The sequence below is a fragment of the Helianthus annuus genome, chromosome 6, assembly GCF_002127325.2.
Source record: "Helianthus annuus cultivar XRQ/B chromosome 6, HanXRQr2.0-SUNRISE, whole genome shotgun sequence".
NCBI classification, from domain to species: Eukaryota; Viridiplantae; Streptophyta; class Magnoliopsida; order Asterales; family Asteraceae; genus Helianthus; species Helianthus annuus.
This window is the reverse complement of record NC_035438.2, coordinates 50949325-51021413: the sequence shown is the minus strand read 5'-3', so window position 1 is coordinate 51021413 and position 72089 is coordinate 50949325. Positions and strand designations below refer to the sequence as shown.

At 36.4% G+C, this 72089-nt stretch overlaps 4 protein-coding genes and 1 long non-coding RNA gene across 5 annotated transcripts; 3 read left to right on the top strand and 2 right to left on the bottom strand.

Annotated features, from left to right (window-relative positions):
- Positions 1 to 17619: 17619 nt before the first annotated feature.
- Positions 17620 to 40161, top strand: LOC110864669. Its single transcript, XM_022113780.2, has 9 exons — positions 17620 to 17976; positions 37122 to 37266; positions 37416 to 37522; positions 37630 to 37756; positions 37827 to 37940; positions 38250 to 38448; positions 38771 to 38816; positions 39124 to 39199; positions 39735 to 40161. The coding sequence occupies exons 3-9, from the start codon at positions 37466 to 37468 to the stop codon at positions 39995 to 39997; spliced, it is 882 nt and encodes a 293-aa protein (XP_021969472.1). The 5' UTR covers positions 17620 to 17976; positions 37122 to 37266; positions 37416 to 37465; the 3' UTR covers positions 39998 to 40161.
- A 65-nt stretch (positions 40162 to 40226) lies between these two features.
- Positions 40227 to 41493, bottom strand: LOC110864670. The gene is made up of 3 exons (XM_022113781.2): positions 41300 to 41493; positions 40793 to 40914; positions 40227 to 40569 (listed from the first exon to the last, which is right to left on the bottom strand). Exons 1-3 carry the CDS (start codon positions 41475 to 41477, stop codon positions 40249 to 40251), a joined length of 621 nt encoding a protein of 206 aa, XP_021969473.2. The 5' UTR covers positions 41478 to 41493; the 3' UTR covers positions 40227 to 40248.
- Positions 41494 to 53749: 12256 nt separating this feature from the next.
- LOC110863742 lies at positions 53750 to 55206 on the bottom strand. The gene is made up of 2 exons (XR_002549334.1): positions 55165 to 55206; positions 53750 to 53955 (listed from the first exon to the last, which is right to left on the bottom strand). It is a non-coding gene; the product is annotated as an uncharacterized LOC110863742 (long non-coding RNA).
- Positions 55207 to 57940: 2734 nt separating this feature from the next.
- Positions 57941 to 59621, top strand: LOC110864668 (protein TIFY 10A). The gene is made up of 4 exons (XM_022113779.2): positions 57941 to 58201; positions 58590 to 58850; positions 59088 to 59145; positions 59220 to 59621. Exons 1-4 carry the CDS (start codon positions 58051 to 58053, stop codon positions 59308 to 59310), a joined length of 561 nt encoding a protein of 186 aa, XP_021969471.1. The 5' UTR covers positions 57941 to 58050; the 3' UTR covers positions 59311 to 59621.
- Positions 59622 to 60328: 707 nt separating this feature from the next.
- LOC110864667 (oligouridylate-binding protein 1) lies at positions 60329 to 65539 on the top strand. Its single transcript, XM_022113778.2, has 12 exons — positions 60329 to 60580; positions 61637 to 61698; positions 62292 to 62394; positions 62500 to 62576; positions 62670 to 62731; positions 62821 to 62908; positions 63000 to 63075; positions 63167 to 63197; positions 63332 to 63448; positions 63557 to 63642; positions 64796 to 64969; positions 65044 to 65539. The coding sequence occupies exons 1-12, from the start codon at positions 60494 to 60496 to the stop codon at positions 65284 to 65286; spliced, it is 1206 nt and encodes a 401-aa protein (XP_021969470.1). The 5' UTR covers positions 60329 to 60493; the 3' UTR covers positions 65287 to 65539.
- The last annotated feature ends 6550 nt before the right edge of the window (positions 65540 to 72089 follow it).

The window sequence follows — 72089 nt, the reverse complement described above, 5'->3', positions numbered from 1 at the left end:
ACATATTAAACTACATGATCACCTAATTATATACACATGTACATACATAATCCATTTCTTCCACACCAACGTTTTCATATCTTCACAACTAACACCTTAACTCATACTTAGCTAACCCAACATCATTTCAACATAGCCTCTGCATGAACTATATCTAAAACGCACTTCTCATGTTAGTTTACTATCAAATACATTATTATCACGTTCTATATATAATTACCTATTACTTGCATACAATTTCACACATCATTTCCATTTAGACATTTCATCAAACACTTGGTGTGCGTACAACTTTCTAAGCCTAATGTACAAGTATTTTATGCATAATATTACAAGTTCATATCAAGATCATCAAGTTCCACTAGAATCATAAAATTCTCATAATATACCCAAATTAACTAACAATTACTCATTACATACAACATCATACATGAATTTTACACAACAATTAAACATGTATGATTATCCATATCATCATCTTCACTACTACAAGTGGGTTTCATCCAAAATCATTAAATTACTTAGAATCTTGCATAGTTCATGTTCTATATGGTGATTCTAACAAATGTACATGATCAATTTCGTACAATTTCATGGATTGTTCATAACCCACTTCATAGCAAGATCATTAAATCGTAAATTACAACTTACCACATGTTTAATAGGGCTAGATCATCAAGAAAACGTGTTCATGCATTAGTTTAGGCTGAAATCCTTCTTCAATTTGATGGTTTCTTGAGGGTTAGGGTTTACACCCCTCACTCCCTTCTCCTGATCATTCTCACGCACACACACACCTTGTGTGTGTGAGATTTTTGTTTTAATTAAATTCACTTTCAACTTTGGCAATCCTAGTCCATCAAGTTTATTACCCATCATAGTTACCACAAGTTTCAATCCTTTATTTAATTTGCTAGACATTTAACTAGGTTTACTAACCTAGTTATTATACCCCCTTTTGTTAAACATGATAACAAACTAGCAAATTAATAATTCGGTTTTGGGGCGTTACAAGTCTACCCCCCTTAAATGAGGTTTCGTCCCCGAAACCTTTCTCACTTCCATTTATACATACACCTATCATTGTTTGACTTTATGATCACATCATAATTATAAGTAATCATCTCATCTCATTTCGTATTTACTCATACAATTAACTTCTTAGCAAGTGTATACTTCCCATGGCATATTTTCACCTAACATCCTCATTTCCTTGACCGTTTAGTAACAGTTTAATGTACATATTCATTCAAACTTATAATAATACTTACACTCATATGATCCGTTTTTATCGGATTTAGTACTTTCATCTCATCCTTTAAGATTCCATTCTATAGGCTCATTGTATAACATTTAACTCTTGTTTTGTTATCTCAACAAAACTGCTTTGTCATCGTCATACCTACGTGCTTAACTCCGTAGCTAACATCATTCTACATTTCTATAGTCTTTTGTACCATACATATCCCTTCGTTACTTACACATTCAGATATTTCTTTTTTTTTCATTTGCTTTACATTTACTTATATGACTTATTTGACGCATACATGGTCAAGCTATTGACCTCTTCTTATGTAGACTAGCTTCGTCTTTTATATCTTAAATCTGTTTCGCGGATTCGAACACATTATTCATACTTTTCGTACCTTCTATGTTTTGAATCCGTCTCGCGGATTCAAACATTGCATTCACATCTTTCCTACTTTGAATCCGTCTCTCGGATTCAAACATTGCATTCATATCTTTCATTCTTTGAATCCGTCTCGCGGATTCAAACATTGCATATACGCTTTTCATCCCTTGAATCCGTCTCGCGAATTCAAGCATTACATTCATATCTTTCATTCTTTGAATCCGTCTCGCGGATTCAAACATTGCATATACGCTTTTCATCCCTTGAATCCGTCTCGCGGATTCAAGCATTGCATTCATATCTTTCATTCTTTGAATCCGTCTCGCGGATTCAAACATTGCATATACGCTTTTCATCCCTTGAATCCGTCTCGCGGATTCAAGCATTGCATTCATATCTTTCATTCTTTGAATCCGTCTCGCGGATTCAAACATTGCATATACGCTTTTCATCCCTTGAATCCGTCTCGCGGATTCAAGCATTGCATTCATATCTTTCATTCTTTGAATCCGTCTCGCGGATTCAAGCATTGCATATACGCTTTTCATCCCTTGAATCCATCTCGCGGATTCAAGCATTGCATTCATATCTTTCATTCTTTGAATCCGTCTCGCGGATTCAAACATTGCATATACGCTTTTCATCCCTTGAATCCGTCTCGCGGATTCAAGCATTGCATTCATACATTGTTGTTGAAGGATCCGTACTTTCTTACGGATTCAACATTCTTCGTTCTTATCATTCATGTTTTTTTTTTTCATTTCTTCATAGTACTCTCAATTTCCCGAGAGTCTTACTACCCACTTCTCCCGCACACCCACCTGCTACCCAATTCTAACGGACATACCTGCGATAATTACCACGGTCTCACGAATGTCATATGCTTCTTGCGTACTGGCCAGCTGCGCAATTCACATACTAATTTCGTGCCTTCAGGTAATCACCGCCTTATGTCTGCAGTAGTGGGTCTCAGTTCGTGCTACATTCTTACAATCTTATCAAGACAATATCGCCGTCTACCATTTAGTACTTACCCTCCCAAGGAGATTTCTTTCTTTTTCTTTTAACACCGGTACCATACATATTAACATTGTGTACCTGGGGTCCGTCTGTCCATTCGCATCCTTGCCTGCCTTAGCATTCATCCTAGACTGCATTCAAGGGTCATCTTCCTCAAACACTTATACTTACCTTGCACATAACATACCGTCAGTTTCTTTATACGTATACATAAGTACATACTTACATTCGCTTCTACATTTGGATCTTGATCGAGTCTTAGATTGTACGGGTTCCTTATCATAAGAGCACACAAGTTTTAGTTCACGTACTTACTTTCTTGTACTTGATTCTCTCAAACCAGGGCTCTGATACCAACTTGTTAGACCCTAATTCGTATTTGACAAAAAGTCGCAGCGGAAATTCGTGCCATAAAATTTCTTTCATTACAAACGTCTTGACATACTTGAAAGTTCGTTTTATTATGTATCTTTTACAAAGATAAAGCATAAGTCCTGTTTACTAATAGTACATACTCAATTATTCCCGTACAATCTATCTTGTGACTCGGTCTTCGATCTCTAATCCTTGTGATAATCGCCCGTTATCCGTACAACCTGCACTCACCACATACATTCATAACATTAGCACACATTATAATAACAAGATTCATTCACGTACACTTCACATTTCGTCTTCTTTCAAACTTTAAGCTTTTCATCTGCGTATCCATTTCCTGGTGAGGCTTCAATAATGTACCTGCATTACTTTTCATTCTCAAGGTACATCATTAATAACGTTAACCCTCAACGTGTCTAAATCATGCATACATAGGTACTTACATACATACATACATACATACATACATACATACATACATACACATCTACATACGTACATATCTTTCCTACAACTTTACATACGTGCATACATTCATACATGTCTTTATACATACATACATACACATCTACATACGTACATATCTTTCCTACAACTTTACATACGTGCATACACTCATACATGTCTTTATGCATACATACATACACATCTACATACGTGTGTACCTTTCCTACATCTTTACATACATACATACACTCATACATGTCTTTATACATACCTATATACACATCTACATTCGTACATACCTTTACGTACACGTGCTAGATCACGCATACCTCTTACATAATCGTACAATATTTACATGGGTCTTAGACTTAGCTTTATAACCCATAAACATCTAAGGAACCATCAAAATCATGTTTGGAAGGTCTGCCGTAGACCACGGATGACAAACCGGAGCCTACGATACATAAATCAACTTAAATAACAAGATTTCAGCTTTTGGAACTTGGGGAGGCCGTCGCCGACGGCCCTAGGGGCGTCGGCGACGGGCCTTGCATTTACCCGTAGCCAGAAACACCCGTAGACAGGTAAATAAGGCGTCGGAGGAAAATAGGTTTTCTAGAGCCCGTCGGCGACGGCCCTAACCCCGTCGGCGACGCCCTCTAGAAAACCCATTTTTCTGCAGATCCGTTTCGTCGTCCGTACGCACTAAAACGCGCATAACTTTTGAACCGTTTACCCGTTTAACCTCCCGTTTCTTCCTACATGCTTGTAAATTCACATTCTATCATATGAACTTAAAATCCCATATCCGGATTAAGCAAATTCTTAACTTTCACGCTATCGGCTTATTATTCATGTACGATTATTCGACCCGTTCCTGTTTTTATCAATCATTTCATTCTTTTTGGCCCAAAACTTACACGAACCTTATAACCATAATACTTTTACATTATCCGGGGTTTCGTACTTGGGATTTACGTACCCGATGCCCGGTATGCGTTAAACTTATTCATTTCATTCATTTATACGAAAACAACTTGCTTAATACAATTTCAACTTGCTAACTTGATTGTCCATTAACCGTAACTCACAACCGGGTATTTATACTATTAATTCGCGCCTCTAATTCTTGATTAGCGTGCTTATGTACCATTCTACCCTTACCCGGTTATAGCACCGTATTCATCACTTACGCAACCCTTCCGGTATAGTAATAAAACCACATTTTGATCCATTACCTCTACTTAGCGAAAATCATCGATTTCATACGAACCATTCTTATTTGTCCTCAATTATCATACTTAATTAACTAGCACATATCTTTACGTAAACAACTAAGAAGTGATTACGGAAATCACTTACCTTAAGCGTTCGTGTTCAAGCTTGCTTCCTCACCTCCTCATGACCCGTTAGCGTTCCGTTCTTGAGTCCATGCTAATGTGATCCCTATCCTTTCATGTCATTACAATCACATTATGGTTAGCACAAATGATCATTCATACTAACATTCATTTCCTTCCATTCATATATTACTTGCATTTTTATTAACCAAATACCACATACATAAGGCATAGACTAAAAGTTACCTTGTTCCACATTCACGCAACTCAATCATCATCGTACACGACATGTAGATCATCTAGTACATAACACATTACTTCTCTACTATTATAATTGTGTCCGAAAGGCTAACCATGTTATTCATTCATTGTTGACTTTCAAAAAGTCAACTGTCTTACTTACACACTTTCAACTTATGAACATGTATCCATCTTAATATGGTAGAGCATAGTATTAACATTATACGCATTTCATGATCGTATTATATGACATATTAAACTACATGATCACCTAATTATATACACATGTACATACATAATCCATTTCTTCCACACCAACGTTTTCATATCTTCACAACTAACACCTTAACTCATACTTAGCTAACCCAACATCATTTCAACATAGCCTCCGCATGAACTATATCTAAAACGCACTTCTCATGTTAGTTTACTATCAAATACATTATTATCACGTTCTATATATAATTACCTATTACTTGCATACAATTTCACACATCATTTCCATTTAGACATTTCATCAAACACTTGGTGTGCGTACAACTTTCTAAGCCTAATGTACAAGTATTTTATGCATAATATTACAAGTTCATATCAAGATCATCAAGTTCCACTAGAATCATAAAATTCTCATAATATACCCAAATTAACTAACAATTACTCATTACATACAACATCATACATGAATTTTACACAACAATTAAACATGTATGATTATCCATATCATCATCTTCACTACTACAAGTGGGTTTCATCCAAAATCATCAAATTACTTAGAATCTTGCATAGTTCATGTTCTATATGGTGATTCTAACACATGTACATGATCAATTTCGTACAATTTCATGGATTGTTCATAACCCACTTCATAGCAAGATCATTAAATCGTAAATTACAACTTACCACATGTTTAATAGGGCTAGATCATCAAGAAAACGTGTTCATGCATTAGTTTAGGCTGAAATCCTTCTTCAATTTGATGGTTTCTTGAGGGTTAGGGTTTACACCCCTCACTCCCTTCTCCTGATCGTTCTCACGCACACACACACCTTGTGTGTGTGAGATTTTTGTTTTAATTAAATTCACTTTCAACTTTGGCAATCCTAGTCCCTCAAGTTTATTACCCATCATAGTTACCACAAGTTTCAATCCTTTACTTAATTTGCTAGACATTTAACTAGGTTTACTAACCTAATTATTATACCCCCTTTTGTTAAACATGATAACAAACTAGCAAATTAATAATTCGGTTTTGGGGCGTTACATAATCACCCCAAATTTTTTTCAAAAATTTTCATTTTTTTTACTTGTCTAAAGTTTAAGTTGGGAATTCTAAGACTAACAAGGTTATATTTTTACAAGTTTACAACCGATAGCGTCGTGATAAAAAGAACTAACATAAGGAAATTATGAAACGGCATGACAAGCTTAGTTAAAATTCGATTATATATACTTGATTACATAGAAAAACCCATTCCCACAAAAAGTGAGTTTTGAGCCTTTATTGAGCATACAAATATACATCTTTACGCTAAATGCTCATTTTTTGTTTCTTGTGTGAATAGCCGCTTGGTTCTTACGACTCTAGAACTTGCCACGACGATTCATTCCCGCTCCTTACCAATTTAAACCCAAGTAAGTAAATGATGGAGGCATTAGGACTAACCCTTTTTCTTTCAAAACCATTCTTTTTCTTTTTTTTTTCTTTTCACCTACCCAAAAACTCCCCCTAGTTAACCCCTTTGAGCCTAAACCTTTCATTTCTTTACCCTAAAAACCCTTTTACCCACCAAAAACCCTTTTTTTTTATTTTTACCCCTTTATTTTAGTAACAAGCTCGGTTTTCGTGTGACTTCAAAAAAAAATGATGAATGAAGTTAGAATTAAACAAACAAAGCTCTTAAAACAAAAGCTTGTTTGAAGAAACACTTCATTAAGAATAAAAAGTCACTAAAACAAAATGTTTTACGAAAACCGACGCTTCTACGCTTTTCGCCCTTTTACTTACCACTAACCCAACTACCCCCCTTTAGCCCAAGCCTTTACCCAAAAAGTCCTCTTGATATTTACAAAGGTAAAAAGTTAAAAAGGAGGAGGATTGATTGCTTGGCAAGCCTATGGTATGAATAAGTTCAATGCCGCTCTCGAGTGATTCACTAAAAATACACCTTCGGCCGAGTGTGAGTGATTTCTCCCGTGAGGTATGTGAACTTGTATATAAATGGAATTTTAAAAAGGCATGCTATGCCCAAATAAGTAATTTATCGTATGAAACGTTCTAAATAAATCATAACGAATAGGATTGTAAATAAATAAAAAATAAAACCCAATAAAGATCTTGGATTCTCGACACTCTATGACAAACCAAAACCTTCTCTTCTACCCATTCCATTTGGGAGTGTAAGCCACATATTAAAGAGTTTTGCTTGAGGACAAGCAAAGATTCAAGTGTGGGGGTATTTGATGTGTGTAAAATGCAACATATAAATTACATCAAATGAGGCATAAAACTAACCCTTTTTAAGTACTAATGTTGGAAAAAGAGTGTTTTTGTCTTCCTTTTGTATTTTTAGGATTAAATGAGCTCAAATTAACAAAAGAAGCAAAAAAGACAGCTAAATCTAACATAAATACAAGAAAAGGAACATAAGTGGATTGCCCGACCCCTCGACAGCATCCTCCCAAGCAAAATAGAGAAGGCAGAAGACTGAACACGCCCCGTGCTCAGCCAGCACGGGGTCGTGCACAAGAAGCAGCATAAAAGACAAACCAGTAGAAGCTTCTATTGCCCACCACGGGGCCGTGCCCAGTGAACACGGGGGCGTGGCGAAAGTACTGCAGGCGCATTAATTGTAATTGCGAATTACAATTAATGAAGAGAGAGAGTGTCAGACAGGCACGGGGCCGTGCCCAGTGGACGCGGGGCCGTGCCCAGCCTTCTGTTCAGCCTATAAATAGGAGTGCTTGGTTTCATTGCAACTCATCCCTTGGCACACCACCTCTCTCACACTTCATCCACCACCCACCACCACCATAACACCATCATCCACCACCATCATCCATTGTCCATCATAGAGTGTGTGAGTCGTCTCGGGATCCAAGATTGATCGTAAGAGTTCTTGACAATCAAGGCCATGTTTGCCTAAGTCTCTTACATCACTTGGTGAAGACAAGTGTTTAGTATAATACTTTTTATTTTTAATCTTTTGCACTTTTTATTTGGTTTTGTATTAATGACTTTAATAACTAGTTGCTTATGTTGAAGGTGATTCTTCCTTATCGTTTGTCCGTGGTGTCTTGGCATTATTTTACTGTCTATATAAAATAAAAGATTTTCACCATTCATATCTCCACGGTCTATATGGAGGTATGTTGGCTACCTGGTCGGGGGTTAAGGGAACGGTTTGGTAAGGGTCTTGCCCTTGTTCAGCGTTTAGAGGTCCTGCAAGGGACCTGGGTCAAATTTAGTAGGATCTCCTTCAATGCCCATAGGTATTGGATGGCGGGGATCCAAACTCTTTGACCCCCTCATAAGTTAACTACTATTAATACTATAACCCGGCTATTTAGGACTGTATCCCTGCTGACTCAGACTACTTAGTCGAGGGTAACGTCACCTCCAAAAGAGGGGCCTACCATAATTTGCATTAATAATTTAATTCATTATCTTTCAATAATCCGACCCTTTAGGATTGTATCCTTACTGACTCAACCTACTGGGTTGAGGGTAACGTCGCCTTCAAAAGAGGGGCCTACTACAATAACTAAGATAATCTCTTAAACAAGTGCAAAAGTGCGAAAATAATCAAAGGTTATACTAATACACGAGTCGGATCCAAGTGATTCATCTTGTCTATCTGTTTTTTATTTTTTTTTTATTTTCAGCATTTAGTTAGTTTTTATTTTCTTAGTTTAAAAATCTTTTCTAACATTTTGATTTGGTTAGACGTTGAGGATAAACCGGTACTAAAAGCTCTTGTGTCCTTGGACGACCTCGGTATCTTACCAACACTATACTATGTCCACGATGGGTGCACTTGCCCATATGTGTGTTTAGTGTTAGTAAATATCGTGTTTTATAAATTTAAAACTTGGATAAAAGTGTAAAAAGGGCTTAAAATATACATCTAAAATATATTACACTACACACGCATCAGATAGCAAACCAACTTTATACAAAGTTAAATGCTACACCAGAAACAAAAATTTTAAAAACCCTTTCCCTCATGCTCCTTTGTGTGAATGGCGTGCAACGACATCAAAACAGAAACACACCTTTGGCAAATTACCAACTGGGCGCCTGGCCACAGTTGTTATTCCACGGTGGTACGCAACAACAACAGGTGCCTTAGATCTAAGGATATCACTGCACACATCCTGCCACAAATTCGTACAGACATTGCGTTGAAGGTGAAACACATCAGGACGCATATAAAGCAAGCGATGTCTGTCGATGTTACGTATACGAAGGCGTGGCGTGGACAAAGAAAGGCAATTGAGAGGATATATGGAACCTGAGAAAGCAACTTTCAGGAGCTGCCAAAGTACGTGTTACGGCTTCAGTCTCGAAACCCTGGTACGGTGGTTTCATGGTTTCATCACCCGCACTCAGCTCCAGGACATCCAACATTCAAATATGTTTTTTGGGCATTTGGTCCTTCTATTCGCGCGTTTCATCTTTGCCAGCCTGTCATCTCTGTGGACGGCACACACTTGAAAGGAGGGTACCATGGTAAGTTGTTGGTTGCGGTAACCAAAAACGCCAACAACTACATAATGCCAGTGGCGTACGCTCTAGTTGATGAAGAGACGGTTCATAGTTGGTGTTGGTTTTTCCAAAATTTGAGAGAATACGTCACGAAAGACTGTAATAGTAGAATTTGTGTTCTATCAGACCGTCATGCCGGGATAATTAATGAGATGGAGAACCTTCTGGATTGGAGGGAACCAAACGCCTACCACCGTTATTGTCTTCGGCATGTTAGAAGCAATTTTAGTGGTAGGTTCAAGACCAAATGAAGCAATTTTAGTGGTAGGTTCAAGACCAAATCTCTTAGGAAGCTGTGTTGGATGATCGGGAGCACAAGTCAACGAAGAAAGTATGTTTGGGCTGTGAGGGAAATGCAGATGTTAAATCGGGGTGCTTGGAACTACCTGAACGACATCGACAAAAGCAAGTGGACTATTGTTCATGACCGCGGAAACCGTCGTTGGGTTAACCTTACGACGAACATATCCGAGTCTATGAATAATGTCTTACGGGAAGCAAGACTCCTGCCAGTAAAAGCCTTGATTCATTATACGTTCACCAAGGACGTATCAGAGTATGCTCGCCACGCGCAGATGGCCCAAAGCTGCAATACCCCTCTACCCCCTCGAATTTGGTCCAGGTTTAACAAGTTGCATTCCGTAGCCATGCAACATGAAGTGCCCATCTACGATGTCAGAGAAGGTCGCTACGCAGTAGTTTCAAGGGAAGAAACCAATGATGATGGTGGAAACGAGTACACCGTTGAATACAGACGCCACCGGTGCTCATGCGGGAAATGGCAAATGCTTAGATTCCCTTGTTCCCATGCTATCGCCGTTTGCGCTTGGAGGGGTGAGCAACCACATGACGTTACCAACTCCATATTCCACACCACCACCTATCAGGAACAGTACAGCGGTCATTTTTTCACCCTGGGACACAAAGATGAGTGGGAAGAAGCGGACTGGACAATTCAAGGGGACCCTTCGAGGGTCACAACACATCGAGGCAGGGTTCGTTCAAGAAGAATTCAAAATGAGATGGATGTTAACTACCACGATGAACCCCAGGCACGTCGATGCAGTAGATGCGGAGAAACCGGGCACAACAGGAAGACCTGTGGCCGACGTTAAGTTAGTATCTTGTTGTGGTTTTAATGTTAACTGTTAGGTGTATCCTCCTATGTTTTGTGTTTGGTATTTCTGTTTGAATTGTCAATTGGTGTATTTTAACAATTAAGACATGTGTTCCAAAATTCACTAAGAATCATTAAACACAACAACACACATATTATTGAATTGAAAATACATAAGACAACAGCTAAGTTAGAATATGGTGGGGTTCAAAAAGATGAATCAGAATCGCTATCGTAAGTCTGATACTGCTCCCATGGATCATCACTAACCACTGCGTCATCTGATAACGCGCAACCCTATTTCCAACGGCAGTCACCTCTAGATGATAGTTCCGAGTCTGACTCTTCTCCAGAATATGGGTTGTGCCAAACACAGGACCAATCTCCTTCTTCTTCCTCATAGTTCCAAGCTTCCTTCAGGACTTCTGGGTCGTAATCCTCCTCCGGGTTAGGGTTGAAATCAAACTGTTGATTGTCATAGGTCCAAACTTTTTTAACAACAGGGATTTCTTCAACCTGTTTATTTCTTCCACGAACGTCCTTCTGTTTCGCCAGTTGCTGATTCACAACAGCACCGGAAGATGATCCTCCTTCCTCGACAGGTTCCGATTTTGTTGATTTCTTTCCTTCCTCCAGAACCGTAACCTTTGGGGGTAGTTCCCATTCCAAACAAGCTTTGATGTCTTCTTCAGTCATGCAATTGTTTTGAAAGTGGGAGAAAGGAGGTAACCGTTTCTTACCATTGCGCTTATCCATTACTACGGAATGGTATTGCAAAGAAGAGTGATGAGGTGGTATCAATGGAGGGGTGTTTTCCAAGGGCCTTTTTATAGATGAAAGAACGACCTACTAGAAGATCTCTGTATGAAACAGCGACCTAGTATAACATCTCTGTATGAAACAGCGACCTAGTATAAGATCTCTGAATGAAACAGCGACCTAGTATAACATCTCTGAATGAAACAGCGACCTTGAAACCCGGTGATGGCGAACTGCGACGCACCGGTGAGATAACAGACCCAGAAAACGCAAGGTTGGCCCTTTTTGACAAAAAGCCAAAAATGGCTTTTAGGCCGTTTTGCCCCCCCCCCCAAAACGAGAGGAAACGACCTCCGGCGAGACGACGCCACTGCCCCAAGTCCTTATTCACCCTAGCATACGACACGAAGAAACCCGGTGATGGCGAACTGCGTCACACCGGTGAGATAACAGACCTAGAAAACGCAAGGTTGGCCCTTTTTGACAAAAAGCCAAAAATGGCTTTTAGGCCGTTTTGCCCCCCCCCCCCCAAAACGAGAGGAAACGACCTCCGGCGAGACGACGCCACTGCCCCAAGTCCTTATTCACCCTAGCATACGACACGAAGAAACCCGGTGATGGCGAACTGCGACGCACCGGTGAGATAACAGACCCAGAAAACGCAAGGTTGGCCCTTTTTGACAAAAAGCCAAAAATGGCTTTTAGGCCGTTTTGCCCCCCCCCCCCCAAAAAAAAAAACGAGAGGAAACGACCTCCAGCGAGACGACGCCACTGCCCCAAGTCCTTATTCACCCTAGCATACGACACAAAGAAACCCGGTGATGGCGAACTGCGATGCACCGGTGAGATAACAGACCCAAAAAAAGCAAGGTCGGCCCTTTTTGACAAAAAGCCAAATATGTCGGAATATGAGGAAACATTAAATTTTTATTATAAAGAAAGTACGAAAGCACAATTCATAAACAAAAACAACATTCATCCTACATACAACGCCATCTATAAAGCTCGTTAGCCATGTGGCGGCGGTAGTTGATACAAGTCTCTTCTACGCCAGTTTCATCAATGAGCGACTTGTCTCTTACAAGGTTCTCCATCATCATACATACAAGCACCCCTGAATTAGCAATGTTACCGTTGTCCTGACGCACACCATCTTGAACAAAACCAAATGAAACTTTTTTCTTTGTGCAGTATCTCGAGTTTCGCCAATAGTGGATTTGGTCAAGAAAATGCTTGAAGAAAATTGGAAAAATGTCCATCACGTTTTCAACCAGCCGTCTTTTTTCATTTCCCCATCTTTTATCAGTCCAATATTATGTTATTTCCATGTTAAACATATCAACACGGAATAGTAACCAGTCCTCCTGCTTAATCCATATCGGAATATACAAATAATCAACCTCCCAAAATGGAGGGTACGGTTCCTTCCTTCCCGCCATGTCTACCGCTCTTAAACAATCCTTCGTATAACACACGTCTTCATAAAATTGCGGAGGTAAAACTGTCCAACGCAATTTCTTTGACGGGTCTTTTAAAAGTTTAGACTGTCGAAGCCGCATCAGTCTTAACGTCCACGCTTGAACATGCTGCCATAAAAAATAATATATCTAATCAGTGATTTGTATAATCAAAATTAATACTGGTAGGATTGGGTTTACAATGTCATTTAGGCATGCACTAGATTCGTAGCCTAGTAGGCTACCCCAAAAGCTTCTAGGTAGCTGTATTTCCCCTAAAAAGCGAGAATAACAAAAAGGGGAATCCCCGTTTAGGTAAAAATCAACAGCATCCCTTGACCAGTTTTCGGAATTTTCGGTTGGAAATGCAAAATTTTTTCTTTCAGGAGGGCTGCCACAAGGTTTACTCGACTGAGCGGATGACCCAGGGTTATTTAGGACAACCTGGGTCGGCTTTGGAAAAGACGAAGTGCTAGAACGACCGGTTGGACGTCTTAACTTGTTTAGAATCGAAAATGAGTTTCTTTGGACCACATGCGAATTGTTTTGCTCATCAGCTACTTGATTGTCACCTTGGTTAGCCATAAAGGTGGTTGTGGTTTTTGTGGACTTCTCATTCCCTATGGTAGGGGTATTTATATAGTGGGTGGAAATTGAATTAAAAATACTTTTTCTTTTTGAGAAAAATGCTTATTGGTTAAAAATTGTGAAATGTCCTTTATAGCCTTAATAATAAACAAATATAAATACCTCATGATTGTGGTGGTTTATGTGTATTTTTAGTTTAAGTTTTAGAAGTTCAGTATCAGTTTACTCTGAACCAGTTATTGATGTCTTTTTTGGTTAATATAAATACCTCATGATTGTGGTGGTTTATGTGTATTTGTTCAGTATCAGTTTACTTTGAATAATAAAATAATAAAAAAATATATTGCACAAATAACAACAGCAAAAAACACAATATATTTATTTCACAATGTATTACACTCTATGGGTCATTCGGTGGTGGAAACAGGTTCAAGTCGAGACGCCAGTCTAAGGGGTTTGGTTCAACATTTTCATAACGGTTCCGGTGATCTTCGTTTCTTTGGTTTGGGGCCCAGTACTGATAGTCTGTTTGGATCTCCGGCATAAAGGTTATCATCTGTGACGCGGGGGTAACAAACCCTGCCAGACTTGTGTTGGGGTCCATCATATGTGACGAGGGGCTAAAAAACCCCGCCTGACTTATGTTTGGGTCTACAAACTGATTGTTGTTACCCATATCATTCTGTTGGGGGTCCAATAAGTCACCGACGTCAAAACCCTCGGAGATGCATGCCGTAGCCAACACTGACTGCCATGATCCACCCATATTAGTATTATCATTGTTTGGCGCTAGATTAGCATCCGCAAACATAGTGCCAACGTTATGTGACCCACCAAAGTTTCCCGCAAAATTTTCATTTTCGTTAACACCGGATCCTGATCCCCCCCTGTTTCGAAGTTTGTGGCCCAATTTGATGTCCCGGCCTCTTGAACGTTTCCACCACCACGACCACGACGTCGGGGCCTCCCTAACCTCTGTGTACGAGGATATGAAACAAAGTCCACCGGCTCCTGTTTCAGATGAGTCGGATATTGTGTGTATTGTGGAACATTAGACATCTCAAGGGCCCGATACGCCGCACCATGAATAACGTCCACATCTTCAGATCGGTGAATTAGACCCATCGTCTCCGACTGCAAAAAAATACTTAATAATTAATTTTTTTACTAACAATAATAAAGGTAACTTTCAATAATTTTAAACTTGTATATACCATCATTTGGACCCTTGCTCCTTCGTCTTGAAAACCACTCGTAGGGCCAGCTGGCAACTGTGGGTTTGACACATATAACACGATATGTTCCATGTACCACGGCATGTAATCATTGGCAACGGAAACAGATGTGATGAGTTCCCCGGTGACCAAGTTTTGATGACGTGCCTCCCACTGACAAACATACTCTGCGTGACGACTTAACCAGTTCCAGCCGGTTTTCCCGCTCTGGTTCATGGAATGAAGCCTGGCATGCTCAGTATTATCTATGGCAATTGGGTTAGGTATATACTGGAACATGCCAAACTGTCTCATCACTCGTTGAGGATAGTGATGCTCCACAACCGAGTAGTATAGCAGAGGGCAACAACTCCGCCAAATTCCCATACCACTCCGACATATATCGGGGAGTCTCCCCACAATGTCGTCGTATGGTCTCCAATTAAACTGAAACAAAAAAAATTCAATCTTTAGAAACGTGTTCAAACAAACTTAAATTTTATATGTCAACAACTAACAACCATACCGTTGCCTCGGTCATAAATTGCAGCTGAGATCTATATGTTCTCAGGCAATTTGTGGAAACATCTGTACACGTTAAGCTTCCCTTCCACCTAAAAAGATAAATAAAAAAATAACATAGTGTTATATAGATACCAAATAATGAATTTAATTATTTCCAATTCACACTACCGAGCAGCTAACGGGGCATTGTACTGGAACCGGGCAATAGCAGGAGCAAAACAACGAAACCTCTCCCAAACCCACACTTGTAGAAGCGCAACTGGGCCAGTAATGGCTATAGCATTAGGTGCTGCAGCGTTACAAAGGTTTCTGTAAAGGTGAGCTAACACAGCACTGCCCCAACTATATCCCGAACATGTGGGTAAGTCTATGAGAAATTCTAAAAATTTGACATCAATCAGGTGGTTTGCATTATCAGGTAAGATTGTGCACCCTATCAAATAAAATATTATTTGACGTGCACGAAAAATGCAGTCTTGATCTGATGCTTCGTTTTCAGAAAAATTGGACGTTATTTGTTGTAAAACTCGGGAGGACTTAACCCTTTTGCCCCTCACATCAGCTTCCTCAGGGGTAAACCCCAACACCTCTTGACACTTGTCTCTTACAGTATACATTGACATACCAGTGTCAGCCCCAGATATAGGCAACCCATCTATTGGTAGCCCCCACAACACGTTGACATCCTGTAATGTCACAGTCGTTTCTCCAAAAGGAAGGTGAAACTTGTGAGTTTCTGGCCTCCACCTCTCAACCAACGCTGTTATTAAGGCGTGGTCTACATACCGGTACCCAATTTGCAGTATCCCGCTGAATCCAGCTGCATGTATTAAACCTTCTACCCTTCCACCAACCGGATTTTCTTTCATATGCTGCCAGAACGCTCGATCTGATCGTCTAATATTTATTGGGTTACTATACTCTGCTGGATTTTTGAATACCTCAAACGCACGGTGATTCTTGTCCAAGAACAACACCAATGCATTAAGAGGACCAGGATGACATTCAAAATTCATCTTCGGCTGATAAAAGTTGACTGAATATTTATCGGTATTGAAAGGATTGAAGCTTCGTTTGATATTGAAAATGTATCTCGAGTGCTTTGCTTTATGTTCAAATCTAAAGACTTCATTCTGTGCATCATTTTTCGAATTCATATTGAAAGACAATATTTTTCTTACACTACAGTTGAATTCTTACACAAACCTATTAAAGTTTGCAGGCTTGATTCCATATCATGTGAGAGCCTAGGGTTTAGTCATATCATCTTTACATTCACCACTCACATTTCGTGCTGCAAAAAGACAACAAGGTGAAACAGTGACCTATTACTAGCAAACAAAAGTTGCATGTACCCCAATTTAAAATTCTGCAAACATGAAAGTTATTTATTAAGAAAACTATATCATTCTGCGACTTTATGCAAGAAAGCACTATCATTCAGCGACCTTAAACAAGAAAGCAGAACCATAAAGCGACTTTAAACAAGCTTGTAATATGAAACAGCGACCTTTAACAAGCTTGTTCTATGATACAGCGACTTTTAACAAGGTTCACAGATGAAACAGCGACCTTTATCAAGCTTGTAGTATGAAACAGCGACCTTTAACAAGGTTTGCAGATGAAACAGCGACCTTTATCAAGCTTGAGATATCAAACAGCGACCTTTAAAAGGTTGAGATATCAAACAGCGACCTTTAATCTCATTCAGAACTTGATTCAGCTTTTGCAGAGACTTCTGTTTTTTTGCAGGAAAAGCCATACAAGGTCGCTATATGATTTTGCAACCTACCTAAAGATGTAAACAATATTGTACAACACCTAATGGCACTCTTTTGTGGTTCAAACCACCTACTATTGCAAAAAATTCCGCCCCTCCCAGATTCCACTATGATACATAGTATACAGTTACGATTTAGTGGGAGGAGAGGCTGATTCAAAATTTGGCGTTTTAGTCAGGGGCGGATCTACATTCATGGGTTCTGAGTAACTCGTTCGGTTCATAATTTATAGTGTCAAGTTATATACATAATTCTGAAAGAAGCCTTTAATATTTTAATATTTTGTAAGTGAACCTTTCAAAAAATGTTCTGCGTTTGTTATAGCCCAGGTCTTGTGTTTGAGTCCGCTTTAACCCTTTTTTTCTCTATATATTTTTTGGCCTTTTTTTTGTTAAATTCAAAATCGAAACAGATCTAGGGATTAGTTCGCCCACCAACAGAATACACGCTGCACGCACCATTCTTCAGTTCCACGGCCACTTATCTCCACTCTCCAGAGTCCAACCAACGTCGGCCGTGCAACAGCCTCGCCGGAGCCGCTTCAGCCTCCACGCAGCCCCTCCAGCCTCCTCAGTCACCTGCTGCCTTGTTCTTCTCCGGTTACTACCCCGTCGCCCACCGCAACCATGTCCGTCAGTCTCCGGCCACTTCCCTTTCAGCCCTAAAATCCGCTTCTGCCCGATTGCCTCTGCTCTGTTCTGTTCGTTGAGTTGTAAGTTCTTTTTTTCTAAATTCTCACTATTTACAATATATTCATCGACTGTTTATGGCTTTATGTTAAAATGATTGCTCATATTACTTTATTTATTTAGGGTTTTTTTTTTTTTGTTAATGTTACTACATTTGTTTATATTGATTTTTTTTATGTTTGTTTATGTTAAATTAATTTATCTAACCCCTAAACCCTAAACCAAAGTTATACATATTGTTGGATCTGAGTTTGTTTCTGATTGTATTTTGTGTTTGTAATTAAAATGAAAATGGATGAGTGTGCAGCGGAATTATGATGAAAACAAACTTTGCATACAATCAAACGAGAGTAATACTTTGATCAAACATCTTTACACAATGAATCGGAAGATTGAATTTATTTCCATAACGATTACAATGATTGATGAATGAATGCAAACTCCCCCTCAGCCAGAGCTCAGTTGTTTGTTAGTGCAAAGAAGACGATGGTGCAAAAGAGCTAATAGAACAGTACAAAGTACTGATCTATTTATAGGCACTTGCAAACTACTGAGCATCTTAGCTGACGTCACCATGAAAGTGACATCTAACCTCCTAACAAACTCTAACCTCTGATCTATACAAACACTGCTATGTTAACTACTGCTATTACATTACATTACAAAACAGACTATTGATCAGCTGCTGCAACCTTCCACTGCTGTGAACCCAGCAGCACTTGTTCGGATCAGCAGAGCTTGACTCAAAGCAGTAGATTGAATCAGCAGGGCTTTAGTCTTTCATTAGGTCTTTACTTGAGCAGCAGTTGTAGGACAGCATTTAGCAAGATCAGCAGATAGGAGGTCAGCAGATGTAGAAATCACTTTCAAGGGGAGAGATTTGTATGTAAACATCTGCTTATTCTGGATCCACTGCTCTGATCCAGTTTTGGCTTTAATTATCTGTTCCTCTGATAGGGTTCAATCCCAATAATCTCCCCCTGGAACAGATAATGCCAAAACTCTTCATTATTGTGGACATTTATTGCCTCATCAACAGTTCTCTTATCTGTCCTTTAAATTGTAGTTCAAAGTTAAGGGCACCTGTGTCTTCATCATCCCTGCTAAGTGGAAGATCAAGGAGATCCTGCAAATCTTCAAGACTCAGGCCAAGAGCTTGTTCCCTTGATATTTTCTCCACTTCTCCACCAGACCTGAGCAAAGTCAATACGCAGGTCTGTTTGTCAGTTTCCCACTTTTGTATTTTTGAGCCTGGTGGGTTTCTTGGGAGATGTTTATTTGCAGAGGTATTTGGTGAGGCTGGCCTATTCATAACTGGTTGACCAGTATTTGCAGTTTGACCCAAACCAAGAGTTTCTATGATCATTTTCTTTATGCCTTCTTTTACAAGGTCATCTCCTTTTATCAACTCTTGGATGGTTTCAGCTCCCAACTGTTTGTGTGACCTTCTTTTATAGATGGCAGCACCAGTTGGAGCAGTGGTTCTCCTGATTTGCAGCTTTGATGGTCTTTTTGAAACCTCAGCTTTAGGATAGTCAGGCTTTTGAGGAACTTTTGGATCTTTCTTTCTTAATTCCTCTAACCTTTTGTAGGTGATCCTGACCACATCTTCTTTCCATCTAGCAATTTGTCTTTTGTTTCCATATTCAGCAGCAACCAGTTCTTCTCTCATTCTTTTCAGTTCTACCTGTTTGTCAGGTACATTCTTTCTAAACTTTGCCCAGTCAGGAGGAGTGTGAGTGACTTCCCTTTTTATCATGTCTTGAATTCTTGCTGCTTCATTTTCAAGCTCAGGAACAGTCCACTTTTTGTACATGTATCTCTCTCCTTTGTACTTCTTGTGAGCCATGATGCTTTCAATGTAGTCTTTCTTCAAAGTTTCAGTTGCTCTTTCTGAAATTTGTTGACTGACATTTTTTGCAAATTGTTCTAGGGAACTGACTTGTGTGAGCAGATATTGATAGGTTCTAGAAATTTCTTTGTCAGATTTCCCTTGTGTGTTTCTTTTTGAGATATCCTCTGCTTGCTTGGCCTTGATCTTCAAATATTCATCAACATTTTTAGGCCAGGGATATCCTCTTATTGGTGGCAAACTCCTTTTGGCAGGGTCATCCTCATAGTAAAATGATTTTATTTCTTCTCTAACAGCTGCTAGTTCAAGAGGAAACTGAACACCTGCAGGAGGTAAGGGCTTGTGCATTCGAACTGAAGAGAGAGCAACTGGTTTTGGTATTGTGACAAGAGCTAAAGATTTTGAAGATGTTTGAGATGGTGAAGTGTCATCATCTTTGAGAATTAGCCTTCTCCTCTTTGTTTGAGGAGGGGCTGATGATGTTTCGGATGGAACAGTGGTGGTGGATGTAACGGCAGTGATTTGTGATTGACTAACAGTTGTTGAAACAACTGGTGTTTCAACCACTGTTGTCTTTACAGCAGATGTTGTAACAACTGCTGTCTTCTGCCTTTTGGCAGGAGGTGATTTTGTTTTTGGTGGTGATGGTGGTAAGGCAGTGGATGTGGTGTGTGTTGAACTGGTGTGTGTTGAAGTGGGAGCAGATGTTGAAACCACTGAAGTACCAACAGTAGTGGGTACAGCAGAAGTTACAACAGCTGTTTTAGGTGGTGGTTTTGGAACAGACTTTGAACGTCTGGTTGGAATGGATTTGGGTAGCCTTACTCTTCTTGTAGGCTTCTTCTTTTCATCAACAAGATTTTCATCATCTTTTGACCCTGAAGTACCCTGATCCGGATAATCCACCCTGGCTTTCCTTTTGGCCTCTCTATCCCTCTTTACACTTGCAACTGCTTCTGCCAGTGCATTTGTGGTCACATCAATTTTCTTGCTTCCATCTGGCAGAGGGATCTGTTTGGTCATATTTGAATTTTCTGGTGCAATGTAGAGACCATCCTCTATTCCCTTCTTTTTCCATTCCTGAATTTTCTCCCCCTTTTTGGCATTATCTGGGGGAAGTTGATCAATGAAGAGAACTGTTGGAGGAGCAGTGCCAGTGGTGTGCAGGATCTGAGTTTTGAGAGCCTTTAGATCAGCCTGATTGTTCTTGAACCTTGACTCCATTGCATTTCTCAGCTGTTGAACATGTTTTTCATGTTGCTGATCTGCTAGTTGTGCTTGATGATGGAGAAAAGGTTGAAATAGATTCCAGGGCTCATTTGTAGCAGATGCCTGTTGTGGAGCAGGTGCTTGAGGTGGAACAGCAGTGGATTGCATCTTTTGAGTTTTCAACACCTGCTGTAGTATGTTTTTAAGATCTGCAACAGATGTATCCAACTTTTCAGTTCGTTCCGTCAAATCCTGATATTGTAAATCATCACCCATTGTTGGTGCAGTTGTCTGTCGACTACATCTTAGTTCGAGTCTTAGGGTAGGGCAGATCGTATTGTGTACGGAATACGAGATTGTATAGATATTAGGCAATAGGTTCGCTCATTAGGTCCAATAGGTTTAGGATCGCTCGAGCGGACATATGGATGGACCGCTCGAACGACAGGTTAATGGGCCGCTTATTTGGACATATGGATGGACCGCTCGAGTGGCAATTGTCTGGTTCGCTCATATGGACTTGTCCATATAAGCGAACCCAAATGCTTATAAATAGGGGTTCAGTAGAGCGATCCAGGTGTGTGTTTTTCAAGGTGTAACTGCGAAGCTCTGCCGTTTGTCTCCAAGAACTTGTAATTTGACAGTTAATCAATAAATGAGACGTTTAGTAGTGAAATCAAGCTTTACGAAGACTAATTCAATGAATTCCGCCTCTGAATTAGTCTAAGCGCTCTTCTGAACGACTCGTCAGGTCGGAAAACGTTCCTACAAGTGGTATCAGAGCTCAGGAGGAAGAGTTCTTACCGTTTAGCTCGATTTTCACTCAAAATTCTGATTTCTACACCTTCTTTTCTCATTTCGGAGAGATTTCACAGTCGGAATTTGCTCAAATTTTCACAGATTGTGCGTAATAGTACCGAGACAAACCCTGGAAAGTTTCGAGTCAAAATTCGAAGTTTTAGTAGGTCTAATCATGTTCGTTTTATGGTCCGCTCGTAGTGACGTCATCATGGATCGCTCATAGATCACAGTTTGGACCGCTCTTAGGTACAATATTTCTGAATCGCTCGAACGAACATCTTCTGGGTTTGGACCGCTCTTGTGACAATTTGAACCATCCGGACCGCTCATTCATACATTTTTTATCCGCTCGTTCGGACGTTGATTGGAACCGCTCATACGTCGGTTTGGACCGCTTATCTGTCCGTCCGGATCGCTCTTTTGGTTATCTGTCTGGTCCGCTTATCTGACCAATAGTTGGTTCGCTCATTTGGTCAGATTGTACTTGGATCTCTTATTTGATCGATCTGATCCGCTCATTTGGTCATCAGTGGTTCGCTTTTAGTCAACAAACACGTGTTGGATTTTCTGTGAAAAATGACGATGTTATTTGATGAACAAGAAAATCATAGGCTTGAAGATTTTAATAATTGGTATATGAGAAATATGGATACCGATTATAGAAATGTGAGTTCGGATATTTGGATTAAGAGTTTTGAACTTTTCATATGTCAAAAGGATGAAACATTGAAAGAGATAGAAAAACGGTTTAAAATTCTAACGGACAATATGTGGAGTACAGGTATTAAGATGTCAAATGATGAATATCTATCAAAATTGACAACTGCATTACCTGCTAAATGGGATGAGTTTATGGTTGTGCTAAAACAGAGAGATTTCTTTCCAGAGCTTTTCCATATCAGTTCTTTAATGAAGTTAGAGCAGAGTTTTATAAGGAAGAAAAGAAAAAGAGGGATTTTTTGGCTAAGATGGAAAAGAATTTGGATAAATTGGAGTTGGACGTACTCATTGAAGTTGATAGAAGAATTTGTGTGTTTCTTGCAACAAAGAGTATTCTGAAATATGATATCAAAAGGAAATGTTATATTGATGATAGTATGAATCCTATTGATTTTGTTAAACTCTTTTGTGCAGGTACAGACAAGATAGAAACAAAGAACACTTCAAAAGATGAAGAATCTGTAGAGTTTGAATCTTCAAGTTCTACATCAGTATGCTTAAAATGTGACAGTTTCAAGACTGAAAATGACAAACTCTTGAAAGATGCGGAAAGTTTGACATCGAAAGTCAAGAAGTTAGAAGATGTGAAGCATGCTGATGATAATCAGATTCTTATTTTGAAGGAAAATTATGAGAAGTTGAAAGATGAAAATGACAAACTGTTAAGTAATTTGAACAGTTTGACATTTGAAAACAAGAAGTTGAAGGACAAAGAAAAGGTTTTTGAAGAGAAAATTAAGGATTTTGAAATTGAAAAATCAAAAAGTGAAAAAGAATTTCAAAATCAACTGAAAATTCTTGAAGATGGGAGAAATGTTTTTAGCCAAAATAACATTGAAAAGCAAAAATTGATCAATTCACATCTTCAGAAAATAATTAAACTTGAGAAAGAATGTGAATGTGCTAGAAAGAAAATTGAAGTGTTGGAAAAAGAGTTGGAAAGCAAAAAGAAATCTTCAGAAGATGAGGATTTCTGGATTAAGCTGGAAAACAAGAATCTGAAAGCGAATGAATCAAAATTTCAGGAACAGATAAAAGTTTTGATGAATGAAAAATCTGTTCTTGAAAATTCGAAGAATGAGAATGAGAAAATAATCAAGTCTCATCTTGAAAGAATATCTCAGTTTGAAAAAGAAGCTGAGAATTCCAGAAGCAAGATTGATGAACTTGAAAAGAAATTGATAGGTTTTGTGACTGCATCAGATAGTTTGAAGTTTCCCTGTCCAAAACCAATCAATTTTGTTCCAATAAGTGACAATGTCACAAACTTTGACAAAGTCAAAGTTCAAGATTGTGGTGAAAAATCTGATGATAAAAAGGAAAAGTTTCAGAAAACTGTTCTGCAATCAACTGAAAAGGGTGAATGCTCGAAGCAAAAACCTTTGAAGAAGAAAGCGGAACAGAAACAAAAAATTAAAAATGAGAAAATTGTTCAAAAAGATAATAAAAGCTCATCAGATCAATCATCCAATCAAAATGAAAAATTACAAAAAGTAAAAAATGAAAATTCAAAAAATGTTGGTAATAAGTGGTGCAGGTTGAACCACAGTGCTCAAAAGCCAAATCCAGCAAACTTGAGGAAAGAATATCACCAAGCCAAACAATGCTTTGATCTGAGCGTTTGGACTCAAAATGGTGATCGGTACGATAACAGAGTGTGTTACCGATGCGGTTATCAAGGACACATTGCTGTTAACTGCCGGAATTGGAGTTATGAGACCAGGAGGTGCTTTAACTGCAATATCAAAGGTCACGTTGCCCGAGATTGCCCAAGGAGATCGAATGAAAGATTGAGGGCTAATTCTCAGAAAGTGGCAAAGATTCCAGTCAAAGTCAAGCCCCAGGAACAGAAGGTTCTGAAACCTAAAGTTCAAGAACAGTCATTTCAAGAAAAGAAAGTTAAACTTTCACAGCGGCAGAAAGACAGACTGAGGAAGAAAAGAAAGAAAGCAAGAGAATATCTGGAGAAGATATTGTCCTCGGGTTCACCGGACAGAAAGAATAAAAGTTCTGATGAATCAACTCCTTCAATTGTAGAGTCATGCAAGAGAGATTCATCAGATACAAATCAGAGGACGAAAGAGGAAAAGAAAAAGAAGAAAATGGTCGGCGATGAATCTGACAGGTCAAAGTCAGACAAGCCACCTGCAGGCAATGATTCTGGTTTATCAAAATCAGAGGAGCCATTGGTAGAGGTAAAAAAGGAAAATTCAAGTTTAACAATGGATGATGCAAACTTTCCACCATTGTTGAAGAAGAATTCTAAATCACCCAAGGACCGTCAGGCTTGGGTGAATCTGTTTAAATGAAAAAACCTGACTTGCCGGAGATCCCAAGATGGTATTGTGGATCATGAATCGGCATATTTCTAAAATCTGTTTGTGAGGTTTTTGCAGGACTTGCCGGAACTCCCAGGTTTGTAAGCGAGGAGTAGGAATTGGCATCTTAAAAATTCAACCAACAGATGGTAATTGGTTGAAAAACAGGTTTGAAGAGCTTAAATTGCTAAACTTACAAGTGATTGTATGTTTTTGGTTGTTGTAATTGGTTCAGAATAAGAACCAGTTGGTCTTACAAGTGGTTAAACCAAGGTCATTAAATTGAACTTGAGTTAACTATCATTTATGAATTTGGTAAACAATGTGATGATTTTGCCCCATTTTACAAAAGGTAAAAACAACGAAACTTATTTTCTGGAAAAACCATTCTGATTAAAACAAACTTAAGTGTTTTGAAATCATTATGGGAAAATAGTTTGTTGTGAGGGGGAGTTCTGATTGTTTATGCCAAATGGATGGAGAATTGATGTGATTCTCATCATGTTGTCATATTTGTACAGTTTGTTTCAAATTTTCCCAGAAAATCAAAATTGAAACATATTTTGATTTTAGGGGGAGAAAAAATTAAAAAAATTTAAAAAAATCAGAAAATTTGAAAATGTCAAAAACATTGAAAAATTAAAACTGAGTTGTGTTGCGAAATAAGAGGAAATGATAGTAAATCAGTGGAGTATCACAGCACGCTAAAGAAATGTAATGTAAAATGTGATAAACGGTCTCATTGATGATGTGACGATAGGTTTTCGTACATTTAGTAGATTTATTCGGGATATAAACTTAAAATTTCAAACTTGTGAAATTCGTGGGGAACACTACTTGGATATATAGGTAACCCTTGAAATCTCGTTTGAAGGATCTCGTATTCTGATATACTAGGTGTTTATACTCTATGATGTCTGGGGTATTATTCCGGGACTTCTGCTGAACGGTAGTTCTGACCTAGTCCTTGGCTAATACTTTCCGCAAAATGCTTGAAACATAGCATAAAGCCCTCAGTTGATTAGACAATAAAATTGATAATCATCTGTTGTAGCTAAAAAGATCCTCTAAAGGGGACACACTGCTAAGTCGAAGTTGATATCTCTCTGCTGAACGGAAGTTCTGACCTGAGATCCCTCAGTTCTCGCATCTTTCCCCTAATTTATGTACAGACATCATTGTAGTATTCATTCCTGTAAGACTGAATATTGGGATTCTGGATACGGGAGTATATTCAAGAGGTGGGACACATGAATTGAACTAAGTTCATAAAACACCTAAATAGTATCCTGAATAGATTGAAAATTGTATGAAAATTTAAGAGGACAATTATATCGTCAATCTACGTGAATCGTTTAGAACTTAAAACGATTAGAAGCTTAATGGTGTTTGTGATGTGTCTCAAAAACTGATATGATCCTCTTGCACAAACTCACAAAAATATGTTTGTTCTGCGTTTAAATTCTTGTCTGTACATTTACGTTTCATATTTTGAAAAATCCAAAAAGATTTTTGACAACTGATGTTGAAGAGCTGATTTTCAAAATCTCAAAGGCTAAACTTGATGAACAGACAGGTTGGTTAAGTGGTTTGAAATGTTTAAAATGATTCATTAGGTTGAATCAGAAATTGGAATGTTTCAAATTTGTGATCAGTGTTTAATTGTAAAAAGTATCAAATGATTAGTTGATTCATTAAGTTGAATCACAATTGTGTTGTATTGTGATAGTGTGTCTGAGTCTTGCAGGTTTCTGATTCTGTTGCTACAGATAGCCAGGAGACACATCAGAACCAGAGAAGAGCTTAAACAGAGAAAGCCAGGAGTTGATTTCAATGGTGATAACGATTTCCAGACAGAGATCCCAGCATGATGATAGGGGGAGTCTGACGAAAGTTAGAACCAGAGAAAGATCCAGGCATATATTTCCAGGGAAGAGTTCCTGAAGAAGACCGAACAAGATTGAAGAGCTGTGAATGATTGAAGACTCTCACTGAAGATTCCGTCAACATTCAAGGGGGAGTCTGTTGGTGCAGTTGTCTGTCGACTACATCTTAGTTCGAGTCTTAGGGTAGGGCAGATCGTATTGTGTGCGGAATACGAGATTGTATAGATATTAGGCAATAGGTTCGCTCATTAGGTCCAATAGGTTTAGGATCGCTCGAGCGGACATATGGATGGACCGCTCGAACGACAGGTTAATGGGCCGCTTATTTGGACATATGGATGGACCGCTCGAGTGGCAATTGTCTGGTTCGCTCATATGGACTTGTCCATATAAGCGAACCCAAATGCTTATAAATAGGGGTTCAGTAGAGCGATCCAGGTGTGTGTTTTTCAAGGTGTAACTGCGAAGCTCTACCCGTTTGTCTCCAAGAACTTGTAATTTGACAGTTAATCAATAAAGGAGACGTTTAGTAGTGAAATCAAGCTTTACGAAGACTAATTCAATGAATTCCGCCTCTGAATTAGTCTAAGCGCTCTTCTGAACGACTCGTCAGGTCGGAAAACGTTCCTACACCCATTTTAATGGGATCATCTGATTTCCCACTAACAGTGGTTTTATCAGTGGTAGAGGTAGGGAGTATACTCCAAACATTAACCACTAATTCCCCTTTTTCTTGGTACTGGGGTCTTCTCCCTTCAACACTTGACAACCTTTTGATGTTGCCAGTAGGATAAATAAATCCACTGGTGGTTGGCAGAGGTGCTATAAAAGGAATTGCCTCCAAGGAAGTCTTATTGATGTAACCACTGTCCAACTGTAAACCAGTGGGTTCAACAGTTGTAGTGGCTGCTTCACTTGGATGACCACCAAGAGTTACTTGTAACTCAAGGGGTGTAACCTCCTCAGGTTGTGTTGGTGGGTTAGCAAGGAATGATGCATCAGGCTCAGTCAGTTGTTGAGGTATATTTTCATTAACAGGTGATTGAGAAGGACTGAGTAATGCCTGGTTCAAATCGATTGCATCCAACAAAAGTTGTGTTTTTGGTGGAATTGTGGATGTGAGGTGGGGTGTAGAAAGAGAAGTTGCCCCAGGCATTGAGCTGTGGATGATGGAAACGAGTGTTTCCAGAGCATCATAATGTGGTGGCCCTATGTGTACAACCTGTTCTTTTTGTGAAGAAGCAGGAGGAGTTTTGGTTATGGGTTGAGATATTTGTACCAACTGCTGTGAGGAAGTAGCAGCAGTGGTTTCTTGTGACATTTGTGTTGTCACATGCAGTAGCTCTGGTATCTCATCCTCCAGAGTTGCCGTTTTGATTGGTTTGGGGGGTTTTTGATTTTTCTTTTTGTTTGGCTTTTTGGGATTTGTAGGTGTGGGTTTCAAAACAGTTGGTCTGCTGCTTTGATCACCTAGAGCAGTGGGCTCAGCAGCAGATACCTGAGGAGCAGTGGTAGCTGCTAAATTCTGCTCAGGCACCTCTGCTTGTGTTTTTCAAGGTGCTAACATTCTTGAAAAAGTTTCAGTTGTTAAGCTGTTTATTTGAGTAGACCCACCTTGATTTATTGCAGCTAAATCATCCTTACTGAATTTCTTTTCAAAATAGTAACTTAGAAACCTTGGAAACAGTAAGAATGACTTTGTTTCAACATTATTAACCAAATCTTTAAAGATTTCCCGAGAGTAGTTAAAATTTTCTTCTTGAAGAATTGCATACCCCAGATTTTGAATCTTTAAAGGGATTTCATTGAAAGAAGTGGTCTTGTTTGAAACACACAGTAGGAGGGTATGAAATAAAAATCTGGTTGCAGAAGGAAAATAACCTTTTTGTAAGGTAAGTTTCTTCATCATTGTGGCTTCATACCCTCTTTCAATGAAGTCAGTTTGTAACTCGTTTTTAGTGAAAGAAGTTTTACCTTTCTGATCATCGAGTTGAAAGACCTCTGAAATGGATTGTGGCGTGATTTGGATAGCTTTACCCTTTATAGAAGAGTGTATGGTGGTTGCAGTGTCTCCTTGTTTTTCAAGGGTTGCATTCTTCCAGAACTCCCTTTGGGTCTCCAAATAGATTGGTGCATTAGCGGTGAACAAAGTTTTGTACTTTGATTTTGCCATGATGTTAATGATGGAATCAAAGACATCGGTGGTTCCTGGTTTTGTGAGAAGACCCAGGAGATTGTGAGATGATTTATATGGGATTTTAGTGGAGATTGCCTTTTGAGAGGCTGTTTTCGATGATGACTTGGATGTGGGTTTTGCGGATGGCTTCGATTTTGTCATTTTGAGTAGAATGATCGAAGAAATTTGTGAAAGATGAGATGAAAAACTGCTTTGAGAAAAGAATTTTTAAGAATTCAATTCGACAGTAAAACCCTGTTTTGGTGGTGAGTGGGGGTTTTTATAGGGAAGAAAGTGAATGCTGACGTGGTAGCCGTTACAAAAGGTCTGACCACTATGTACTGCCCACGTGACAACCCCTGGTGAAAGTGAAGGACAGTACTTTGATGAAAGTGATAGATGAAGGCAGTGGTAAGAAGGCAGTGGATGATTTTCACTATCAGTGGATAGCATATCAGTGGATAAGACACTGCTTTTGAACAATAGAGATTATCAAAGGAATGAGAGAACAATGGTTGACTTTCAGCAGTGGACAGACTTTTGAAGTAGAGCAGACTTTTGAACAAACAGTGGTTATGGCAGACTTTTAAGGATTTTAATGAAAATTTCATTTTTAGCTATTTTTAAGTATGGATTTTTGATTTTCTGAAAACATTTTGTTGCTTTTATTCAAAGAAAAACAAGATGTTGCTTGTTATTCCATGTTCAGCATCCCAATCCTAGAGACCAAGCTTTCAAAAGTGGCTGTATCAAGTGCTTTTGTGAGCACATCTGCCAGCTGGTCTTTAGTTGAGACATGATGCAGAGAAATCAAACCTTTTTCATAGCAATCCCTCACAAAGTGATGTCTGATGTCGATGTGTTTGGTGGTAGAGTGGGAAACTGGATTTTTGATGATATTTTCTGCTGCCTGGCTGTCCAACATGAGTGGTGTTTTTAAGGCAGTGATACGAAAATCCAGTAACTGATTTTGAAGCCACAGGAGTTGGGCTGTACAGCTTGCAGCAGCAATGTATTCAGCCTCAGCAGTGGATGTTGAAACAGCTGCTTGCTTTTTGCTTTGCCAAGAAACTAAACAGTCACCTAGAAACTGGCACCGTCCTGAAGTGGACTTCCTTGTGGTGTGACATCCAGCAAAGTCACTGTCTGAAAAACCTGAAAGCTTGATATTCCCATTAGCTGGATACCAGATACCAAGTGTGGGAGCACCTTTTATGTATCTGAAGATCCTTTTTACAGCAATGAGATTTGATTTTCTGGGAGCTGATTAACTTCTTGCACAGACACATGTTGCAAACATGATGTCTGGTCTAGATGCAGTTAGGTACAATAAAGACCCAATCATGCTTCTATAGAGTGTTTGGTCAATCAGCTCATCCTTTTCATCAGACATGACCAGCTTATTTGTTGCCATGGGTGTGCTGCATGGTTTACAATCATTCATATCAAATTTGGTCAAAAGTTCTTTAGCATATTTGCTTTGATGAATGAAAGTTCTATTTTGCATTTGCTGTACTTGGAGACCAAGAAAGCATTGCAGCTCACCCATTGCACTCATTTTAAACTCAGCTGTCGTGAGTTCTCTAAACTCTTCACACATTTTGTTACATGTGCTTCCAAAAATAATGTCATCCACATAAATTTGGACAATCATTAAATCCTTCCCTCTCCATTTAAGAAACAGTGTTTTATCAATGGTACTTCTTTTGAAACCATTTGAGAGTAGGAAGTTGGAAAGAGTTTCATACCAGGCCCTTGGTGCTTGTTTCAGGCCATACAAAGCTTTGTTTAGCCTGTAGACATGATCTGGATAAAATGGATCCTCAAAACTTGGAGGTTGACATACATACACCTCTTCTTGAATTGTACCATAGAGGAAAGCACTTTTGATATCCATTTGAAACACCTTCATGTTGTGGTTGACAGCAAAGGCCAGGAACAGTCTAATGGCTTCCAATCTTGCAACAGGGGCGAATGTTTCATCATAATCAATCCCCTCTTCCTGTCTGTAACCTTGAACCACAAGCCTGGCTTTATTCTTGACAACAATGCCCCTTTCATCAGTTTTGTTCTTGAAGACCCACTTTGTGCCAATGGGACTGACCTCTTCTGGCAGTGGTACAAGCTCCCATACTTGTTGTCTTTTAAACTGTTGGAGCTCCTCTTGCATGGCTTCTACCCAGCTGTTGTCTTTCAGTGCCTCTTGGTACTTGACTGGCTGATGGAGTGATAGAAAACCAGCAAAAAGACAAATGTTTTGGGTTTGGCTTCTTGTGAGCACCCCTTCATTGATGTTGCCAATTATTTGATCAGGTGGATGAGATCTCAAGAAGATTAAATCTCCTTGGTATGGTATGATGACATTTGTTGGTGAAGGCTGCAAATGTGCATCATCTGAGCTAACCACTGCTGGTGACTTTGATGACCCAGCAGTGGCTTCAAAAGGTGGTGGAATAGGAGGTAATGAAATGGACAACTGCTGACTTTTATCCACTGTTTGAGGACTTTTGTCAGCAGTGTTTGAGGATGTGGAAGCAGTGGTGGATGGGCTACTTTGGTCAACAACTGTTGAGGTAGCAGTGGTTGAGCTTTGACAACTGTTTTGAACAGCTGGTGCTTTTCCCTTTGTGGCAGACCTTTAAGGGATGATGATTTCATACCCATAGTCTGGTGTTGTATCCTTTGATGGACCTGCACTGTTAGTCTTGACAGCAGTATTTTCAAAAGTAATTTTTTCAAGATCAAACAGATCTGCAGGATTTGCTGGGATTTTCATTGATGAAAGTTCATTGAACTTTACATTCAAAGTCTCCTCCACTGCCTTGGTCCGTGTATTGAACACTTTCTATGCCTTGGCAGTGGTTGAGTATCCCAGATGATAACCACAATCAATTTTAGCTGCAAATTTTGAAATGGAATCTTTTAAGTTCAAAATAAAGCATGGGCAGCCAAACACCTTGAAATATGAGATCAGTGGTTTGATTTTATACAGAATTTCATAAGCAGTCTTTTTGTGCCTGGGGTTTATTAAAACTCTGTTCTGGACATAGCAAGCAGTGTTTACTGCCTCTGCCCAGAAAGTTAATGGCAAACCTGAATCTGCAAGCATAGTTCTGGCAGCCTCAATCAAAGTTCTGTTCTTTCTTTCAACAACCCCATTTTGCTCTGGTGTTCTAGGGATGCTGTACTGCCTTACAATCCCTTTCTTCACACAGAAGGCATCCAACTCCTTATTTTTAAATTCTGTGCCATTGTCACTCCTGAAGCTTTTCACTGGAAGGTCAAATTGCTTTTCAACCTGTGTCACAAAGTCTTGCAAAATGCCTGCAGTCTCATCTTTTGAGTGTAAAAAGAAAGTCCATGTAAACCTAGAAAAGTCATCAACAATAACCAAACAATATTTTTTCTTTTTGAGGCTCATGACTTGAACTGGGCCAAACAAATCCATGTGTAGCATTTGCAAACACTGGGTTGTTTTGGACTCTTCAATGGACTTGTAAGAACTTTTATGTTTTTTCCTTTTAAACAGGAAATGCAATGTTCAGGACATGAAAACAATTTTTGTGGTAGGCCTCTCACCAAACCATTTTTTGAAATTTCACTGATTGTCTTAAGATTTGTGTGCCCCAGCCTTCTGTGCCAAAGTTCTGTCTCTTTGTTAGAGGCTGCTGAGAACAGACAGGAATCAGCTCTGGGACACTCTTTTGACATATCAACAACATAAACATTGCCACTTCTTTGAGCAACAAGTTTAGTTTGACCAGTTTTAATTATTGCTTCAATCTTTTTGACCATTTCTGGTCCAACAATCCTACAACAATCTTTTGTGAAAAATAACCCAAACCCTTTGTCACTCATTTGTGATACACTCAGAAGGTTGAATTTTAGATTGTCTATTAGATTGACATTTTCAAATTTTACATTTCCAGATTGCACTGTACCAGGCCCTAGAACTTCCCCTTTACTATTATTCCCAAAGGATATATCACCCCCACCATGGATTTTAAAGTCTTTGAGGAGGGCTTTACATCCTGTCATGTGCCTGGAGCCTTCACTATCTACATACCAAAGACTATCAAAGCATGCAGAAGCTCCCTGCACATGAAGTAAAAGGATTAGTTCATTAAGGGCTCCAAAGCCAACAGGGCTTTGGATGGGGATTCAGCAGTGTCTGGTATGGATGCAGAGTGATGGACAGTGGTTAGGTAAGGGGTTTGGATAGTTTTAGTACTGTTTCTTGCTAACCACTGTTGAGGGTCTTGACCAATCACATGCTGATAACCAAAAGGATGCCTATTCACTTTAGGTTTATAGGGCCTTTTGTAGGCCTCATAAACGTGTGGAATCCTTTGGTAAGACTGTTTTTCCTTACCTTTTCTGAACTGATTGGCAGGGGGTGCATCAGTAACCTGAACATCTCTTTTGACAGATGTTTGGTTCAGCTGTTTTGTGACAGCTGTTTGAACTGGTACAAACAGTGGTTGTTTCTTGGTGAATTTGACAGATGATGATGATGATGGACTCAAGGATGTTTTAGCAAGGTACTCATTCTTTTTCACATCAAAGTTTTTGAGATACACACATGCTTGAGTTTTGTGGTTTGTTTTACCACAAACAATGCAACTTTCAGCTGGAACTATGACACTTGTTCTGTTTATATCATAAGCTTTTAAGTGGAAACAGTCTTTTGTTAGATGATTTCTTTTCTCACAGAATTCACAAAACAAGTTATCAATTTTTTCTTTCTTCTTTCTCTTTTCAGACTCCTTTGCAACAGAGGTTTTAACCACTGCTGGGATGTCCTTGAGAGGTATGACTTTAGCTTTTGGAGCTTTAACACCATCAGTTGATGTAAAGTCCATTGGCTTGAAATTTTCAAGAATATCACACTCATCAGACCATTTTGGTTTAAACTGATGATTTTCAAGCTCCTCAAAAGTAGAGGATCCCATTGGTCTGTCAAGTGTGATTTTGTTACCAAGTTTGTCAGTGATTTTCACTTCTTGGCCATTCTTGTTTGTGGGGATGAACTCAGTAAGTACAGCAGTGGTTGGAACAGATTTTTCAAAAGCAGTGTTTTCATCATCATGTTTTCTATAACCAACCCCAAATTTCACATTGCTTTTTATCTGTTTTTCAAGCATAACCTCATACCCTTTACATGATTCCACCCATCTCTCACATGTGATCTGGGTGGACTCTAACTCCTTTTTGCAAACTTGGTATTTTTCTACCAAAGTTTGAAGTTGGGTTTTGGTTATGCTATGCTCTTCTTTCAAGCTGCTAATCTCTTTGTCTTTTTCAGCCAATTTGTTTTTAAGTTCTTTTAGAGATCTTTCAAATTTGACTTCATCAGATAAGATTTTATCCCGAAGGTTTTCGTTCACCTCTTTGATGTTAGCAAAAGCAATAATGCAATTGTCAGAACACAGTTTTTCAAGAATTAGAGGTGATACCTTAGCAGCAGCCATCATTGCACAATCACATTGAGGATTTTCTTCATCTTCAGCTCCTTCTTCTTCCTCACCTGCTTTTTCTTCTTTCTTTTCTTCCTTGTTCTCTTCGGACCATGGGTCTGTCAGTGGTTCAATCAGGGTACCTGAACTTTCTCCCAACAGTAGTTCACCAGCCACAGCAGTAACCACTGCTTCAGTCACCTCATCCACTGTTTCAATACTCGGTTGTTCCTCTTCAGTTTCAACCCCCTCCTGTATTGACTCTAATGCCATCAAACAAAATTCATTATGAGAAGAAACATTGGAAGCATAGAGTGCAAAATTTTCATCACTAAGGTCTTCAGGCATACTGCTCCAGTCAACAAACCCTTGAGTGAAAAAACTTTGTTGATCTGGTTGTACTGCTGCTGGAGCAGTGGTTTGAGGTGCAGGCTGCACTTGTGCCTGAGGGACAGGGGTTTAAACATATTGGATCTGTGGAACAGTGGTTTGGACATAGTGCACTGGCACGGGGGCAGCAGCATAGTGAGCAGTGTTCACTTGAGCTGCTGGGGCATATTGGGCATAGTGCACAGTGCCTTGATTTTGAGGTCTAGGATTTGAGCTAAGGATGGGTGATTATGGGACCAGTAGTTTGACTCCTACACTCCCTAGCGAAATGTCCCAACCTGTTACACTTGTAGCACTTGATTTTCGATTTATCCAACCCAACCCTTAGATTCCCATGCAAACCTGGGAATTTTCGCCCTGTTCTTTTATAAAATTTGCTAGTTCTAACACTTAGCAAGGCCAGTTGGTGCAGAATGTCCATTTCCTCTAAGTCAGTGGGATCAAAATGCTGTAAATCATTGAGTTCAAAGCTTAGATTGTCTGACATCTGGTTTTCGTTTGCAGTGAATGCAAAACTTGCAGTGTGAGGATCAGGGTTGTTAAAATTTGCACCAGCAGTTATATCAATGAAGTGATCATAACCCTGATCCTTAGCACTACTTCCAGATTCTTCTTGACCCAGAAGAGCAGTGTTACCGAATGTATAATCATCAACGGTTTTTCCTGACTCTTGTAACTTCCTTTTCTGGTTCAACTCCCTTTCGTAGGTCAGGAGTCGACCGTGGAGTTGGGTCAAGATCAGATCCTTGAACTCAAGTGAATTTCGGGTGACAAAAGCTATGGTGTCCCATTTTTCTGGCAGTGACCTGAGGAACCTGCTATTTTGAGTTGAGTTTGTAAAAGTGGTTTTAACAAGCCTCAGTTCACTGATGAGACAACTGAAACACTCGAATTGTTGCGTCAGTGATTCACCTTTAACATGATAAAATGTTTCATACTGTTGGTTCAGGATTTCCCTATTGTTTTCTATGACTTCTTCAGTTCCCCCAAACTGTTCCTTAAGCGCGTCCCATAACTCTTTGGCACTGTTACAGTGTAACAGTCCAACATATATTTCATTGGGCAGCGCTGATGCTATGATGCTAAACGCTTTAGCATCTAGTTCGATCTTTTGAAAGTCGGTTTCGGTATAGTTTTCAACTGGTTTTGGAACGAACTTTTTAGCATCTTCAGCGCTTGGCACTGTAGGAACATGGGGACCAAAGACGACAGACCTCCAAAAACCTGTGCTTTGTTGAGCGAGGATGTGACCCATCCTCCTCTGCCAGATGTTATACTCATTTCTTTTTAGCATAGGTGGTTTAAAAAGCGAGCCGATGTTGTTTTTATCATCCTGAGATTGTGACGTCATTCTTGTTGTTTTACAGACACTGAGAAATCAACTTTAATGGTGATTAATCCTTGCTCTGTTTTTCAACAAACGAACAAACGATTAGTATCAACTGTTATGAGCTGAACTATTTACGTCAAAATGATTGTTAAATCAAATTTGACTGTCCAAGCTCTGATACCAATTGTTGGATCTGAGTTTGTTTCTGATTGTATTTTGTGTTTGTAATTAAAATGAAAATGGATGAGTGTGAAGCGGAATTATGATGAAAACAAACTTTGCATACAATCAAACGAGAGTAATACTTTAATCAAACATCTTTACACAATGAATCGAAAGATTGAATTTATTTCAATAATGATTACAATGATTGATGAATGAATGCAAACTCCCCCTCAGCCAGAGCTCAGTTGTTTGTTCGTGCAAAGAAGACGATGGTGCAAAAGAGCTAATAGAACAGTACAAAGTACTGATCTATTTATAGGCACTTGCAAACTACTGAGCATCTTAGCTGACGTCACCATGAAAGTGACATCTAACCTCCTAACAGACTCTAACCTCTGATCTATACAAACACTGCTATGTTAACTACTGCTATTACATTACATTACATTACAAAACAGACTATTGATCAGCTGCTGCAACCTTCCACTGCTGTGAACCCAGCAGCACTTTTTCGGATCAGCAGAGCTTGACTCAAAGCAATAGACTGAATCAGCAGGGCTTTAGTCTTTCATCAGGTCTTTACTTGAGTTGTAGGTCAGCATTTAGCAAGATCAGCAGATAGGAGGTCAGCAGATGTTGAAATCACTTGTATGTAAACATCTGCTTATTCTAGATCCACTGCTCTGATCCAATTTTGGATTTAATTATCTGTTCCTCTGATAGGGTTCAATCCCAACACATATTTATCTTTTTTGTGTGTAATTGGAGTCTAATAGGTTATTGGTTTTCACTAGAGTTGAATTTCTTGATTATTAAGTTAAAGCATTCTTTCTTTAATTTCGTTATTTGGTTGAACTATTATTAGGTTTTCTAGTTAGAAATCAAATTGAGGGAAAAATTGCTCTGCCCTAGCTGCCCACCGGACCTTTTTGCCAGTCGCCACCGTTGCCCGAAGCCCAACCGCCAGTTGATCAGTGGCTACCTCCGTGCCTCCGGCACTGGACTCGCAGGTAAAACTTTTACTCTTTTTGTTTTTCAAAAATTTCAAGTTTTGTTTAATAATCAAGAGCGTTACTAGTTAAAAATAGTTTGAAACTGGACGATGATCGTATGGATTGTTATGTAATCTGATCCTAATAATGGATTTATTGACTATCAGGTGATGTTTTATATATATATGTGTGGAAAGACCAATAAGTTGTAGACACAATGGATCTCAATCCCTTTAGACTTGACATTGATGATCTTATTAATGAGTTTGCAGAGGTACTTACTGAAAACTTTTAATAAATTACATCTCTTTTTTTTTTTTAAATAGCTTTTATTATCTTCAGTATACGGAATTTATTTTTTGTTTAATTTGTATTGTTCAGGGTAACATGACTTTGTTGGCTGATATGAAGAGGATATGGCTTTCTAAAAAGTTTTCTTGCATCTTTGAAGCAAAGCCTAACAAAAAGTTAGGGTTTTTTATGCAATCTTTGTATGCCCATTGCATAGGTACACCCTCAAGTTTTCGACTTTGTTTATAACTGATGCATCTTAATTTAATAATGTATGTTTTTTGCAGGTTACATGACGTCTACTGATTCCATATCGCACAGGCTGGGTGGTCTTTATTCCCTTTACTGTCTACATGAAACGCAACCGTTTAAACCCCCTTTCAGAATTTATATATGTCTACGTATGTTATTACCTTCTCTTGAGTTTGTTGCTTACTTGCTTTACAGTAGAGGTGGTTAAATGGGCGGGTTGGGTAACGGGTCAAATCAGTAAACTTGGTACATGCTAGTCAGGTTGACCCAATAGGCTCTTTGTTTGAAGTTTTCGTAGATAGTTAAGTGTGTTAAACTTGATCAGATTTTAAAATGATATTAAGTTTTTAAAAGTTCTTGTGATAAGTAAAATACGTTTTTTTTCTTGTGATATCATCGATGTTCTCCATAATTTTTTCGGCTTTTATGCTCATTGTACTCAATCTCTCATTTGGCAGGGGAAATGAAGAGGCTCAAGGAACTGGTTATTGATGCCAAGAACGAAAATATAGGAGTTGTACCACTTTTAGTTAATAATATGCTAGAAAGAAATTTGTTCCTTTACGGGGCTGTTGACTTGAAGGAAGGATCTGTAGAAGAGCGAGTGAATGAACTAATACAAGTACAGAATGCCCGTATTCAACATGCAAATAAGAAGTAGATATTTAATTTCTTTTCACCCCTCTTTTCGATTAACTTGTTCTCCACATATGCAGCCACTAATATTGCTTCTTTGTATTTGTTTAAGTATAAAAAATATCAAGAAATGACACTGGCCGAACGGGTTAAATAATTAAGTCAAAAGTCGCCCGATGTGTATTATTTAAAATGACTTGTATTATTATTATTATTGTTATTATTTTAGTAATATTGAATAAGTTTTATTTCAAGTTTATAAAAAGATGGATAAAAAAGATACCAGTTTGCTCAATGTGTTTTGATCTCAGCAGTTATTAAATGTGTTCCTTTTTTGGAACAGGTTATTTGCAGACACACAGATTGAACGGTACATTCACATGGACATGGTGAGTATGCATCAGTTAATTTATATGCAATATCTCTAGGCGTGTTTGATTGTTCATTTTCAAAGTGATCATTGTGATTTAAAAAGCCAGAATCAGATAATTATTTATATATTTGATTAGGAGGTATTTCAATTTGCGCATCCATATCAGATAATTAGATAAAAAGTTCGAAAATCAGAATCTATTTTTCAGACACAACAAAGTTGACTGTTTTGCTTTTTATTTAATTATTTATACACCCATTAAACAAACTCAATTTCGTTTGATGTAACATGAGGTGCTAATTCAGTGTATGCTTGTGATGCAGGGAAAAGAACTGGAAGTCGATTCGCTTAAGAAAATGTCAAAAGATTATGCTATGACGAAAGAGCTAGCCATTAAAGGTTTTTTTTCTCATGCCGATATAATCTTGCTTATTTTTTTTAAAGAAGAATTTCACGTTTCGGGTCAAATCGACTAGTGTTTAACATCACAATTGATAATTTGATACACGAACATGTGAATTTTTAGAAAAAAGACCTGTGAACACAAAATTCTAGTAGATGTGAAACTATAAGGTCACAAAATTTTACGGGGAATTTTCATTTTCATGGATTTTTTTTTGGTTTTGTCATTTCAAAAAAGCTGAAAAGGTTTCCTAATTTTGACGAAATTCCTTAACCATGTGGTGGAATTTTCAACACATGCTGTCAAATTTTGAATATTAAAAGTCACATGTTTGACCTCAAGTTTTATAAGATTCTTATGAGATTTTTGTTAAGTTATTAATGTATAAATCTGGATAAAGACCAATTACAAATGTCAAAATTTGTAAAACTAGTCTTATTGGAACCTGGATATGAAAAACTACAAATTGTTCAAATAAGCGATCCGAACATTGGTTTTGTTTCTAATCTTTTTTCTTTTTACATTCTAAAGAAGCTGGAAAGGTGATAGATACACAAGATGTAAACCACATTGCAAAAGATAATACATTGATCGGAGATGTGGTCGGGAAAACAACCGAAGATTGGAATTTGCAGAAAGAAATGTTTTATCAGAAAACGGGACTCAACCAGTTTCAACTGTTGGAAAACCAAAACTCCGAGCCACAAAATAGTGCTGGCGAGAATCTTGATGCAACCGAAGAAAATGATGACGATTTCTGGGACGAACTAGAGCAACAGTTAGAAGAATCCTAGTTGTACAGTTTGCATGAATGGTTGTACTTTCAGCGGAAGGGTAGTTTTATTCTTATTCTGACACTCATATGATGTTTATCATAGATATTTGGCCAGAAAATATACACCAAAGGGAGCTTGAGATCAAGCTCATAAATATACCAATTTTCATATTTTATTCGCAATTGTATTTGTATAATAACTTGCAAAAAGAAAGGAAGAGAGGATTATACACATGATCGCAGTCAAAAGCATGAAATTAGTAATGCATTTTAATCAGAAGGTGTAAACATGGAGATGAGGGATTCAAGAGCAGGAAAATGAGAAACGAGTTGAGAGCGTTTAGCCAACACAAAGTCATTAGTCTCGAAAGCAGGTGCAACCGTTGTTCCTACCAAAGAAAAGTGTTTTTCTGCGTCCCTTGGTGCCTTTTTCACAACTCGGTTATCAGCCAATATGTCATAGTCTCTTGTCGGGAATGCACCAAACCACACATCCGGTGGCACCGTATACTGAACTCGTTCGCTTTTTAGGATGTTTTGTCCCATGCATGTGAGTTTGACACTCCCATCTCTATCATTGATTTCCACTATCTGTTGGGAAAGACGGTAATGTTAATAGGAAAATATCTGTAACACATAGTATTATTATTGTTACAAAATAATGAAAACTTGTAACATATTGTGTATTATTGGTCAACTATTTATTATAAGAGTAATTACAACAAATCTTATCTTTATAACACAACATAATTAATATATTTATCTAATGATAACTAACATATTCTATCTAATAACTCGTCTATTACGTACGTACCGTAATAGGTTCACCCAAATAGAAGTGCCATGTTTCTGCACTTGGAATACGGTGGAGGTTGGAGACATTTCCAGACGGAAGGAAGAAGTATATGGCTGTGCTAATAGGACGATCAACCTTGACTGTTCCAAACAAAACGTTTAATCATAATGTTAATGTCACACTTAAATAACTAAACATATGTATTTTATCGGTGAATACATTATTTATGAACTATAACATATCAACTGGTGAATGAAATGATGATTGTCTCTACTTTGTTAAAACGAAAATTAGTTAACCGTGATTCAAGATGGATACAGAGTTAAATCAAGTGTTTGTAGATTCATGGACCAACTATATATGGGGGACCAACTCTGTAAATAACTAAACATATGTTTTTCACTTCTTCCTTCAAAGATCACAAAGGATTCATTAGAGGTTTCTAAAAGTAATCAATACTTTTGATAGTAAACATAATGTTAAAGAAGGGTGGGGGTGGGGGGGGGGGGGGGTATGATTACTTACATCTAGGGGGAAGTTGAGAAGTGGAAATGTTGATGGAAGTGTCTCTAAATGTTTCTGCATAAAATCCACCTTCTGGATTTGGCTCTAGATTCAACTTGGCTATGATTTTTGATGTGGTTAGAGGTTTATGGTGGTCAATGGATTGAACACTATTAATGAGATACACAACAAGAAACATACAAATCTTTATTGCTAATTCCATTATTTCAAAGGAAAACAAGGGTGTGCAAAACATATATTTATACAACAATCTCAACCTGCTCCTTGCCTCCTTTTGTGACTTTGACCAAGTGCTTCATTTTTAGATGTTTTTTATTCCAAGAATTTTCATTCATTCAATACATACAATTTCAAGATGATGATGTCATCGGGTAATAGGTCCGCCACCCAATTAGATGAAATGGGCGGCAGGTTCAACAGTGCCAGACACCTGTCTGGTACTCCCTTATTGGCCAAACAAATTTACGATTTTGTCCCGTCTTAAAATTACGACTTTGCCATCAGTATAAAATTATGTTTTTGCCCCCACTTAAAAATAAATTTGCGCTTTTACTCTTAGCTAAAAATTTCGATTTCGCCTTCGGTTAAAAATTACGATTTTGCCCCGTTTAATTTTACACTTTTGCCATTAATTTTTCCCCCTTAAATTACGATTTTCCCATCAGTTCAAAATTATGTTCTTACCCCCACTTAAAAAAAATTTCCCTTTTACTCCCAGCTAAAAATTTTGATTTTGCACTCGGTTCAAAATTACGATTTTGCCCCTTATAAATTTATAGTTTTGCCATTAGTTTTTTTTCTCACAGCCAAGTTACGATTTTACCCTCAACTTAACTTTACATTTTCCCAATCGTTTTTGTTTGTTTTCCTGGTGACATTACAATTTTGCCCCCAGTGTAAAATTACAGTCGTGTCGGCAACTTCCTGGCACTCCCCCGTTGGTCCATTTAGTTTACAATTTATCCCCGAATTAAATTTATGATTTGGCCCTCAGTTAAAAATTACGTTTTTTCCATCGTTTTTGTTTTTTTTTTTACGAAAACTATAAAGGTTTTTTGTTTTAATTGGTTTACTACGGTCTTATCATCGTTTTTGTTTTTTTTTTCCTAGGAAAATTATAGTAGTCTTTTTTTAATTGGTTGAGAATTATTCGGCGCTCACCCCGTAACGCGGACGGGGCATCTACTAGTTAATATATAATCGTTAAACTAATTCAAAGCAGAAAACATTGAAAATATAATTCTAGAAACAACTCAGATGAGAAAACCAAATGTTTTACTTATATAGTATAGTTATGTAAGAATAGTTTGATACTAGAAGGTTCAAACGAGAAGAAAAATTTTTGTAAGAATTAAAAAAAAAAATTCAACCAATAAAAATCTTTTGTTTTACTTTATTTAATTTTTGTAATTAATATTAGTGTAAGGGTATATTGGTAAACTTAGATAGATCATTAATTGGTATTCTTCTTTTTTTTTAATAGCTAACTACATTAAATTTGTAACTTATTTTCAAAAACTATATATTTTTTTAAAGAAGAAAAAAATTAATTTAAATTGTAGGATAAATTACGAGTTGTGTAGGCTGAATTACGAGCTGTGTTGGATTAATTTCAATATGTGTATGATAAATTTCAAAATGTGTAGGATAAATTTTGATGTGTGTAGGCAAACATTTTAGTATGGATGATGATAGTCTTTATGACTAATTAATTAGTTAAAAATGATAATAAATAAGATAAGATAAAAACTATTTAGTGTTTTACAATTGTACCCTTTGTTCTTTTTCTTCTCAATTTAATTTTCTTCTCAAATCGACTTCCATAGTTTCATATATAGTTAATAGTTAAGTTATGAATTCATTATAACAGAGTGAATATCAAATTTTACTTGTATCATTTTTTTACGCCTGATGATAGTATATACATATGTTGTGTGAGTATAAGTCGTGTATAAATAAATTTATAATCACATATTTGTTATATGATAAAAAATTACTTTAAGTAATAAATATGAATGCGTCATAAAATGAAAAGATAAGGATTAGATAAAAGATTGCTTAAGATAGTAGGCATGATCTTAGGATTGTTTTGATCATGTTGTGGTGTTTGGATCATAACTTGCAATCACATAAAAATAATGATTTAATGAATAAAACGATGTTTAATTTGCTTTCATAATTTTACCTATTATCTTACTCAGCTTTTAAAGATGACACTTGTTTTAAAAAATGATTCGTTTTTATCTTAGTTGTATATAAAGGTTCGTTTATGATTTTGTTGCTATGAACAACGAGTAACACCCAAATTTTATGATAATTAAACCGTTTTTGGGAATCTCCACTGCGAAAGAATATTTTTTTTTAAATCCAATATTTTTGGTAATTGGAAGTGGTGCATATTGTGGTTGTTTCGGTACTTTTGTAAGCCTCGCACCTCTATTGAGTAATGCCTGATTCGTAGCATCGAAGTCTCACCCAATTGAGCAAGGGTGGCCACTTCGCGATATTGTGCCAATTCCAGTTTTGAACTACCGCAGAGTTGTTTCATAGTTTTTAACTGAGCGGCAGACCCAACACGACTGACAGATAAACTGGCGTTAATATCAGGTCTAATTCCGCGATAAAAGAGCTATGTTTCCGAACATATTTGTTCATCAGTAATGGGGATCACATAGGAATGTAGGCTGATACGCCTTCAGCTTGTGTTTCAATGATGGGTAAGGTGGTCAAGCTATCTACACTTGTCTGGTCTGATCCTTTAGCGGCTCTTTCTAAGAGACGATATTTATTACTCTTATTAGTATGTTTTTTATTGAGATGTCCGTTTTTTATTATGAGCAATAATCGTTATAGAGCAACCAGAATCTATATGTGTAAACTTTAATGTTACATAATTGAACTGATTATAATTTATATGTTTGTTAATTGTATGTTTTTACACATGGTCAATTGTATGTCGATTATCAAGAGTTACAAGACGAGATGGCCTCAAAGTTGTTATTCTAGATAGTGATGGTAATCTTTCAAATACAATATCAAATGTTGTATACAAAGAAGTTTTTAGAAATTTGTAATGTAATTTTATAATTTTTTTTACACTTTCATGTCAAATTACTTAGTTTGTTATTTACTTATTCTTATTATTTTATTTTAGATTAGCATTCATTTCTGTTACTTCATACTCTAAAAAAAAATTTCATAGGAACATTTAAAAAAATGGAGACGTTCTATTTCCTAAACAATTAGAAAATGGAAAACGAAACTAACAAGTGTCAAAACATTACTATTTTAAATTACTTGGTTTCATGTTATTTTAATATTTTTAAAATCATACATCATATTTATTAATATTTTTTAAATGTAACTTTTTTAAAACCGTATGTCACACGGGATATAAGCTAGTTCTATATACTTACAAACATAAGATGGATGACCCGTGCTATTTAGCAACTGGCTATTGGTCAAACTTTTTTTGTCTTTTAGTAAGTTTTTATTTATTTTAGCTTTTACCCTTCAACATTTAGTATTGACACTTACAACCCTTCAATTTTCTAAAAGCTTTATAATATTTTTTTAGGTAAGTTTTGTTTATTTTAGCATTTACCCTTCAACATGTAGAACTGACACTTACAACCCTTCAACTTTCTAAAAACTTTATAATTATTTTTAGATATTTATATTTATGTACGTGTCGGTATAAATTCAAGTTGCTTACGTTTCTTTAAAAACGAGTAGGCTCAGATATAAAAACTTTATAATAATTTATGTACGTGTCGATATAAATTAAGGTTGATTAGGTTTCTTTGAAAATGGGTAGGCTCAAATATAATATGTTTTTTCGTTTTTTTGTACGTTTTCAGTTGATCTAAATATAATAGGTTTGACAACAAGTCGGGTCAAATATAATATGTTTTCATTAGACTTTATAAATTCGACTTACTTTACGTTTCGGCCCCACCGCAATGCGTGGTACCATTTTTAACTTAAAAATACATAATCTTTTACTTATTTTTATGTACATGTCATTATAAGTTCAGGTCGGTGTTCGACGTAAATTTCTTTCGCAAATAAGTTGGGCCATATATAATACATTTCCGTGCTTATTTTTATGTACATCTTCAGTTTATCTACGTTTTGACATAACTTTTGTTCAGAAACAATTCAGGTTTTTATTACATAAATCCAAGTTACTTACTAGTTCATGACAACAGGGAATAATGTTACCATTGATGGGCAGGGTCATAGATGGCGGAAAAGGGATCCCCTAAAGCTTCTTAACTATACAAGAGGCCCGCTTGTGCAGATCATTTATTCAAGTGACATTATAGTATCTAACATCAAGAAATTGTTACATACTGGGCCAACACCTATGAAGCCCAAGATGGATGTGTATGGGCCCAAGAAGCTGCAGGAGCCCAATAATTTCACAAATTAGTCTCATGCATGCAACAGATTGCAACTTTTTACTTTCCTTTTTATTTGAATAAGTATTTTGAATAAGTCTCAGGAAATAAAATAAAGGGATCATGGGAATGCCCAGTCTCTCATAACTTCATTTTCCAACTTTCTAGGAGAATTAGTTGTTTTTTTTTCTTTAAATATGGAACTTCATTAGTAACGGAGATATGCAAAAAATTGATTCACACCTTTTCTCTTGTTTCTATCTAGCTTTTCTTTTTATCTTTTGGCTATTGACAATTTCGATCGATCCACATCAGTGGTATCACAGCGGTCTTGATCCAATGGAAACCCGTAACCATGGTCCTGGGGGATCACGACGCTCTGATACCACTGATGTGGATCCAACCGATAACCAATTGACACAAGAAATTAAGAAAGAAACTAGAAGAAATTTAGAGAGATAACTGAGACATATGGTATAGATCCTGGTACGTGTGTTTTTAGATTATTATTCCATTTAGTTTTTTAATTTGCTAATACTATTTGTTAAGAACATGGCTGCTTAGTGCTTACATTTGCAACAAGCCCATCTATTCATGCGGGTTTTCTGTTTTTATGATTGTTTTTTTTTTTGTTTGAAACGTGACTTTCATTAGAAACCGCCGGCCCAAGACAGCCCGACACAAAACTGTTTTTTTTATTGTTAACTAGAATTACGACCCGCCGCATTTGCGGCGGGATTCTTTAGTTATAACTAAGTCGATTTAGGACCTGCACGTTATGTTGAACCTGTCAAACAGGGAAAAAATTGACGATGTAAAAACGTTCACCCACACACGCACACTGAGTTGTGTTAACTCGTAAAATTTAGAACAAAACGTAAAAACGTTAAACCAAAGACGCACATCGCGATATGTTAAGTCACAAAATTTAGAACGAAGCATAAAACGAAAAATTTGCGAAAAATGAAAACTGTAAAGGAGCAAAGTTGAAAGTAAAAAAAAGTTGTGAGGATAGATTGCAAAAGATATAAAGTTTTGGGTTAAAAGTAAAAAAATCATTTTTCTTTTTGAAAAACCCTCAAAGGCAAGGTTACAACAACCATATACATAACCATTGTTTCTTTGAAAACCCCCAAAGCCAAGATTACAACACATATATGCATAAATATGTTGCTTCTTTATAGTGTTTTAGTTTTAATAACTAAGTTGATCAATGACCCACGCGTTGTGACGAACCTGTAAGATAAAAAACAATAGACGTAAAAACCATGAACTACACATGGACGTTGTGCCGTGTTAACTCGCAAAATTATGAACAAAACGTAAAAACGTGGAACCACGCAAGCACGTTGCTCCGTGATAACTAGTAAAATTTAGTACGAAACGTAAATAAAAAATTTACAAAAGATGAAAAGTAGATAATTTGTGAGGCTAAATTATAAAAGAAGAAAAGTTTTGGTTTTAAGGTGAACAAAATTAATTTTGTAAATTAAATTTGCAACAAATAGAAAGAATAGGGTTGAAAAGTAAAATTCTCATTTTTTTTTGAAAACCATCCAAAGCCTAGGGTACAACTACCCTAAGCTTATAGATGTTGCTTATTTATAAAGTAGATAATGGTTGTTATGCAAAAATAATTTGGGTCAAATCAACGGATGTTTAATGTTTAACAAATTCTGATTATTTACGAATTTAATAGATTAAATAAGCAAAAATGGCCTCCTTTAAGGAAGATGTGAACACTTGTTGGGAAATGGGAATAAAAGTCTCAAGTTGGGACTAAAGAAAGGGTACACAAGTAATTTCATTTTTACCCTTAGATAATCGTGTTGCAGTTAGTATAAACTTGTCTATTAAAGACCTCAAATAATTTAATAAAAGAGTTAATCTCATTTTCGTCTCCATGGTTGGTTTATTTTTGCCATTTCAGATCAATTTTAAAAAATGCACAAGTTTTCTCCCTGATATACTGGAAACGTCCCACTTCAGTCCAAAAATTAAAACCCAGTTAAGTTCTTTTATTTTCATCTTATTTTATGAATTGACAATAATGCCCTTCATTTAACCTGTCAAACTTACTGGGTTTTAATTTTTAATTTTTAAACTGAAGTGACACGTTTCCAGTATGTCAGGGAGGAAATGGCAGTTAACTCTTAATAAAAAGTCTAACATGGAATCCATGTTTGGTAAACTCAAATGGTTTTGGGGAGATACTCCCTATCACTTTATGATGAACATTAACACCAGTGAAAAAATCTGTTTCTGAAAGTGCTTCAGATATAGACTATGATATCTGATCACTTGTTCTAGTTTTTTTTTTTTCTTCTTTTTATGTACATATATCTTTTTTACTGTAGGAATGTTGATATAGGAGAGGATTTGGTTATGTAATGTTGTTCTTGCTTTTGGTATTATCTGTAATACATGCTTATATAAATGAGATAGCCCTGAAACTCTTAACTTGTGCTTTATCTTTATAGCGAGTATCAAAAGTATGTCGAGACATCATAGACGTATCACCCTTTTGTTAGTGTATCAGCTTTAAATCTCATAAATGCACATGTACACATGTTCTATGCGATATGCACTAGCGTGTCATACTTTTGTTCGTGTATCACGCTATATTTCATTAATACATGCATAAATTTGTTTAATAATGTATGTTAAACATGACAACACAATCGCATATTATTGTTTTAATCGTGTAGCAACAGAATACCAACTTTCTTATCCCTTTTATCACAATTTCCATAACTTGATGTTAACCGGCCTAACTATTGAATGTTTTATTTAAAAACGAATAGGATTAAAAAAAAAGTGAAAATAACAGGTAATGATTGGGTTTGAGTTTAAACATGAAACTAACTATTTGTCGAGGGATGTCGTTGGCCTAGAGCATCTTGTCTTGGGCCATTCACGGCATACCACGTTGTCTTAGCAAGTACCATTTGCCTATTGATGTCTCATTCTTGCATGCCTCGAAAGAGGATTAAGTACTTGGTAAATGCTGATTTGCACATGTCCCCTTTTAAAGTTATGGACCCGGAAGTTATACACCCCAGAGCCCAATATGCTACGAATTACAATGTTCGAGGCAGAGCCCTGTGAAGAATTATATGTGTATTGAATGCTTAGCTTAGGGTCGTCCCAAATCCCTGAAAATCCAAAGGCCCGGGCGAGTTGAAAATTGAACCCCCAAAATATATTAAAAAATCTTAAAATATATAAAATAAATTAAAAAATACCTATAAATTTTTAAAAATTTAAGTCCAAAAATGTCTAGAATGGCATGTAAAACACTTGAATACATAACAACTATACCATTGATCAATATCGTAAATCCGTAATCAAATCATCAAAGTAGGGACTACTGGTATGTGGTGTGATGGTAAGGTGACTTCCCTCCATCCAAGACGTGGTTCAAATCCATGGAATAAACATGAAATATGGACAAGAAATATAATTTGACTGAGGGGCTGTTTGTTTAGCTCTTAACGAGGCTCTTAATGATTCAGACCTCTTACTGGTTCAGTACTTAATGGTTCAGACTGTTTGTTTCGCGAGCAGATGTCTGAATGGTTCAGACATTTGCCTCTGAATGGTTAAGCATTATACCGAGTCTGAATGGTTAAGACCTTTAATCTGAATTGGTCACACATTTGCCTCTGAACGGTTAAACATTATACTGGCTCTTAATGGTTGAGACCCCTTAGTGATTCAGCACTTAATGGTTCAGACCTCTTATTGGTTCAGCACTTAACCATTCAGAAGTTGCCAAACAGCCCCTGAGTTAAGCAAATCAAACACATTGAATCAGAATCCATATTCTAATTTGACTGAGTTACGCAAACCAAAGGGCAAACTTAGAAATCAAAACAGGTATATATAAGAAGAAAAAAACAAGAGACTTAGAACAAGTCCTTCTGGAAAAAAAAAAAAAAGGGGAGATGGAAAATATACACATATACATAACTAGACTTCGAAAGAGTCAAGAAATACATAAATATGTGCCCCTAAAGTTAAAGGTATAGATGATGGCAATAATTAGGAAAAATGGTGCAACTAATATCTGATATTTAAAGAATAGTACTTAACTTAAGTTAAAACGTTTACTTAGTCTTCGCATAAGTCAACAATTAACCTAACCCCATTCACTTCTTTTAGATGTTAAAAATATCTAATTTTGACTTTGCCGAGTCAAATCACACCTCTCCATTTTCATGACTTATTTGAATCGTTTAGAACTCATAGTTTGGTGTTCATTTCAAAACAAGAGCTTCTTCAAACCCACCAAAAGGGTCGGGTTTTATAGAATCTTTCACCTTTACAAACAAACTCATACCAATAAAGACTTCAAGAAACAAATCAAACGCCGTCTTGGATCTTGTTTCCACACGTTCTCATCCTCGTCCCCATCCTCGCTTTACCGTTTATTCATGTATACCTCTAAGATGTACTCTATTTGTCACTCATCACTTACCTTGAACATGGCCTAATGGCATAGTTTGGTCGACAATATAGTAGTGTGTAAAGCATGTGTTTAATATTTTGATATTTGTTGTGATTAGGAACGTGTTTTGCACTTTGGGCCCATGTGCATGGTGGGATGGTGGAAGGCAATTTCCACTCTTCTTAGTCTTCCCCTACCACATTTTTTAATCCCATTTTTTATACATGTGTCTATCCACCCATACTATATATTATTTATTTAATTCAAATTAAAGCTACTATGACTTTTGACCTTAAAACAAGTATTTACAAGGTGGTTTTTGGTATGCATAAATGATAGAGAATAGAATGTACTATTGTGAAGAAATAAAAAAAAAATATATGTTTAGTTGGTTAAGGTAAGGGGATAGGGGTGATCATCACTCATCACTCATCACTCATCACTCATAATATCTAATCAAGTTTTGCTATGTCGTCAACCATTATTTCATCACTCACACCCTATTTTAGGGGAAATGCCCATCACCCACAACACCCAACAATAAACCTTCACACCCCTCACATGCTTCCATTTATAATGCGTCAAAAATATCACGTGAATCAAGTTTCACATGTTGAATATGAGGGGTGGCGGTGGTATTTGGCAGTCTTCCACGCGTTGAACAATCCCATCACGGGTAAAACTTCCACCGCCCCCGGTGGCCTAATGGAACCACCCATTATATAAGACATTTCATTTTCCCTAAACACCTCAAATTCATTCCATCTATATCCCTTGTTTTTTTCCTTTCCATTCCATCTCTCACCCTTCATCACCATCACTACCACCCGCCACCACCGCCACCCACCATCATCACCGACTACCTCCACTACCCCTGGCGCCGCCACCCACCACCACCACCACCACCCATCGCCAACACCCCCACCACCACAACCCGCCACCCATTGTCGTTGTCACCCATCGCTACCGCCACCGCCCCGACCACCACTACCTGACACCCATTACAACCACCTCTACCTCCACCACCCACCGCCGATTATATTCCTTCGTCTTTTCATGCCTACCTAACAACACAAAGTAATAATTCATTCCATTCCCACATGATAACCAAACAAGACCATGGAATGATAATGATCCATTTCATTCTTTTGTCCATTCCATTCCTTCATCTATTCCATTATCCCATACCAAACAGACCCTACCACAATACCAACAAACAAACAAACCAAGTACAATCCTACTCATAATAAAAGTCATGGTTGTAAAAATCTCGACTAGACATCGATTAATCCCAGATTAATCTCGATTAATTTCTGATTAATTACAATTAATCCTGATTATATCCAATTTATCTCCGGTTAATCCCGATTAAACGCTAGTACCCACCCCACCGGCCGACTAGCGACTAGCGATTTCAACAACCATGATAAAATTTATTGATAAAATATGAGGAGGGTGTGAACGTGGAAAACACTATCTCTATACCAAGGGATGGAGAGGCTACTCCCGCAAATAACCCTACCCTCGACTCAAAAACATTATTATTATTATTATTATTATTATTGTTATTATTATTATTATTGTTATTTAAACCGTAATAGTTTGGAGTATAGTAATTCATAAAAAAATGTAAGCAAAATGGATTTTAATAATCTTAACTTTAACCTATTGGTCGAGATTAATCCCAACTCAGTAAATATTTACCAACAATTCCAACTTTGAACACATTTTTCTTCAGCAATCACATACTAACTGAAAATTAGACTAGTTAGATTTTGCTGACGTGGACTGTTTATGTGGCAAAAAGTCAAAATTTTGATGACACTGCTTATATGGCACTCCACATTAGCAAAAACTGAGTTTTTTTCCCAAACTAGTGTAGATACAAAAATTATTTACCTATTTAGGTACTTTGAAAAATATTTACCTATTTGGATACTTTTCTATTTCTCTTTAATTTTTTACCTAATATATACATTTCTTTTTATTTTTCTAGCCAAAGTAAAATTAGATTGCTCACAGAATTAGAATCAGCAAAAATATGAGTAATTATTTTTTGTAAAAAATAAAAAATTCTGCAAATATTAAAAAAAAATCTGCAAAAATTCTAAAAAAATATGTGAAAAATCCACAAAAAAATTGCAAAAATATATTAAAAAATTCTACAATAATTCTGCAAAGTTAAAAAAAATCTGCAAAAAAATATTATAAAAAAACCATATAATCTATAGGGTAATAGTTGGTGGGTTTGATGGTCCACATTGTGTAGTTCGTTTGGGGTTAATGTCTATAAAAAAACCAAACTACTTATATGTACAGAATATTGGAGAAATAATCACTATTAATAAAATTGAAATAATTAAAATACTAAGGATCTTTTCCCAAAACTCCAATTTCAAGAAATTCGAAATTTGTAACTTTATTTTATAAATTGCTTGAGTTTAAATAAACTTGTTTGAAATATCAAACTTTCCACCAGATTACTATCACTTAATCGATATAACTTAGGGGAGTAAATTTGTGAATTTATTGTTTTATTTTTTTTATGAGCTTAGTTTAAACGGCGCCTAGACAATTTCAGGTTATAAAAAGAAAATAAAACGGAAAAAGAAATGGAGTTTTTCCCAAACTAGTGTAGATTATATGGTTTTTTTATAATATTTTTTGCAGATTTTTTTTTAACTTTGCAGAATTATTGTAGAATTTTTTAATATATTTTTGCAGATTTTTTGTGGATTTTTCGCAGATTTTTTTGTAGAATTTTTGCAGATTTTTTTTGAATATTTGCAGATTTTTTTTACAAAAAATAATTACTCATATTTTTGCTGATTCTAATTCTGTGAGTAATCTAGTTTAACTTTGGGTAGAAAAATAAAAAGAAATGTATAAATTAGGTAAAAAATTAAAGGGATATAGAAAAGTACCCAAATAGGTAAATATTTTTCAAAGTACCCAAATAGGTAAATACTTTGTGTATCTACACTAGTTTGGGAAAAAACTCAGCAAAAACTAACTGGGTTAACTAGTGTGTGATTACTAAAAAACTCAAAGTTGGGACTGTCGATAAACATTTTCTAAGTTGGGCTAAACCCTGGTCAATATTGTGATTATTATTGTCCAATTTCCGTAAATGTAAAATATCGGTAAAAGGAACCAGAGCAATATTACTAACTGCAAAACTATAACAAGTTAATTTTTTTTTGATTAAATTGCTTTAATAAAACTGCATCAGAAAATTTAATTTTCTAGAAATTGCCTCATTTTCGTAGACAGTTTTTGAAGTGTTTTAGGCCATTGCGTTTTAGAAATAAGAAATTTTTATGTGTTTTTTGGCCATTGCGTTTTAGAAAAACACATTTTTGAAGTGTTTTAATCCATTGCGTTTTAGGTAAACACATTTTTATGTGTTTTCAGTCCATTGCATTTTAGAAAAAAAAGACATTTTTAAGTGTTTTCTGCCCATTGCATTTTAGAAATTAGACATTTCTTTGTGTTTTTGGTGCATTGAGTTTTAGGTAAAACACATTTTTATGTGTTTTCAGTCCATTGCGTGTAAGACCCTAATCATGATTTGACCCAAAACGACGCAGCGGAAAATGAACCGTAAAATTTCTTTCTTTTAACTACTCTATCATACTTGAATACCGTTTAGGTCAACCCTTTTAACATAAATACATCATTCATCATTTATTTAATGTAACTATGTTAACAAATAATTACAAACAACGTGACCACTTTCCTGTACAATCCATGATCTTCAACTCGACCCTCGTTCACTTGTCCATCATGAATATCTGACTAACCTGCGATCACCATATATAACCAACACGTTAGTACATGGTGACATCATATATAATTTAATACATATACTTAAAAGGCTATATCACATTCTAACTACATAAGGTATTCCATTGAAACATCCTCTCAATTTTATTTACTCGAGTCCGACATCAATTCCTCGAGAGTAAGGCGTTCCCATACCTGCACTCCATTTCATTCTCAATAGTAACATGGTTAGGGATACGTAATCTCAAACATATTGAAAACCCACATCTTCACATATACGTATACTAGTGATCTACAATCATACGTATCCTATTCATACGTGCGTACATACAAGTTCACACTATTTACACACGCTACAGTTCCATACATACATACATACATACATACATACATACATACATACATACATACATACATACATACATACATACATACATACATACATACATACATACATACATACATACATACATACATACATACATACATACATACATACATACATACATACATACATACATACATACAAGTCACATTCACTTATTTGTAAATGGAGCCTTACCTAACAAACATATCAACACAATTCAATGCAATAGCAATTAAACATAACCGACTAACTTCCAACAAACATGACGAGCATTACATTAACATGATGAACATTTCAGTAACATGATGAGCATTCCATTAACATGATGAACATTCCAGTAACAGGATGAATATTACTTTAACATGTTGAACATTTCAGTAACATGATGAACATTCCATTAACATGATGAACATTTCAGTAACATACTGAACATTCCATCAACATGATGAACATTTCAGTAACATAATGAACATTCCATTAACATGATGAACATTTCAGTAAAATGATGCACATTTTAGTAACATGATGAACATTCCATCAACATGATGAACATTCCAGTAACATGATGAACATTACATTAACATGATGAACATTTCAATAACATGATGAACATTCCATTAACATGATGAACACTTCAGTAACATGATGAACATTCCATTAACATGATGAACATTCCATCAACATGATGAACATTCCAGTAACATGATGAGACTATCAACCTAATTTACATTAAGGATTGACAAAGTTCACATGAACTTACCTTGGTACTTACCCTTACCCGTAACTTCTTACATGGTTCTCTATATACAACATACCAAACTTCATTTATAAATAAGAAGTGATTCCGGAGATCACTTACCTTAAGTGTCCGTATTCGCATCCGTTTCCTCGCCTCCTTTTGACCCGTTAGCCTTCCATGCTTCCATCCATCTTGACATGATCCCTATACTTTCATGTCATCGCATTCACATTCTTGTTAGCATACATGATTGTATATATTAACGATCATATCAAATTCATGTTTCACATTTGACTTTCATTAGTCACTGCTAACAAGCATAAGACATATTTCCACAAGTCAATCTTTTCAAACTCATATAATTCATCACGTCATCACATATAACACATATGGATATAACATGCATCATATGACTTTCTATAACATTACAATTGTGACAAAAAGTCTAACATTGCTACTTATGCACAGTTAACTTTCAGAAAGTCAACGATTTATCATATGAACTTTCAACTTAACCTCATACATCCATGTCATTATAGTAGACTATACTAATGACACTATATACATTTCATACTCATTATGCAATAAGCATACAACCACCTGATCATCTAGTTATATGCACACACCAAACATATTCAATTCCGTTCATTCTAGTAACATAATTCTACAACTAACACCATGACCTATGCTTGACAACCCAACATCATTCTAACTTCATCCTATTCTAATGGTCTCATATGCTTCACATTTAGAGTATTTTTACTTATCAAATTTTGATTAAGCAATTATTCAAACGTGTAGTAAACATTATACCACTCCAACATAGAGTACAATATTCTAATGCATACTTTACCAAATAACATGGCCAACCAAATCCTACATGAATTCCATCTAAAAATAGATTTCTCATGTTTATTTATCATCAAATACATCATATCCCCATATTATACGATTTCATCAATTACTTGCATACCATTTCATCTATTAATCTCACCTAGGCATTTCATCAAACACTTGGTGTGCATACCACAATTTATGCATAATGTACAAGTGTTTCATGCTTTACTTCCTACTTCATGCTTTCATTCATCAATTAACACAAAAACATCAACAAATTCATATCACATTCAATCTACCTAACAAGAACGCATTACATGCAACATAGCACAACAAGATTTGAACAAGGATTGGACATGGGTGACACACCCATGTCGCCATCTTCACCACTAGAAGTGGGTTTCACCTCCAAACATCAAATTACTCCAAATCGTTCATAACCCAAGACCTATATGGTGATTTTAACACATACTCATACTCAATTTCATACAATTTCGCGATTTCCAACATAACCCACTTCATGCATAATCACTAATCTAGATTTTAAGACATACCTTGTGATCCCCTTGTGAATGTGATCATTAATCCATACTCGGTTATGAATTTAAGCTTCATCTTGCCTTTCATTTTGATGAAATGGATAAAAGTTAGGGTTGTGAGCTCTCATGAAGCTCCTGCTTGTTTCTAGAACACACGAAAGTGTGTGTTTATGTGTTTTAACCTTTCATAAAAAAACCCATGTTTCCATCTTAACGGTTTTGGTCCCTCATGTTTCATTTTGATTACATACGGGACTAAACTCCTCATCTTGTTACTTATATACATGATACCACCAGGCAAATTCATTCCTAGTCATTTTGTTTATGGGTTCACTTTTACTACTAACGGTACTTTACCCATTCCTTTATCTTAACCGGGTTCTAAATTACCAAACCCGTGTTTGGGGTGTTACATTGCATTTTAGAAAGTACACTTTCTTTTGTGTTTTTAGGCCATTGCGTTTTAGAAATAAGATATTTTTAAATGTTTTCTGGCCATTGCGTTTTAGAATAAGACATTTTATTTGTGTTTTTTGTGCATTGCGTTTTAGAAAGTACACTTTCTTTTGTGTTTTTAGGCTATTGCGTTTTAGAAATAAGACATTTGTTTGTGTTTTCTAGCCATTGCGTTTTAGAAATAAGACATTTCTTTATGTTTTTGGTGCACTGCGTTTTAGAAAAAAAGTCATTTTTACGTTTTTTTCCATTGTGTTTTACGCAACCGGGTTTTTTTCCATTGCGTTTTACGCAATTGGGTTTTCGAAATTTTTTTCGAAAATATAGCAATAGCATTCTCGTTTTAAAAATAAAAAAAAACGCTCATTTTTTGGTGCAATTTTTATAAAAAAAATAATGTCGTATGAAAAAGTTATTAACGTTTAAAAAATGGGGGGGGGGGGAATTGGAGGAGAGAGAAACTATTGTCCTGGATTGACTACAATGCCCTTACACAAACCAACGCGGCTCTTATTTGATCTTCAATTTCACTCATTTAATCTTAGCCATTGATTAAATCAAGAGTAAATTGCCAAAATCGTCATTGAGGTTTCGGCATATTTCCTAGTTTCATCAAAAAACAACTTTTTTGTACCATATTGCCCTTTACTTTTGAGACTTTTTGCCATTTTCATCCAAACTTTCAAACTGCTTTATTTTTTCAGTCAAACATTTGGATGAAAATGACAAAAGTTCCCAAATCTCAGGGACGATTTTGACAAAAAAGTTGGACGTTTGGATGAAAATGACAAAATTTCCCAAAAGTGAAGGGCAATATGGTACAAAAAAGTTGTTTTGTATGAAATTGACAAACATGTCCAAACCTCAGAGATGATTTTAGCAATTTACTCTTAAATCAATTGATAATCAAGATTACTTTCTAACATTCATAGCCAAAAAAACTTTCTATTATATAATTCTGAAATTGAAATAATACAAAAAAGAAGTCCACTATTTGATCACGTGGTAAACAATATGAAATAATAAAGAATATAATATAATATAATAATATAATAATATTATAGGGGGACAAGGTAGGTTCCTGAAAGTTGCCAAGAACACAACTCCTACTTTTCTATATATGTCTCCCTACTCTACATGCTTTTAATTTCAATTCAATCTTTTTCTTCAAATCATGTCTTCTTCGCCGGAAATTGAGGACTCTTGTAGTTTCTCCGGCCAAAACTTGCCGGTGAAGGCTCCGGTGAAGTCCAGTTTTTCCCGGACTTGTAATCTTTTTTCTCAGTACTTGAAGGAAAATAATACTTTCCCAGATCTAACCCTTGGTAAGTTTTTATTTTCTTGATTAATGATGTATTTGTAAATCAAGAGAAGCTATTAGTATTTAGAGTAGGGGTAACCGATACGGCGATACCGGTATTAAAACCGGTTAAAATCAAACCAAACCGGCTAAAAACCGGAAGTGGAACCGATTATTTTGCATCTGAAAATTGGTTTGGACAATAACCGGTTTTGACTTTTGTTGACCCAACACCTATAAATTTTAGAAATAACGTAGCTCAATTGGTCAGTACTCCGTTTGGTTCATTGGGTGCCTCGAGAATGCTCGGGATTGATTATGTTGTTCGTTAAAAGAAAAAAAATGAAAGCCCAAGAGCTCAATATAACTTATTATGCTAAGTGTAATAAGGGAATTTTGATTGATCTGTTCAGGTAGGAGGGCACCACCAGCAGCTGCTACCATGAATCTGTTCCCGATGGTTGAAACTCCTCCACGTGCCACCGTCGATCAACAACCCAAGCAGCAAGATCAGTCGAGAACGATGACTATATTCTACAGCGGTCAGGTCCTTGTGTTCGATGATTTAGCTCCGGAGAAGGTTAAAGAAATCATGAAACTAGCTGAACAAGGGGCTGCCAAGAAGGCCCCAAAACCAGATGAACCTTCCAAGAACATTGTTGTCTCAGGATCTGGTAATTAACAAAATCTTTGTTTCAAATTCATAGGAAACAGTTTTGGAACCAGAACTTCTTAAGGGGGTCATCAAAAGGTTCTTTGCGTGTACAAGTAGAGGGTCCAAATCATTTTAAATTTAAAATTCCAGTGATCAAGGTCAGCGTCTCTCTTGACCCCCTTCTGGTTCCGCCCCACATAGTCTAAGAAATAATCCTTGATTAAAATCTGAAAAAAATTGATTGTGTTTGTTGCAGGGCTTCCGATTGCAAGAAGAAATTCCATCGCTAGTTTCTTGAAGAAGAGGAACGATAGGTAATTAATCTCACTAAACGGTTTGGTTCTGGTTTGGTTTGAAAGATGCTAACAAGTTTGTGAAATTATGACAGGATCACGGCCCGATCGCCTTACCAAGCTAAGGATGTTTCAAAGCAAGATGACAACAAGACATGGTTGGGACTAGGTGCAGAATCTCATTGATCGATGAAGCATATTTGGTTATATATATATATATATATATATATATTTAGGATGGTGTTTTTAGTTATGTTCGTACGAATGGAAGGTTTAGTTGTGGAATGTCTAACCTGTTTTTACGTCTTTCTGGATTTGAAAGATGTTTTGAAATGGATTTTCTACATGTGATGTGTATGGTATATTGTTATTTCTTGTGTATACGAAAGCATACAAGATTCATTACGTAACTTGTGGGTGCGGGTGGATCTTTACGTTGAGGAACCAAGACGTGTAAAATAGTATGTGTTTTATATATATGTGTGACATTTGAGTTATTCAAAATTAGTTCGAATTTTTTTTTGCTTAAAATCAGCTCGAGTCAGATTGGTTCGTATAAATTTCAATCAAACATAAGCATATCCGTAGTCTCAACCGAACTCAAATTTCAGCATAGTAGAAAAAAGTATGAGCCGAGTGGGCTAATATAGTTTTGAGTTCGAGCTCAAGTTAAATTTGGCTCATAAACAACCTTTAATCCACGATAAGACGAAATGAGTCAAATGACCAAAGTTCTAAAGTTATGTTTTTGAAAACTTAATCTTTTAATTTACCCACTAAAACTTCAAAGGTCTAATATTATGTTTTTAAAAAACCTAATCTTTTAATTTACCAATTAAAACCTTGTATAATAAAATTTTACTTCATCAACAGCCACCAACCACAAAAAATGTTTTAAAAAACCTAATCTTTTAATTTACCAACACACAACACCCTTTGGATATCACCAAACACCATAACTCTAATACAAAAAATGTTATTTTATAAGAAAAAAACATTTATAAAAGAAATTTCTTTAATATTTTTTCTCTTGTCAAAAGATAAAACAATAAAAATCAAACCAACACAAAACATCCAACGGTGGAGATGCAACAGGACATAACTTCAGCCCATGAAAGATTGGAAGATCTGTCAGACATGATAACAAACACCACCATCACCATCTCTCTCTTTAAATACTCACCCTCCCTCTCTCCTTTTTGTTTCCAGTCTTTTCTTTTCTTTTCTTTTTCTTTTTCTTTTTTTCTTTTCTTTTTTTCCCTTTTTTCCCTTCACTTTCCCCTGTTTCTTGGTTAAACAAAACCCTAGCTTTTCTTTCTATCTCTACATACACACTGTATCTATAATCTATCATCATCATCTTCAAAAGATGATGCAACAACAACAGAGGATAAGACAACAACAGGCCCTGATGCAGCAATCCCTCTATCACCCTGGTCTCTTAACACATCCTCAGGTATTTCTTTTTTCATTTTTTCTTGAATTTTTATATTTTGGTTTTAATCTTTTTGTGTTAAAGGTGTTAACTTTCTGTTGGGTATCTAGTTTAATGTTATGGGTCGGGTTCTTTTTTGGGTTACAGGACCCGGTTATGTTAGAAGGAAACAAAATATGATTATTATTATTATTGTTGTTGTGGTTTATGTAATTTGCATCTTTTTAGGTTTATATTGCTGGATTTTTAAACAGAATTAGTATAGTTTGATTTCAAGTTTATGTCACTGTTTACAAATTTACTAAATTTTATAAAAGAAACACCTATCTGTTTGTGTGGTTATGAATGAGCTTTAGATGAATAACATCTAAACACAAATTCAACACAAGCTGGATTGAGAAACCTTGAGGATATTTGTAGGAATCATATTATGAGTTTGATCAACTGATGCACCAACTTGATTGTGGATAATACATGATTCTCTTTGCTTGATAAAGTTTGTGTCGTTTTCTTTGCGAATCATATGATTTTGGCATCTATACTTCCGTATGACATTTCACTCCTTACTTTGGTAGTGCTATTATTGATTATAACTTTGATTATGAAGTCATTAAGTGGATGAAAGCACCTACCTTATGGTGATCATAGTTTAATAACATAACTCTAGATTCTTAGTTCTTACATAGACGCATAGTTATTAAAGCGAGCGCCCAGGTGTGCCTAGGCGCAAATAAAGCCCCGGGCCCAACAAATCGCCCCGAGTGCGCCTCGCGCCTTTAATAACTATGGTTCATGTCATAGTTATTAAAGCGAGCGCCTAGGCGCAAATAAAGCCCCGGGCCCAACAAATCGCCCTGAGTGCACCTCGCGCCTTTAATAACTATGCATAGAAGTACATGAGTGTTTTGAAATATGGATTGTTTTCTTTTGCTGAGTAGGGTGATCATTTGGTATTAAGATATTGGGTAGCATGAAGTGCATTTGTTCATATGTTTCTTCTTTGCTTTTAACACATAGCACTTTATAATTCACCATATTTCATGTGATTTTATTATTTTTGATTTATGGTGTTTTCAGATAGAGCCGATCTTGAGTGGAAATTTACCTCCTGGATTTGATTCAACTACATGTCGCAGTGTGTGAGTGTCTTCAAGTTCTTATCTCTTCTGTTATTCTGCACTGATATCTTTTTTCCCTCATCATTTGTCTTAAAGTCGGCACCCTATTTTTTATAACTCATCATCATCATCATCATCATACTCGGTAAATCCCAACAATAACAAAGCTAAGGTAGGGTCTGAGGAGGTTAAGATGTAGATAGCCTTACCTCTACCCCGTAGGAAAAGAGAGGCTGCTTCTAATGAGACCCCCGGCTCGATAGTAGTTTTGCATCAAGCCTTGGACGTAAGGCACATAACACTCAGCAATTGAGACAAAGGCCGATTAGTGCACGTACCCCCTTGTCTTTCGGCTATCAACGCCACCACATGATGCATGATTAACCATCCTTCTCTTTTAACGTTATTTTCACGAAATTAGTAAAATAACGTTAAAATTAGTGCACTTTCACTTTTGCCCCCCGAGTGCCCACACATATATACATTATATGCGCTACCGCAAGCGGGGCGTAATATTTTTATAATTAAATAAACAAAATAAATCTTATTTTCTTAGAAATCTGCATGCTACATTGGGCTAAATACGAACATATATATTATCTGACTTGATATAGGTATGTGGGAAACATCCACCCTCAAGTCACAGAACCCCTACTTCAAGAAATCTTTTCAAGCACTGGTGCTCTTGAAGGCTGCAAGCTCATTAGGAAAGATAAAGTATGATTAATCATATTTTTCAAACAGATTAAATCTCGTTCTCATATTTTGACTAATTACTTATAACCATTAATATCTTTGGTCCTTTATTATTTTGGATTTCAGTCATCATACGGGTTTGTCGATTACTTTGATCGGCGTTTTGCTGCTCTTGCTATCGTCACCCTTAACGGAAGGCATTTGTAAGTAAAAAAAACATTAATCAGTATCAATATTCCATTCTTGTTATTAGTCGTTAATTCGTTATTAATTGTTTCAAAAACGTATGTTTGCAGGTTTGGGCAGCCAATTAAAGTTAATTGGGCATACGCCAGTAGCCAAAGAGAAGATACCTCAGGTTTCTGAATATAATATTTATATATAAAGTTATAAACATATAAGTCACTTATTTCATTTGTTTGTGATATCTTTATCTTGTTTTTGCAGGCCACTTCAACATATTTGTAGGTGACCTTAGTCCTGAAGTTACTGACGCCACATTGTTTTCTTGCTTCTCGGTGTACCCTACTTGCTCGTAAGCCCAAACTTAAATCAGAATGTGACATGATGAACGATACATGTTTGTTTCCAATTTTCCTACTGATTTGATTTTGAATGTTGGTCAGTGATGCAAGAGTTATGTGGGACCAGAAGACGGGCCGCTCTAGGGGATTTGGATTCGTTTCATTTAGAAACCAACAGGCAAGTAAAAGATATGTTAGTCTGAAAAGTCCTTTATACCCTTGCCCTCATAAAATGCTAATTGTAATTTGTTTTTATTTTTCTTTGGCAGGATGCCCAAAGTGCAATTAATGATCTGAATGGTGAGGAATTTTAGATTGTTAACTACTTTTTTTTTGTCTTATGCTACATTTTTTGAAGAAGTGTGTGTGGGCTTATAAAATGGATATGGTGTAGACTTTGAATTTTGTGTAAAACAGCCGAGTTTATATTGTAGGAAAATGGCTCGGAAGTAGGCAAATTCGATGCAATTGGGCGGCGAAGGGTGCCGCATCGGATGACAAACAGCGGTCAGATACCAAAAGTGTTGTTGAATTGACAAACGGAACTTCAGGTTAGTATGTTACAAATTACTAAGCAATGTTTTAGATATTTAATGATATCATATGATACTTTTATATTTATATTTGAATATCCATTTTGACATATGCTGTATGCGCAGACGATGGTCAAGAAAAGATCAATGAAGATGCTCCGGAAAATAATCCTCAATACACAACCGTTTATGTTGGCAATCTGGCTCCTGAGGTTAGACAATTTTTCCATTTCATTAAGGGCAAATATCACTATATAGTAATCAAGTTTCATCAGTGTTCCGCCTTGATTTGTCAAAAACATTTTTTACCATTTGAGTTACAATTTGGTTGTGGTTTTTAAGAAGCTGATGTGGCGTGTTGTGTAAATTTCGATGCCATTGTTAAAAGTAGTTAGCGTCATTGGTTTTATGCAACTGGCACTCCTAGGGCTGCAAACGAAGCTGACGTTCAATGAACAGTTCATGAACCGTTCGACGGGGAGTTCGTTTGTGTTCGTCGTTTAATAAATGAACGAACACGGACAAGAAATTTTGTTCGGTTAGTTAAATGAACGAACAGGAACAGACAACGCGTTTGTTCATTTATGTCGTGAACGTTCGGTAATGTGTTAGATTATGTTTGATGGTTTATTAGTGTTTTTTGTTTTTATATTTTATTTAACTTAAATACTTCAAAATTCCGACAAATAAAATATTTAATAAGTATTATTTTGTATTTCTGTTCATGAACGCTTGTTTGTGTTTGTTTGCTTTCATTTGTGTTCGTGAACATTAGTTTGTGTTCATTTATGTTCATGAACGTTCGTTTGCGTTCGTTACCTAAAATTAACCACCGAACACGAACATAAAATCTCGTTCGGTAAGTGTTCATGAACACATATATGATATATTCCCTTACCAAACGAACACGAACAAGGTCTTGTTCGTGTTTGTTCGGTTCATTTGCAGCCCAGCTATTCATACAAAACTGAATTCGACTAATGGTTCTCAGACATCTTACTGGTTCAGCACTTAATGGTTCAGACTGTTTGTTTCGCGAGCAGATGTCTGAATGTTCAGACATTTGCCTCTCAATGGTTAAGCATTATACTAAGTCTGAATGGTTTAGACCTCTAATATGAATTGGTCAGACATTTGCCTCTGAACGGTTAAGCATTATACTGGCTCTTAATGGTTCAGACCTACCTCTTATTGATTTAGCACTTAATGGTTCAGACCTCTTATTGATTCAGCACTTAACCATTCAGAAGTTGTCAAACAGCCCCTAAATAAAGTTTGAGTGAAACTTGGTTACTATTTAAATAATTCCATAATTTTTCGCGTCACATGTGTTTATAACCGATAACCAAAGAAAATAAATTGCAGGTCACATCAGGTGATCTCCACTGTCATTTCCATGCTCTTGGTGCTGGTGTTATCGAAGATGTTAGAATTCAACGAGACAAAGGTTTTGGTTTCATAAGATACAGCTCCCATGATGAGGCAGCACGCGCTATACAGTTAGGAAACACCCGTTATCTCTATGGCAAACCACTTAAGGTAATTATATACTTACTAGATTCATGGCCTCATAGAACCATTTAATAATATGTGATTCGATTTGTGCAAAACAGTGTTCATGGGGTAGCAAACCGACACCTCCAGGCAGCAGCTCAACTCCTCTACCACTGCCAATTACCGGAAGTAATCTCGGTTTTTCAGCTATGGATATGGCAGCTTACGAAAGACAAATGGCTCTTAGTAAAATGGCTGGTATGATGCATCAGCAGATGGGCGGTGCCGCTAGCCAGGGAGCACTCTATGATGGTGGCTACCCAGGAATTGCCGCCACGCAAGCCCCTATGTACTATCAGTAAGTCGCAGAGGCATGTGTGGATTGGGTCTGGTGGGAAGTATATCTAGAGCTATCAAGATAGATAGGGTTCTCTTCTTTTCTTTTCTTTGCCAATGTTTTAAGTTACTATTGATTGGAATGCTTGGTTTCTTGTTATTGTACAACTTTTTTTTGAGGATGTATATGTAGCATTACCATGTGTACCTTGCCTTTACAATTGTAAGTTCCTATGATGAGGGAAGTATTGATTTATGAAAGGATTATGGATCAATAGATAGCTTGTGGTTCAAAAATTAAACAACAAACAATAACTTGTGTAAGATTGTCGATCATCTAGACAACCAACCCAATCAACATACGTATAAGCATTAATAGCAAGACTAGAATACATGCGAATAGCCAATCAATGAGTAATAGTACCCTTGAGGTACCAAAGAATATAGATGACTCTCTAGTCAGTGGCGAAGCTTGAGATTTCTGACCAGGGAGGCGAAAGTCACCGGACTTAAAAATTTCTATAAAACCGGGGGGTCAAAAACGTATATGCCCAAAAATTTCTATACGAAAACTATATACACTCCACTACTGAGCAAAAAGTTTGGGGGGTCGGCCGCCCCTTCCCGCCCCTTAAAAGCTTCGCCCATGTCTCTAGTGGCGGTCAATGCTTTTGAAGAAATTGGGAAAACTTAGTGACCGGATAAGCAATTTCTGTTCGAGTCAAGACAAGGTATACCATAAAGCACCAACATTGCTCCCATATATAAACGGATCATCCACAGGTACACAACATTATGTAGCAAGAGAGTTGTCGTCTAAGAGGACAAGAGTAGACAAGGGATAACATTGACTGATACTAGTATGTTGTAAAAGATCATGCAGATACCGATGTTGGGAAAGATGAAGAACGTCACTAGAGAGAATGTTGTCTGTATCCCTAAAAAATAACCTTGCATGCCTAATTCCCTTAGCGCAAACTAGATTGCATATTTCCCCATTAAAAGCTTCTAAATTGCATATTTACCCAATTATAAATTCATATTGCATATGTCCTCTTCCTTAACCGATAAAATTGCAAATTTACCTATTTTGATTTATTTTATTAAAAGTAAATTATACAATTATTTTACCATTAGTTTTAGTGGAACTTAAAAAATTGCATATCTATCCATAATTTACTAATTTTTATGTCTTTTTCACATTTTTTTTGTGTTTTTATTTTTCTTACGTTTCTCCAGTTAGTTTTTTTCCGTTTCTCGTGTCTTCAATGAGTTTTTTTCTTTTGCGCTTCTTTTTCATTTTTGTTCGTGTATTACAAGCTAGAATAACAATCATAAAAAATACGAGTTATAATTGAAAAGCAAATTCCAAAACTTTAATCCTCGTTATGCCATTTAGACCATCCTTGAACAACCAACCCAAAGAACTAAGATAAACTGAGAATTAGTATAATGGAATTTGTAAATTTTAACAATTTAATATTACAAAACTCATCAATTGATTTTAAACCAGTAGCAAGAAAAAGGTCAAATTAGCTGAATAAAAAAAAAAAAATCCAAAAAACACAATTGGAATCAAAATAAGTTTTAAAACAGTAGCGAAAAAAAGTCAAATTATGAAACTCATCGATTGATTCAAAATCCTCATGGAGCAAAATAAGTTGAATAAAAAAAAAGACACAATTGGAATGCATTATGTCTATCGCTTCCGTCAATTATGTGTTTAAGTGTCAAATGTTTTAAATCGTAGTTGATCAGATAGGACAAGACTAGGATTTGAAGTGTATGCACATACTAGAGAGAGTTGCAGGTTCGCACGGGATCCACTCTAGGCAGATCCGCACGAATAACAATTTGGCCATGCGCGCTAAAAACCCATTCGCACTAATATCTCATCTGTGATAAGATGCGCATTCGTGATTAGCTTGTATGTGCAGATCTGGGTAGCCTATATATAGGTTGTTTGTGTCTTGTCATTGAGAACTTCTTGGTGGACTAGAGAGAGGAAACTTTGTCCAAGTGATTTCACGGTTTTGTACTATCAAATCATCAATAGAAATCATTATTAATTACTTGTTCTTGTTCAAGTCAACTTTGTACTTAGATTCCGCACAAGATACGAAGTCATAGCAATTGGTTGTGCATTCAAGCAGATCGTGATCGATCCTAACAAGTTCATACAAATGGTATCAGAGCAGGAGACTGGTTGTAAGGATTGAAGATACAAGATACAAGCAGATTCAAGCAAATTAGAGCAAAAATGATCTGATTTCATCACTTTTCTACTTATTCTTCTTCTACACTTCTTTTCAAGCTTAAAACACAGATTTAACATCAAATCTACGATTAAAATTGGCTAATTTTCGAATATGTTGGGCGGAATCATAACATGATCAATCCTTGAAAAGATCAGATTAAAATTTGAACTATTTCAGTAAAAATTCATTGAAAAACCATGGAAAAAGAAATCTGAAGCCTGTTGAAATGTCCAAATCTGAAGCCTGTTGTTGTTGAGAAAAAGAAATATGAGTTTGTGTACAGAAGTCACCCAAGTTTGAGCCAAAACAAATTTGGAAACCAAAAGTTAATTTGTCAAAATGAAACATTTAAAATGATTCAAGATTTTATGAAAAGAATGTTTCAAAAGGACAAATTTGGGTAGTAAAGAAACAAAGTACATCTATAAATGAGGAAAGGAAAATTGATTCGACCAAAAAGGTTGAAGTCAAGAATGAAAAAATTTTTGTGAAAAACAACAAAGATTTTCCTAAATTGAACGAATCGTATTGTGTAAAAATACCGAAGGTCAAACAGGCCTGGGTTGCATTATTCAAGTAATTGAGTTGATTGAATGTGCAGGTGTTCCAGAAGACAATCGACGTTCAACAAGAGCAATGGAGCAGCCTGGCACGAGAGGAGGACTCCTGTGATTGAATCCAGGGAGTGTTGGTTAATAATAATAAATAAAAATATATAATAAAAATAAAAAATAATATAAAAAAACAAAAAAATATATAAAGATAAAAAAACGTTGAAGGAATACGCCGAAACCTTCACGGCTGAAAAATCAAAACATGATAAAACAAGATTGAAATATGGTTTCAAAATGTCAAAAATCAGTGTTTCGCTAATCATGGGGGTGTTTGAAAAATACTAAACAGAGCATGTGAAGCAGAAACGGGCGGCAAGTTAAAGCATTTAAAATATTTTAAAATTTTAGGGGGAGTATATAGTTTTAAAAATTGAAAAATTCAAAAACATTTGAAAATTTGAAAAAGTACAAAAACATGAAAAAATTCAAATGAGTTTTGTGTAAAAAGAGGAAATGATAGTACATCGGTAGACAATCACGACATGCTAAAGAAATGGAAAGTTAAAAAGTGGTAAACGGTCTCACTGATGATATGCTAGTAGGTTTTTACACAAGTAGTAAATTGATTTCGAGATATAAACCTAAATCAATAACTTTCTTATTTCGTGGGGAACATCTCTCGGATAGATGGACTTAGTACTCCGAAATTTCGTTTGAGAGGTTGCCTGATTATGAGATATTAGGTTTTTGTACTTATTGATATCTGGGGTATTATACTTGGTCTTCTGATTTTGCGTCAACAATGGCCTAGATCTCGTATAATACTTTCGCGCTTAAAATCCCCTACTGCATAAAAATTGAGAAAATATCGAAAGATATATATCAAGTGCAGTTAAGAAGATTTCTAAGTGGAACACACCTTAAGTCGAGCCTTCATCTCTTTGTCTGAACGGAAGTTCTAACTTGAGCTCTCAAGGTCTCGCGCTAACCCAGAGACATATATCATTTAGGTATACTCACCTGTAAGACTGAATTCAGGGAATCTTGTTACAGGAGTATTAGTTCTTAAAACACTAATCTCGTATCTTGAATCAATTAAAGTTTGTGTGAAAATTTAAGTGGACCAGTATACTGACAATCTATGTAATACCCTGATTCAAAAAAAAAAAAAAAAAAATTGATGACCAATCAAAACATGGGTAAAATTTGGATAAAGATTGGAACATCGAGTCATATGCTAACGTAGAATTTTTGAAACGTGTCATCTTTCACCCTTAACATCTGTCAAGTTACCATATGTCCTTCGCTTTGCCTTCTTTACCAAGTTACGAAGGATATATGCTTTTAAAGACAGGTCTTGCAAGCTTCAACTTTCACACATTCAGGTGCTAATTTTCGACGACGGTTTACGTTATCGGTGCAAAACCCCAAAAATATAACCATACGCTACATATCCCCTCCTTGTGAGAAACTCTTGGTTACGTCTTCACGTTAGAAACCTCTCGTAGAACTCGAAACACTTTCCCGACGAACCTACTTGTTTTCCGGCGCCTCCTTTATCGGGTTTTATTTTACTTCAGGCAGGTAATAAATGTAGTACTAATAATCTTCTACATATTTGATTGTTTACCAATACTAGAGAATCATTTTTTCTAAATTTACTATAAGTGGGTAAAGCAATCAAAGAAAAGTTGAGAACCTGGTTCTTGCACGTTTTAGTTGAAGAAGATGATTTGATAAATTAATATTTTAGTATCATGAAATAGCCAAAGTTTTCATTTCCACAAACTAAACTGTCAATCAAATTTATTTTATATATATAATATTTTATGGTTGTTGGCTCAAAAGTAATATGCATATAAAATAAAACCATTTCTAACAAGACTGATAATTATGTTTACCAAAAATTTGGAATACATCAACTGTAATGTTCTTTAAGTATATTTAATTATATACATTTAAGCATTTTGAAGCTCAGTTAAGATATTTTATTAAAAGATAAAATATAGTTATTTTGATTCTATAAATGAATTATATTTCATATTTTAAAACTTAGAAATATTTGATAAACTTTAAATCTAGTTCAAACAGGTGATTATGAAAAGCTAAGACAAAAGAACTGGTGATTTAACTCAATTCCTACGGGTTCCTAAAAATTTCTTTAGGAAACTTAAATCAATATGGTTTTCTTTAGTGGATTATTATGAACCCATCTTGTTTATCAAGTCACCAAACATGGTTTAAATTATTATTATTATTATAAAAAGAAAACATAAAACCTTTTCGATTGATCTGACTTCATTTTTTTATATATGTTAGATTCTCTTAATATTTTTATGATTAAAACTATATAAAACCTAAAAACAAACAATGACAACAAATTCGAATAGTAGATTTTAATTTAACCTACGTCCTTACAGCTTATGATTAGAGATTTATGTTACTATATGATAAAATATAAAAATAATATGAATTGTTGACAAGGTATTTTTAAAATACGTCAGTTGTGGGAATTTGTGGTTAGAAAATAAATGATAAATATATTATTATAAGAACCTAAATATACAAGTTATTAAATAACACGCTAATTTGAAAACTGTATCAGTCAGAATTCAAAGCATCTAATTCAAGACATAATGATATTGTAGGATTTCGTGATCTCTAGGCGTATTTTCTTATCTTAATAATTGTGATCATCGCTTAAGGTACGGATAGAATCCCTTCTCTCAATACATGTCATTTGGCCTTCGGGCATCTGATTCCTGATTTTTAAATTATGCAATAAGTTTATATTATAAAAATGTTACGAGTTTATAAAGTTTACGTGTTTATAAATGTACAAGTTTAAGATTATGTACATGTATTATGTTACCCAAGTCGGTCCCTTTTCTGTGAGGATGACCACAGACCCATCATTGTGGCATAAAATGATGTGGCACCATCCGTGACGGTGAGTTGAGTTCACGGCGTCTCTTCTGTTTCAGTCTACGGACTTCTGTTAGTCTACGGACTTCTGTTCAGAGGCGTATGGATCGATCCTAGGAAAAAGTAAATAAAGTCTGATATCTGGTGAATGGTTGGTGTGATTTGCCCACACTCCATTCATGTCTGGATACATGGGCTAGCTACCCTGTATCAACCTCTGTAGTAAAATGAATCTTCTGGACTTCGGTTAAATCTGTATATCACATTCTGATAATATTTGTTATACTTATTTAGTATATTTTGAATTATGAAAACTTAGCGCTTTTGCTAAAACAAATGATTTTTGAAGAACTTAGCCTTTTTCTCAGATAAAAGAAGCCTTTTGTTTTCCTCTATCCGCACACTGGGCAAAACTTTCAAATTTTGCTCAGACGTACGTTTTTGTGTTTTCCTTCTTTACGTCAGGTTATCAAGACAATCTGGGACGGGATATAGAAGAGTGCTCGAGTATATGAAAAAGACCGTAGAAATAATGTACTGGATTAGATATCCTATTTCCATTAAGTTGTAAAGCCTTGTAATACATTTAAGTATTAATGGAATTATGTTTTTGATCTGACTCTGTAAAAGTGACACGTCAGCCCATTCCGGGTTGGGGTGTTACAGTTATGGTATCAGAGCAAAGGCTCTTTCCTGTAGAAAACTTAAAACATAAGTTAAGACCTGTGAGATTATGGGTAGAAGTTGGGCTAGGAAATCTAATCTTCTGCTAAATCATTTTCGTCATCCTTATGTATCTTTTCCTCTCAGATGTCTCATCCAAGTCACTCACGTCGGAAATCAAAGTCTTCTAAACGACGTAGCTTTGACAAGGCATTTCAACGTGCTTTCGAAAAGATGCTTCCTAATATTCTACAAACTTTCGATCAACATATTCATAATCGGGAGAATAACGTAACGCCTCCACTACCTCCAGCTACACCTTCTCCGCCTCCACGTTCTCCCACACCTCCTCCATTACCTCCACCGTTTCCACCGCACATCTCACCACTCAAAAACGATGTATCGTATAACAACACGACTATGTCCCCA

Bases quoted from the DNA above. Each gene is read 5' to 3' on its own strand.
- LOC110864668 (XM_022113779.2), top strand. From the start codon at position 58,051: ATGTCTTCTTCGCCGGAAATTGAGGACTCTTGTAGTTTCTCCGGCCAA. The intron at 58,202-58,589 runs GTAAGTTTTTAT...TGATCTGTTCAG, and splicing joins TTTCCCAGATCTAACCCTTG to GTAGGAGGGCACCACCAGCA. The intron at 58,851-59,087 runs GTAATTAACAAA...TGTTTGTTGCAG, and splicing joins CATTGTTGTCTCAGGATCTG to GGCTTCCGATTGCAAGAAGA.
- LOC110864669 (XM_022113780.2), top strand. From the start codon at position 37,466: ATGGATCTCAATCCCTTTAGACTTGACATTGATGATCTTATTAATGAG. The intron at 38,449-38,770 runs GTAGATATTTAA...TTTTTGGAACAG, and splicing joins ATTCAACATGCAAATAAGAA to GTTATTTGCAGACACACAGA. The intron at 39,200-39,734 runs GTTTTTTTTCTC...TACATTCTAAAG, and splicing joins GAAAGAGCTAGCCATTAAAG to AAGCTGGAAAGGTGATAGAT.
- LOC110864667 (XM_022113778.2), top strand. From the start codon at position 60,494: ATGATGCAACAACAACAGAGGATAAGACAACAACAGGCCCTGATGCAG. The intron at 62,909-62,999 runs GTAAGCCCAAAC...AATGTTGGTCAG, and splicing joins TCGGTGTACCCTACTTGCTC to TGATGCAAGAGTTATGTGGG. The intron at 63,449-63,556 runs GTTAGTATGTTA...CTGTATGCGCAG, and splicing joins ATTGACAAACGGAACTTCAG to ACGATGGTCAAGAAAAGATC.
- LOC110864670 (XM_022113781.2), bottom strand. From the start codon at position 41,477: ATGTTTCTTGTTGTGTATCTCATTAATAGTGTTCAATCCATTGACCAC. The intron at 40,915-41,299 runs GTAAGTAATCAT...TGTTTGGAACAG, and splicing joins TTCTCAACTTCCCCCTAGAT to TCAAGGTTGATCGTCCTATT. The intron at 40,570-40,792 runs GTACGTACGTAA...CTTTCCCAACAG, and splicing joins ATTTGGGTGAACCTATTACG to ATAGTGGAAATCAATGATAG.